Genomic DNA, 72,089 nt, shown 5'->3' with positions numbered 1-72,089 from the left:
ATGCATTTGTCTACTTAATTACAAATATGTTTTAGATGTGAGCTAGCCACAGGGGCGTAACACAGGCCCCCGCATTCCCCACGGTGCTGGGGGGCCCCCGAGCTGCAGGGCCCCCCCCAGCACAGTACTCAGGCCTGAGCGATCCAGATTAAATCCGGAGTGGGGGGCCCTCTATGTACATTGCAGGGAGGCCCCTTAAACTTTCGTTACACCACTGGCTAGCCAACGAAGGCTTGAGCCAGATGCCTTGCTGTGGCTCAGCTCAATATACTCTTGGAACCTCATGCTCAAAATGAGTCGAGCATTCCGCCTGCCACCCACACTCTAACGTAAGTGCCACTAGAGGGGGAAAGAGATACCCAGATAGTCACTGAAATGTACAATGTGAGACCAGAAAACATGGGATCAATCCTGGCTTTCAAACCAAACCAAATTGTGTAATCCTAGGCAATTGTTTTACTCTTTACATTATTTTTCTTCTTTAACGTAAATCATGAGAGCACCTTGAAATACATGAGTTCAGGATGTGCACTGTACAAAGCCTCTTGTGTTTGATTTAATAAACTATAATGTTGTTCAATTTATAATAATAACATAGGCCTTTGGGGAACTCCCTCCCCTAACCCCTGCACTTGCCTGCTGCTAACACCATGGATCCTTCGTTGCTGCTCCCAAAACCAGTCCGAGACTGGAAGGGAAACAAAAGAAGGACACCAGTTCAGCAAAGGGGCTGGATCAGGGCAAAGTGCCACAAACACAAAGGAAGGACTTTTCCTTTCAGGTGCCAATGGGCGGAGCGATCATGCTAAAAGGGACGACGGACCAGGAGATCAGCGTGGAACAGTATCCTGAGACGGACATCAGAAAGGAGCAGGACGTCAAAGGAAGCCGGCAGGAGGATGCCGAAGGAAGAGAGGACTGCCCTGCAGGAGTGCCGGAAGCCACCGAAGATCTCCCATAGACGTGGACGGAGGATTGGTGGATGCTGTCAGAGGATGTCTGCATGCCGGCCACAACTCAGGAGAGTTGTGGCAGCGCGTTGAGTCCCCTCTGTGGAGAGGGGAGGCCGTGACTGTTTAAGGGGTTTTGTATTCTGTATTTTGTAACATGGTTTAAACTAAGGGTGGGCGACAATTTCCGTTCCACTCGCGGAAAATGCGAAAATTCAACATTTTCGCGTGGAACGCAAAAATGTCGAAACTTCCGCGATCCGCCAGGGAACGGAAATTGTCGCCTAGGCAGGAGTGCTTTCTCCCCATATGCTGTCATCCTTGATGGAGCTCTCGGCATCCATGAGTTTCTCGAGCGCAATTCCCGTGTAGTTCCTGACACCAGGAGGTTCTGTCTCCTCATTTGCTGCTCTGATCCGTCTCTGGCCCTTTATAAACAAGGGGCATGTGAACTGCATGGAGGCCCCTTCCGTTTGGCCCCCCACCCCAGCGGTGTGCATCGTCTTCCCACTGTTCCCTCCCTTTCCCCCACTATGATGGACAGCTTACTCGAGGGATCCCGACGCCCGTCGGCGCAGTGGCAACGTTACAGACACACATGGTCGCTGTAGACAACTCTTCTGGCCCTTTACACTACACGGGGATTGCACTCGAGAAACTCATGGATGCAGAGCAGGCTGTAGTGTAGGAAAAGCACTATACATTTACCCAACGAGGTAGCACTTACTGATTAGCCAGTAAAATCCTTGATGGAGCTCTGTGCATCCATGAGTTTCTCGAGTGCAATCCCCGTGTAGTTCCTGACACCAGGAGGTTCTGTCTCCTCATCTGCTGCTCTGATCGGTCTCTGGCCCTTTGTAAACAAGAGGCATGTGAACTGCATGGAAGTCCCACCTGTTTGACCCCAGCCCACACACCAGCGGTGTGCGACGTCTTCCCGCCCTTTCCCCCACTATGATGGACAGCTCACTCGAGGGACCCCTGCGCCCGTCGGCACGGTGGCAACGTTACAGACACACATGGTCGTTGTAGACAACTCTTCTGGCCCTTTACGCAGCTGTAGTGTAGGAAAAGCACTATACATTTACCCAACGAGGTAGCTCTTACTGATTAGCCAGTAGAAAGTACTCCAGTTGAGTAGAGGTATTGCACAAAACGGTGGCATCTTCTTGGGTAAATATGCAGGGCAGGATTCATTCTGGCACGATGCTCCTGTCACAAAAATGAAACCCCAACAGGAAGCACTTGTATTTAACCTTCAACTCGGGCACTTGCTTTATTTATTTATATCTGTAAGTCTTACAGATATGAATAAAGCTGGTGCCCGAGTTGAAGGTCAAATTCAGTAACACATTAATTCAGCACACAAAAATCTCCGCGATCACGCGAAATTTCGCGTAATTGCTGAGATTTTTAGCCATTTCGCGATATTTTGCGAAAGGCACTTTCGCAAATTCCGCCCACCCTTAGTTTAAACGGGAAACCGCCTTTACAACAAGGTTTTTACCACGTTGTGTTTTTATCACGCATGTATTTACCACATATACCTCTCTACAATGCATGCCTTTACCACACATTTAAGGTAAGTTGTGGAGTCTCCCCCCACAAATACATTGTTTTTATATATATAAACAATATGTGGTAATGGCATATGTTGTAAAAGAATACGTGTTGTAAAACAATGCAGGGTAAACAATGCGTTGTAAAGACATGCAATGTATTTCCGTGTGTTCTTCCATCGTACAAACGTTTAAACACGGGTGTTGCACTTAGGAGGGCTGGCTTAGGATATGCACTATTCTTTAACAGTTCTACATAGCAACGTATTTTCCCGATTTTTGGAGGAGCCTCAACGTTACCTATAGGGTTTGAAGTGAGTGGTTGTTTCACCCTGGTGGCAGAAGTGTATTAACAGTTTAAAAACCCCGAAGGGGCCGACTATGCCCTAGTATTCACTGAAGCAAGTGGCATGTTTGTTGGTTACGAATGGTGATGGCTCACTACCTGCACCCCACAATGTGGGAATTATGAAAAGCTGGTGTAGGGGAGGTGTAATTCATAAAACTTGGAGGCCAGATCCTTTTCTCATCGGTGTGACGGGGAAGAGAATAGCCAACACTTATTTACTTACCGCATTCCTTTCAGATTTCCTTGACGGCGCTGGCGGCAGCCATTTTAGATGAAAGGCCTGCGAGGGAGAAAAAGAAGAGAAAGAAAACCTAGTTACCACATGCTACGAAGATACCAATAAAACGTCAAGATTAGTAAATCAAACCTGCCTCCTAAGCTATATATCTACCCATTTCTCCTACAAGGCCACATGGAGAATGACAAAGCGGGAAGCACTAAACCAGGAAAAAAACATTAAGTGGCGGCACCAACACGGACACATCACCAGTAGAACACTGTAAGTGTGTAGGTCTCCCAGGACTTACACCTGCCCTCTTAGGACACGAGGTAAGACGAAACGGACACAGGACTTAGCAGGTTGGGTGTTTATTGCAGTTATGGGCAATGTCTGGGTAGAGTTAACTTAGAAGCCCCTGTAAAGAGGGGGGGGGGGGGGGAAGGAAACAAATAGTCCAGGAAATTATAGAAGCAACATAACAGGTCCGGCAACCGCTTCCGTAGGTCTCTTGTGTATGAAGAGCTTCAAGGCAACTCCTGCAGAGGTTCTCAGGTTAGCTCGGCGTCCCCGGGAGGCAAAGGAAACAGAAAAGAATAACCGCCCGTCAGTAAATGACCTTTAGGCTCAATGAGTGTGTGATTAACCCTTCACCGATTCGTCACCCAGGGATGTGAGGACGGGGAACGTGAGGGACAGGATAGTTCTGACTAGTGCCCGGTTTTACTCGGTCTCCCTGCTTTCGCCCTCCCAGTCAAGCGTTGCAAATAATTCAAGAAAGACACTGACCTGGAGCTACAGTCCTCCAGGACCGTAGCGTCGGGTGTCTTGGCGTTCTGACTCTCCGAGGGACGACTGGACTCTGCCGTGGTATCGGTTGGGGCCTCCCCGCCCGTCGGGTCTTCTTCCTGGTTGCTCCCTTGGTGTTCTCCGGTGCACGGTCCTCTCCCCGCTCTCGATTCACTCTCCCTCGCTTCCTCGCTCTCCTCCGTATGCTGCCACTCCTCCTTGGCGTCCTCGCTCTCTCTCTCTCTCGCCTTCGCCGGCTTTCTTGTCCCATCGCGGGACGTAATATCCGCCCCCGTCTGGAGGACTAGACCGGCACAGTCCTTTACTTGGAATTCGGACGCCGCCATCTTTAAGGGCACGGAAGCGGTGTCTTCCGTACTGCCCATATTACACTGCCTTTCTCCTTGGGATGGCCGATCGGGCCATTCAGATACGGGAAATCGGGAGAGGTAGTCCGCATTGCCTTGTAAACGTCCTGGAATGTGTATAGTCTGAAACGAAAAAGGTTGGAGCGCTAAGAACCATCTCAATATTTTGGCGTTGGTGTCCTTATTCGTGGCTAACCAGGTTAAGGGGGCATGGTCTGTTAGCAGAAAGAAATGTCTCCCTGATAGGTAGTATTGCAGGGACTCTATGGCCCACTTAATGGCTAAACATTCTTTCTCCATGGTGGCATATCGTGTTTCCCTGGGGAACAGTTTCCGACTCAGGAATAACACAGGTTGTAGAAGTCCTTGGGGATTAGGTTGAGACAGTACAGCACCTACCCCTCTATCCGAGGCGTCTGTTTGTAACCCAAAGGGTTTATTGAAGTCTGGACAGGACAAAACAGGGGCGCTACATAGAGCGGATTTTAGGGCACTGAAACTGTCTTCCTGCCTCTTCCCCCATTCGATTTTGGCCTTTGGGGTTGTGTGTCTAAGTAGGTCTGTGAGGGGGCTCGCCAGTTCGGAGAACTGTGGAATAAATCTTCGATAGTAACCCACTAGCCCCAAAAAGGCTCGAACGTCTTTCTTGGTGTAAGGGCGGGGAATCTTCTGTATAGCCTCCAGTTTGTTGTGTTGTGGTAGGATTGTACCGTTCCTGACAGTGTAACCCAAATATTCTATTTGGTGTGTCCCAAGGGTGGTTTTCTTTGGATTTAAAGTAAGCCCAGCATGCCTCAGGGTTTTGAAGATGTTGTTGAGATGAGTTAAGTGTGTTTCCCAATCGGGACTATATACCACTATGTCGTCCAAGTAGGCGACAGCATAGTCCCGATGTGCCCTTAACAGAACGTCCATTAGTCTTTGAAAAGTTGCAGGTGCTCCGTGGAGACCAAACGGCATCACATTAAACTGGTAGAGCCCAGACGGGGTTGAAAACGCAGTTTTTTCTTTGGCTGACTTTGTCAAAGGGATCTGCCAATACCCTTTTGTCAAGTCGATGGTGGACATGACTCGTGCTTCGCCTAACCTTTCGACTAATTCGTCCACCCGGGGCATTGGGTAGTTGTCAAATTTGGAGTGTGCGTTCACCTGGCGAAAGTCTATGCAAAAGCGGAGACTTCCGTCAGGTTTAGGCACTAACACAATGGGTGAACGCCATGGGCTGTGAGATGGTTCAATTATGTCTGCTTTGAGCATGGACTCTACCTCTGCTTCTACAGCTCCTCTCCTAGCTTGTGGTATCCTATATGGTTTAAGGTTCACCACTATCCCTTCTTGGGTGATGATGTCATGTGCTACTATTGAGGTACGGCCCGGGTTCCCAGAACTTAACCCAGGATATTGATCCAACAGATCGTGTACTTGCACCCTCTGTTCGGGATTTAGCCTAGATCCCAACTGGGGTCTCTCTTCTTTGGACTTCCCCTCCATTTTCACGCATATATCCAAGGGTCTATTTAGGGTCACTTGGCATATCGACTGTATCCCCTTATCATCCCCGGTACCAGCCTCCGTCTCCTCCCACTTCTTTAAAAGATTTATGTGGTATGTCTGCCCTTGGCTATTGGTGTGGGGTACCGCTATTCGATAAGAGACCGGAGTGACCCTCTGGGTCACGGTAAACGGTCCTTGCCATGTTGCCAACAGTTTCTTTTCCGAAGAGGGCAACAGAATCAACACTTTCTCTCCCACTTTCAACTCCCTCATTCGGCTGGTACGGTCATACTGATCTTTTTGGTTAGCCTGTGCTTTCTCCATGTTTTGGTGAACCGTGTCCCACAACTTTGCTAGGGTGTCCTTCAGGGTGTGTATGTAACCTAAAAGAGGTTTCCCTTCATCTTCCTCTTCAGTCCACTGTTCTGCTGCCATTTCTAATAACGTGCGAGGGGTACGTCCAAACAGGAGTTCGAAAGGACTGAATCCCGTAGATTTTTGCGCGTGTGTTCGGATGGCAAAGAGTACCAGAGGTAATTTCCGATCCCAGTCTTTTCCTGTGTCCCCAATCAGCTTCTTCAGGATTGTCTTGACGGTTCGGTTATACCTTTCCACCAGACCATCCATCTGGGGGTGATACACTGAGGTTCGGATTTGGCGTACCCCTAGTAGTTTACAGATTTCTTTCATTAATTTGGCCATAAAAGGGGTTCCCTGGTCTGTTAAAAGTTCTAACGGGAAGCCTACTCGGGAAAAGAAAGAAATCATAGCCTGAGCTACGGCTATCGTGGTCATGCTGGTGAGGGGAATGGCCTCGGGATAACGAGTAGCATAGTCCACCAGGACCAAAATATACTGGTGTCCCCTTGCTGATTTTATGAGTGGCCCCACTAAATCCATACCAAACCTCTGGAAGGGAACGTCAATGATGGGTAAAGGACACAAAGGTACCTTTTGGTCTTTAGAAGGCTTGACCATTTGGCACTTGGGACAAGCAGCACAGAATCCAGCGGTCTCTCGATAGACTCCTGGCCAATAAAATCGTTCTAACAGGTATTTTAGTGTATGTTCTTGGCCATAGTGACCCCCTCCCGTGTGGCTATGAGCTAACTGCAGGGCCTGTTCTCTAAAAGCTATCGGTATAAGCAATTGTTCATACCTCCGACCGGGACCACTAACGGCCCTATACAGCAGACCTTTTTTTACAAAAAAATAAGGGCCTACCTTGTTGGGGTCGACTTCCTGAACATGCTTCCAGGCTTGTAACAAGGTGCTGTTGTCTTTTTGTGCTGTTCAAAAGCTGCGGGCGGGAGTAGTGCTGTCGTCTGGGAAAGAAAGCATACATGAAGACACACCAGGACAGACTTGCGTGTATTGTTCTCTATTCCTTCTTTTCTCACTACGGGATTTCTTTTCCCTGTCTTGGGGCTTAGTTATGGATTCAATACAGAACCGGGCCTCTTGTAGCCAGTTTATCTCATCCCCTGACTGCATGAGTCCAGTTAAATACTCATGTAAAAGGGGAAGGTCTGTGCCTAACAAAACTTGTTCTGGTAGTCCAGGTACAATCCCCACCTTTCTCACTTGGGGGTAACCATCTATCACCAACACTACTTCAGCTAAGGGATAGGGCCTAACATCGCCATGTACACAGGACACAAGCACTGTCTCCCCATCACACTCTTTTGCCCCCGGAAGCACTTCTTTGGCTATGACTGTGTGGTGACACCCTGTGTCCAGTAAAGCATCTATTGGTCTCCCATTGATCCTGACAGCTTTCTTATACCTTTGTCTATTGCCTCCTGTCAATAACACCCTTCCTCGGGACCACCCAACCTCCATGGGCTCTGTGGGATCGGTGTTCAAGGGGCAATTCCGTGCTATGTGTCCCCACTCGGCGCAACGAAAACACTGGGGTCCCAGATGTGCTGGAGTTGATCTCGGGGTTGGTTTGGGGACTGGTTTTGTAACGGACAATGGTCGTCTGTCTCCTTCGCTGGAGGGTTTGGGCAGGGTTTTTAGGGAGGGTAACGGGGCTCTGGTTGTTTGAGCTTTAAAGTCCAGAGACCGATGGTATGCACAAGCCAGTTCAATGGCTGTCTGTTGAGTTAGAGCTGGATGCTGTTTCACCCAGGCTCTAGTATTATATGGTAAGGCATCCAAGTATTGTTCTAAGAACACTTTCTCCACCACCTCCTCTACTGACGCAGTACTGGGTTGAAGCCAGCGTGTCCCTAAATCCTTGATGCGGTAGAACAAGGCTCTGGGATTGTCTCTGGTCGCCCATTTTTCCTTGCGAAATCGAGCTCTGTAGTATTCGTGGTCACATCCCAGTCGTTCCAAAATGGCCCTCTTAATGTCCTGGTAGGGTGTGACACCCGCGGGGTTGGGTGCTCGGTAGGCTGCTTGTAATTCGCCTGACAGTAGCAGGGCGATGTACTAACCCCACCTCTCCGGGGGCCAAGTAGCGGTGGTTGCTACTCTTTCAAAGTTCGTAAAGAAGTAATCAGGGTCCTCTCCCTCTTGGAATTTTTGTAAGACGCTCCCAGGGACGTGTGGATGTACCCTGGTGTTGGCTATCACATCCGTTAGTCTCAGTATGGCGGTGTCTTGCACCTGTTGGTTGTTAGTTAGGAGCGCTGCCTGTGCCGTCATGGCCGTCTGGAAAGACTCTCTTTCCTTCTGTGCGTTTTGGTTTTGTTGCTCCAGGACCAATTGCAAATGTCGCTGTCCCTCAGCTAACTGGGTTATGATGTCCTGGAGGGTTACGGGTTGTGTCATCTTCAAGCCTCAGATGACTATCCCACTTCTGACACCACTGTAAGTGTGTAGGTCTCCCAGGACTTACACCTGCCCTCTTAGGACACGAGGTAAGACGAAACGGACACAGGACTTAGCAGGTTGGGTGTTTATTGCAGTTATGGGCAATGTCTGGGTAGAGTTAACTTAGAAGCCCCTGTAAAGAGGGGGGGTGGGGGGGGAAGGAAACAAATAGTCCAGGAAATTATAGAAGCAACATAACAGGTCCGGCAACCGCTTCCGTAGGTCTCTTGTGTATGAAGAGCTTCAAGGCAGCTCCTGCAGAGGTTCTCGGATTAGCTCGGCGTCCCCGGGAGGCAAAGGAAACAGAAAAGTATAACCGCCCATCAGTAAATGACCTTTAGGCTCAATGAGTGTGTGATTAACCCTTCACCGATTCGTCACCCAGGGATGTGAGGACGGAGAACGTGAGGGACAGGATAGTTCTGACTAGTGCCCGGTTTTACTCGGTCTCCCTGCTTTCGCCCTCCCAGTCAAGCGTTGCAAATAATTCAAGAAAGACACTGACCTGGAGCTACAGTCCTCCAGGACCGTAGCGTCGGGTGTCTTGGCGTTCTGACTCTCCGAGGGACGACTGGACTCTGCCGTGGTGCCGGTTGGGGCCTCCCCGCCCGTCGGGTCTTCTTCCTGGTTGCTCCCTTGGTGTTCTCCGGTGCACGGTCCTCTCCCCGCTCTCGATTCGCTCTCCCTCGCTTCCTCGCTCTCCTCCGTATGCTGCCACTCCTCCTTGGCGTCCTCGCTCTCTCTCTCTCTCTCTCTCTCTCTCGCCTTCGCCGGCTTTCTTGTCCCATCGCGGGACGTCATATCCGCCCCCGTCTGGAGGACTAGACCGGCACAGTCCTTTACTTGGAATTCGGACGCCGCCATCTTTAAGGGCACGGAAGCGGTGTCTTCCGTACTGCCCATATTACAAACACCTAATTTCAACAGCTAATCCAAACTATCTAAAAAAGTTAAACATTCTATCAGCCACATCCAGCACTGGCATACCAGAGCAAGAGGAGCAATCTGCAGCAAGCAGCAATACAACATGACAACTAGCCGGAAGGAAAAGAATTGAGGATTGCCCGGCAGTACAAATGATTGACTATGAGAACACCACGCATTCCCACTCAAGGAAGCAGCAGGAGCTGATGGCCTCACTCACACTTAAAGAATGGAGCCACCTTACAGTACCTGCGAGTTCTACGTTGACAATCCATTGCACAGTCGACAATCCTGTTTCTTTGGCACACATATTTCTCACCAAAACATGCCGGCAAGACAGTGAAGTAACTGCACTTTGTACAATGACAGCCTGCAGCACTAACATCTTACTTAGAGGGATTCACACAGGTCCGGAACTTATGCTCCTAGATCAAACTTGACAAGCCTGATCCACACACTGGTAGTGCCAGTACCCGCAATGGCTCATAGAACAATCACTTGAAAACAATATTCACACAGGTTTTATTTCAAGAGGAAGGCAAGAAACATTAAACAGAGCTAATATATTGTGATATTTACAATATGTACCAACTTTAAAGCACATAAAATGAGAGGCCATAGCCAGAATACATTTTGTCACTAGCCAAAACATGCTTGGAACAGAATTCACAATAAAATCCTGGTCCGCAGGGGCAGCAACCACCTTGGTCCTAGTGGAAACACAAGCGTTCACACAATGGGGAACTGACATAAAGTCCATGGAACCAGAGAGAAACCCATTTGTATTGCTAAACCCATGTGAATCCATAGAGCAACACACAAAGAGGTATAAAACACCATACCACCAAAGTCTCCACTGGGGTGTCTGAATTGCGCATTCGCCTTAATGCAAACAACATTGTCATGTGTCATGACAAATTCACACAAAGAACGACCAGAGTCAAACTGGAGTTGGTTGGCACCCACACTATTAACAAAGAGGTGGCCACATATCTAATACGGACACCCATATCAACCATGATCAGAGCATGAAGACTAAGCAACTAACATTGATATCCCGAAACGTGGCAGGCCTAAATCAAATTAGTCAACAAAAAGACCCTTTATAAACTTCCTTGAGACTGGGAACGTCACCTGCGTCCAAGAAACCTGATGCCGGAGCTCACTGCCACTAGACTGATACCAGTAATTATTTTAACCAGCATATAAACACAACCTACACAGTAGGCCATCCAGTGGTCTAGCAATTTATGTTTCTACAGCCTTAAACTCCAAGATAGAGATTGGATTATATTTTTGCATTAACACTTCTTAGCATGCACTGCAGGCAATTGCCAATCCTACGGAGAAGGAAAGCAACCATTTTGTTCTAGTAGCTTAATTTGACATCTCACACAAACCTGGAACAAGCTTACTGACAGTTGGCACTTCAAACAGTGAAGAAATGTCTAAAGTGATGAAGAGAATAAATTGGTGTAAACTCACAGAAGAGCAGTTTAAACACTGGCAAACTTTAATCAACACAGATTTGAATCCAGCTACAGCCCAAAAAACGTCAAGGGATCTTACAACAAGATGGTCAGATATATTAGCTTCAATCCGCAGGTCGTTTGTGGGTAATGGATGTAACCTCAAGACCAAACACAACACCTCACCCAGTAGTATGGACAAAATACCCTGGCTCAATCAAGAGCTCAAAAGAGCCAAAGCAGACCTAAGGAAAGCTATTAAGACACATATGCAAGACATAACAAATGAAAACATGAAGTCCCTCCTAATCGAAAGAAGGAAGTTATACATGAAAAACCTTGAGAGGCAAAAAAAAGTTCCCACGAAGGATAATGGCTAAAACTGCACGCAAAAATGGGGAGTAGATATCATACAAAAATGTGGCACTACGTTATTAGCCTACAAGAAAAAGTATATAAAAAAGTAACTGTATACTACAGGAAACATGAGTGGAGAATATAAAAAATATATACAATGGCCTGTCAGGCTCTCTTTTCAAATCTGGCATCGACTTTTGGTCTAAGCATCTAACACCATTGTTCCGTGCAGCTTACATGCATGCTGATGTCCCCTACTCATGACACGGGTCAATACTACACCCCATACATAAAAAGGGGTACACAAAAGACCCGGCCAACTACCATCTGATAGCAATATTGGATATCAAGGTCAAAGCCTAAGCAAGTATCTGCTAAAAGAACTAGAAGACTAGGCAGAAAAAGTGAACTTAATATCCTATTAACAAACAGGGTTTAGGCAAAGTGCCTTGACTGTACATAACGCAGTTGCACTTGCATATCTCACCCACAGATCAAACAACTTCACCTAATCCCCAATACTTGCGTGCTTTGTAGACTATTTTTCAGTATTTGACGGAGTGAACTGACAAATACTATGGAAGAAGTTAGCCGAATAGGGCATCCCTCATCCCCTTCTTAAAGCAATATCCTCACTCTACTCAGAAATGTGAGTCTGAGTTAAACTTGGCCAAAGGAACAGGACATCACAAAACGTCTACACAACCAGAGGCATTAAACAAGGCTGTATATTGGCCCCACTATTGTTTAACCTGTATACCGCAGACCTGCGGATTGAAATTACAAAGGCTAAGTAATTTTCCCCTCAGATCAGTACACCAAATTCAATTACTACTATATGCAGACGACCTAGTCATTCTGGTGATCACTGGACCAACTGTACAAATACAACCAGAGCAACATGTAGGTGGCAAATGCAAAGAAAACAGAACTTATAGTCTCTGACTAGCTGGCTCTGGTAATGCGCACATACATTTAATATCAATGGAGAATGAAGCGCAAAGTTTAATATTTGCATCTGCAAACTAAACGCAAAACTGTGGAGCCCATTGGCAGAGGCCATCATAAGAGTAATCAAGGCAAATCCTAACAATTTTGTACATTCAACTAGGTTTTCCATAAAAATAGATTCTATTCTTGACGGACTACAAACAGTTATCTACAAAAGGATATTTTAGCTACCCTCTACATTAAACGAGCCCATATATGCCCAGAATTTGGACTAGTAAAATAAGACCTAGCATGTAAATTCCACCTCCTCAAGTACTACTACCAGATTTTCTATGGCAAAGCAGGGTCACTGAAGGCATCGCAGCAGGGTATTTTTGACGGACCAGTCAATAACTGGTGCAGATACTTAAACCTGGCATGTGCTGACCTAGCTCTTGACTTAGAGACATTAAAAGGCAGCAACTTGCCATAGTTTGCATTTAAGAAATGAATGAAAAAAAGAGGTCAATGTGAAATGATGGGAAGCTGACAAACAAACCCTACTGCAGCAGGAACAGTTGAAATGTATGCTCCCTTCCTATGCAACTGCACTTTTACAATATCATCTCAAATAATCACTAAGCAGTCAATGTAGGAGAAATATCTTGGTTGCAAGATTCCTGGCTCTCCCGATTAAATTTAATATGGATTTTATTGTACTGTTATGAAATATAGGCTGATTTTGTAATTGCACCCTATGGGCCTTTTAACCTTCGTGTGACAATTAGACTGTGTTGGGTTAGTCCTACATTCATAAAATGTTTTTTATGTATTTATTGTTTTTTTAAACTGTGGTGGAATACTATTATACACTATTTGTTAATAAATATACTATATTTTCTCTACCGTTTGATATTCGTGGCACTACAACTATTGTATAAGGGGTTTGAGGGTGTATACATGAAGTAAGAATGAATGTGGTATTGATTGAAGAAGGAGGCGTAAGTGAGCCAAATACCAAAGGGAATATTTATTTTACATTCCTATCTTCCAATTGAAGACCTTCAACCGCAGCGCCGGTATGGACAACTATAACCTTAAAGTGCAGATTTTGAGCTGCTAGAAAGAATACTTCACTCACGCACTCTGCTGCCTGAAATTTGGGAATGTTCAACACACCTTTTTAAGATCTCTGTTTTTAATATATGGAAGGCACACTAGTATGGAGGCTATATTACTTTGTCTTAATTTCCCAATATTACGTTCTTGGCCATCAATGGGAATTTTTTCTAAAAATAATTTTAAATTCACTTAAGTATGGGAGCCATTTCCCAGTCCCTAAGGTTATTTGTCATAAGATCTCAGGAGACATTTAAACTATTCCAGTCCCCATATAGGGGCAAGTAGGTCTGGTCAAACAGTTTAGTTTGTTTCCTCCTGCTGCCTATTAGACACCATGACTGGAACTACAAAAAACGCACCTTAACCACTACCCAGATGTATTCAGCAGTTTACCCCATGCCCAAGAGATCCCAGAAAAAATGAGAATATATCAGTTGAGATTGCAGCATGGGGTGGACGGTTCAACTGGCATTAAAAGTACAGTTTTAAATCATATTAAAACATATCTATTGACACAAAGCAGCTGGAACCTTAACATAAAAACTGCATTTTTTGCTTATGTCCTGGGGCTTGCACAGGTCTCCTCCATGAGCTTCTCTTAGCATATGATTTTGTATTGTATGTGGTTTTTAGACGATGGCCTGGATCTTTTAGTCAATCAATATAGTCAAGTAATTAAACTTGAACACAGTGTTCACTATAAACAATAGTATATTACAATCTCAAAAGTATCATTAAAATCGTTATAGTTAATCACATGATTTAATCTTTGTAATTTGTACTTGATACATCACAAATTTAATTAGCATTCATTAACATTCACAAAAACTGAGTTCAATGTTGCCTAAACAGGCTTCGATCTATTCACAAAATTCCCAAAAACAAAATGATAAAACAGTGTTAATCTTTATGCACAATGCAATTCGGGACTTAGTACCTTCTTCAGGGTCAAATTAATTTCAACGTTGGTTCACTGCTTCAATACAATGTGGTAACACAATGCAATGAATTTCGAAAAGCCTTTCATGCTACTCACTGTCTTTCTCGTCTATATTTTCCTGGACGTGTGATCTCGGAATCCGACTCGACCGCGACTCAAAACAGTCCCATCTGAAGACGCTCATCTCCATTTTTTCCATCTTAGTCCCTTCTTCAGGGGTGAATCTGTACAAGAAATTAATTGTGTTCTGTACAAGGGTTGATCTCTGACATTGTCACCATAAGAAAATTATGATGAGCATCTGGAAAATACAAGTTCTGTATATTCCAAGCTTTTTATAGTGTTGTTCTCCATGAATTTGTGTTGCTTTCACTCCTTTGATTTAGAATCATAAAGCAGGAGTGCACCATACAACTCACATATTCTGGATCTTTGAGTTGCATCATCTTATCTTTTTTCTCTACATTATTCTTGTTCTTTGTTTATTTGATGATTTTAATATACAAAACTATAAATAATTTGACTGACTGACTGTAATCTGTCCTGTATAAATTGTAATTTTGGTATGACTCTACACAAACAATGGCAAAGACAGAATACATTGAACTGAAGAATCATCAGGGGCATAGCTTAGTCAGTGAGATTCAAGGATGTGAATCTCAAATTTCCCAACTAAAAAAGCAGTGGCTGTAGGATGGAGGGGTGAGACGACAAGGTTTGGGATGGACTGTTCCAAGATGAACATGATCTATACAGCTTGGATTAGGCGGGCCTCTGTTGAGAGTGGCACAGTGGATGAAAAACCATAAGTTGAAATGCTACCCTGAGCGATTGCCAGTGATTACACTATTTGCAAGCGTTCCTCCCGTCTCCATTTAGGTGTGTGATTCCCAGTAAAATGCCTGGAATCTTGAGACTGGTGCAGCCTTCCAAGCCTACTACTGCCAGTGTTTGTGAATTCCTCAAAAATAGTAAATTCCCACCCATCAAGGATTACTTCAGTGGGCGCAGATTTACAACTTTTTTGGTAAACCAATCACTATATATACTTAAAATCCTGATCCGAAAAATTAACAAGTTGAAACCTCCTAGTGAAATGAGAACAGGAAAAACAGACATTAGACATAGCAGACCCGACTCAGGGCCCTTACACCCAACTACCAAACTAAGAATGCATTTGAGAGGTGTCACACCACAAACACCCCTGCTGAAGCTACGTCCCTGCCTGTCCCACCTGGGCCTGGTAGTTCTCCCTCTGCTATGAAAAGCCTTGATGGTAGAGTTGTCAAATTGTGCATTTGAGCAGGGCTCCATGCTTCTAGTCCTCGACTTTTACAAATCATTTTCTCAAGCAACTGTTGGCCCCATTTGCTGAGCCCAAGTCGCAAATAGAAGAGGGTATACTGGCAAATTAATAGGCCGGGCCGAGCCAGGGGTCTGGCTTGGCTCTGAGAGTTTTTCAAAGCCAACTATGAAAACGTTTGGCTTGTATATTGTGCAACAAACATAATGAAAAATATTATCCAAACATGCAAAAGTGTATATTAGATTATATCGCTGCTTAAACAGGCATTTGATAAGTCATAATTTTTAGAAACATTCATGCTCGTCCTCCAACGACAATGCCATTAGTGAACTAGGAAGCAAGTCAGTAGTCAGGCAAATCGTAAACGTGGCCTAGATTCTTATTATATGTGGAGCAACATTATAGTCTACTAAATCAAATCTAAGAGGTGCATGTTAAGCGCACATCCTGGACTTAAATATTTAAAAGTGTGCCTATATGTGATAGTAAGGATCAAAGGAGGCTCTGTGTGAAATAAAACATTTGCCTAGGATCACACAATTGGGAGAAGCAGGATAGATGACATTGAATTTAGATTATCTGGTTTTACATTTTGAAATTCAGCCAACAGATGGGAATCTGCCTCTCTCTGGTTTACATTAAAGGTCACTATTTTGTCTTTCATTCTTAGCTCAGGATGAGAAAAACTGACACAGAAATATCAGACCCCACTCAGGGCCCCCAGACCCAACTGTAGAGCCAAGAATGCATTTATTTGGTGTGGGGAGGGCCCATGCCCTAAACACTCCCCTGAAGCTAAGCCCCTGATAATCATTTTAGTTTGCGCTGAATAGGTATGTATTTATCAATGCTTTTCCATGTTCCATACTTTAACTGGAGAACAAGCTGCACCATATATTTGAAGAAGAAAGCAATTAATGCTTTTCTTGTATTATTAGTTCATTTAGAAGTTATTACTCTTTTTATAGGGCAATTTGTGGGCATGGTTTATCCTTATTTCACAGGATGGCCTGCTTAGTTTTGAAGAAGGGAGTGACAGCGTGTCCTGCTGTCTGGACACCCTCCCTGGAAAAATACAATTCCTGACAAAAGCCAATACGAAATACCCACTAACTAACTCAGCTAATACCAGTCTGTTCCCTCCTTTCTTTCAGGAATCCCTCCAGACGGAATATGTGTTACATTCCCAAGGAAAGAAAAAGGACAAAAGAGATGAATTCCTATAAAGGCAGAGGATCTGGGAAAGTTGTCCAATGCTGCAATCTAAACACATAATTATGGCCAAACATCAGACAAGTGCCAACTCTATGTCTTTACGAATAGCTATTCTTATTTCACTCTGCATGAAATGATACTCCAGCACTAATTTAACTTCCCTTCAGGACTCACAGTCCCACGACGTCTGAGGTAAAGAAAGAAAGGGCTGCTGCAGACTTCCCGTGCTGCACGCTCCGAAAGGCGCGTGTCATATCCTGCGGTGCGGGACACACCTGGACTCCCTTTGCTGCCCTTCTCCCACAGCACCTACGGCAAGGAGTGGAGGGGACCACTAAGGACTTTGCATGCTCTGTAGAGCTCCTGCCGCCTCAGGCGTCGTGGAACACACCAGGACTCACTTTGCTGCTCTTTGAAACTCAAAGTCCCACAACACCTGAGCTGAAGAAATGAAGATGCAGGAGAGTTGACGGTGACCTTGGTGCTGTAGCTGTGCAGACCAGGCGATGCTGTGGAAGACCAGGAGCCATTCACGAGCTATCCCATGTCAAATATCAAGAGCCAGAGAATCGGTGTCCGGCGGGAGCACCAACAAGCCTTGGCAGCGGTAACAAACATGGCAGATAAAAAAAGGTGCTGTGTCGGGACCAGCAAGGGACTCACCAAGTGCAGATAAGTCAGAGTAGCCCCTGAGCAAGCTGGAGAGCCCATGGAAGACAAAGAAGACCCTCAAGAGTACCCACAGGCACAAGGCACAAGAGTCACAAGAGGACCTTGAGGAGCTCACCAATGATGCAGGCTCACTGTGCAGAGGACGTGATGAGGACAAAAGTCTTGGTAGCAAGAGATGCTGGAGGCTGGAGATTCCTGGAGCCTGAAGATCTCTGGAGAAAAAAGTCAACAAGCCTTGGCAGCGGCAAGTTGATGTAGTGCACAGGGGTAATGCTCTAGCGGTTCCGACAAGGGATACTGACTTCAAACTTGCTGAGAAGACAGAGCTGGCCTCGTCAGAGTTGCAGAACTACCACCTGTGTTGCTGAGCCTTTTGGAGTCCGTGGGACATCAGGACAGCAGACTAGTCAGCTTAGTTGTGGTACCTGCAGATGGAGGGGAGTGACACCTTCACTCCAAGGGAGATTCTTTGGGTGTCTTGGATGCCCACAGGCCTGTAGAAGAACCTGTATTGAGCACAGGCACAGACAATGCAGAAGGCTGGCAGGACGACGAGACCAGGAGCAGCTGGAGTTTTCCTGATGCAGTCTCGGTTCCCAAAGTGAAGTCCAACGAAGTCCAAAGTGCCCAGATGGTTGAAGATGAAGTGGTTTCGGATCTGAATCTTGTGCCACAATGAATCTGAAGAGCCACCCACAGAGGAGGGGGTGGACAATGAGGAGGACAGTTTCACACCAGAGCGGGAGCCAACAGCTCCCTGAACTGGTTCCAACTGGAGTATGCAAGGAGGGCATCAAATGTGCCCTTCAAAGCAGTCTAGTGACGCTGGCAAGTGTCCCCACCCTGGACCAATACACTAAGTCCTGTCTGGGAGGTGGTCACATCTCCCTGTGAGAAGAAACCTATTGTTCTACCTTTCCCTGCTTAAGCTTGGCTCAGCAGCAGGAGGGCAGAATTGTGTCTGTGGTCGTCAGCAGGCACAGCTTGCTGTAAGACACTGGTAGACTAGTACCGGGTGCACTGAGGGCTTCCCGGAGTAGCTCCACAGTACATGGAATCATACCTTCAACACTATTTACGGAGTTAAGGTATGATTCCAACATTGCGTAATGATGCATGGCCACTCTATGTATCGTAATGGCTGACACACTTACAACGCCTGGAGAATGGACTCTGGGTTTGTAGGGGTGTCCTGCTCATGCAATGGCACCCTCACACTTCTAACCAAGCACCCTGCCTTCAGGATTGAAAGCCCTGCCTTAGAACTGACTTATAGATTTTAAGTGTAGTGACCTCAGATACAAGAAAACGTATATCTGTTGTAAGTGGCACTAGCATCAGTTTACACAAGCTGCAATGGCAGGCCTGTAGTTCCAATATGAGTGGTCTCCCATGGGTGGCTTAATACATGCTTCAGCCCTTGGGGGGATGTGAGAAAGTGGGTTTCTGTTGCAGTAGCCCCCCCTTTTTTTTGCCTAATAGCTGATGCACTTTTCCTTGTTGTGCCCTGGGCTCCTGCCAATCAGGTGCCCAGGGCCTATGTTCCTTCCTTAAAACACACAAACTCCCAATTGGCAAACCCTGGCCACATGTCAGCCCCTGGTAAATGGTACCCTAGGTACCCAGGGCCTTGTGACCAGGGAAGGCCTCTAAGGGCTGCAGCACTCATTGTGCCACCCTTAGAGGCCCTGTACCCTTACACACACACACTGCCTTTGCAGGCTGAGTGTCTGGGTGCAGGACAAAACAAAGAGTCGACATGGCACACATCTCTGTGTGCCATGCCCATCACCTACACTGCCAAGGCATATGTCAGCCACCCCTCTGGCTGGGTGCCTTATGCCTATGGTGTGGGCACAGGAGCAGGAGCCCTGTGCCCCTACAGTACCCAGGTCCATTCCTGGGCACTGTAAGTACAGTGCTGCCTTTTACAAGTACATGGTGCTGAGAGCTCGTCAAACACGAACTCCACAGCACCATAATGGCAACACTGAAGACTGGGAAGTTTGGTATCAAACTTCTCAGCACATTAAACCCACACTGATGCCAGTGTGGGATTTAATGTACTAAGCACCCCAGAGGGCATCTTAGAGATGCCCCCTTACAGCTAACCTACAATCCACGTCTGCTCTGAGGCTGCCCAGGCTGCCACACAGCAGACACGTTGCTGGACCCCTGGGTGGGAGAGCCCCTGCTCTCCCGGGCCTGCAACAATGCACATCCTGGGTGAGGTGAGAAATCTCCTCCCCCAGGATGAGCAAAGGGAAGCTTCAAAGGCATGCCGCCAGTTGGAGTTTCCCCAGGCCACTGCAACCCCCCACTCTGGCAGGAAGCTTGGCCGGAAACCCCATACAAGGACAGGGGATGTGCCAGCCTGCCCACCCCACCCCTCAGGTGGGGGAGGCGAGGTGAAGCACATCTCCGGGCTCTCGCCATCTTGAAGATGGGAGGCCCTACCCTATCAGGATTAGGCTACTGCCCCCCTCCCACAGGAGAGAGGCAGGATAGGGGGTGTACCCACCCCAGGACAAGGACCCATTGGTCCCTGGCCTTCACCTACCTGTAACGCCCCTAAATCTAGTATTTAGGGGCCCCCTGAACCTTCCTTCCCGAGATCCCAGATTCGAAACTACAAGAAGAGCAAGAAGAACAAAGACCTGCCCTGCAGCTGCTAAAAAGAGGAAGACACCAACTGCTTTGGCCCCAGCCCTACCGGCCTGTCGACCCTCGAACCTGCTCCTGCTCCAGCGCGGCATCTCTTGTGGCCAGCAACCTCAAAAACCCCGGAGGACCTGGCTACCTTTGAACTCTAAAGCCCCTGGGACTCCCATGAGTAGAGGCTCTACTCAGAAACCTATCTCTAACCCCTGGCAGCAGCCCGGAACCGCGAACCCAGCACACTCTGCACCAGCCAAGCCTGGCCAGTGCCGGAGTGAACAAAGACCCTGAGGACGACCCCACGGCGACTGTGACCCCGAGTCCGGCACCCAAGGACCCCCCTCGACATTCCGGAAGAAGTCTGCAGCCTCAGAACAGAGTGCCACCCCAACCGCGATCAACAAGAGGGTAAGATTCCCGACATCAAAAGGCACCCCTGCACCCGGCGCCCTGCGGCCCCCTGTGCCCAATCCCGGGGTACCCACCTAACCTACAACTACCCAACTTACCTCTCGAAGTGGTGGTGGCATCTGAAGCATCCTCGTCCCCGAGCTTGCAGCCTTTTTCCAAACCGGAACATTCCCATTGACTTCCATTGAGCGCCCGAAGGCTCAAAAGCACCCTGCACCCAGCCGCCCGAGTGGCCCTGGCAGTGCACTCTCTACACTAACCTACGTCCCCACTTGCCCTAAGTAAGTGACCAGGAGCCCAGCTCCCACAGCCGCGTGGCTTGCCAGACAGCAGCCACCAACCAAGGCCCCCCTATCCCTCATAGGATAACATTGGGCCTAACTCTCTCTGCACCCGGCCGTCCTGAAACCGCTGAGGGTGAACCAACTGTACCTACCTGACACTGGGGGACCCCTGAGTCTATGCCCGGAATTTCAACTCTGCCAGTCGGGTACTTACCCTTAAACCGCTAACTTCATTTTCCTCATAGGGTAACATTGACTGGCTTTTTCTTGAAAAATCTTCTAAGTGTGAACTTTTCAAAACTGCAAATATTCACTAAAAATCAGCCAAGTGACAAAAACGAATTTACTCACCTGCTCTTAGGTGAGCTCCCAGTGCTGGATCTTGGTGCCCAGCCCTGACTCTGAAAAGTGTCCACAACTGTACTTACCTCTAACTCATTTTTCTTCCATAGGAAACCATTGTCTGCTTTTCTGTGAAATTTCTTCTAAGTGTCTATTTTTGCAAAATTGAAATATTCTTTTAAAATCGTACCATTTCTGCAAACGAAATTACTTACCTGTTTCTGATAAGGACCCCAGTCCTGGGTCTAGGTACCCAGTCCTGGATTACTAAAGTAACGATAAAGTACTCTACCTGCAATTTGAATTTCTTGCCATAGAGATCCATTGAATGTTTTCCTTGAAATATTTTCTAAGTGCTAACTTTTGAAATAGCTAAATATTATTTAAAAATCATTACAGTTATTAAGTCGACTTTCATCACTTGATTCTGAGTACTGACCCAGAGCTGGATCTAGGAGCCAGACCTGGAATTTCAAAAGTAATCTGAAAAGTAATTTATTACAAGATAACCTGAATTTACCATTGAGCTCAATTATTATTATTATTATTATTATTATTTAAAATCTTATATAGCGCGCAGCTACCCTTGGGCATCCCGGCGCTTCAAGACAAACATCCAATGAAAGGTGAAGGACAGCGTTGACACATTATCCAGGAAACAAAAAGGTTTTAAGACCTTTGCGAAAGCGCAGTGTACAGGGCTCAGCGCGTAGTTTAAGCGGGAGCGAGTTCCAAAGCTTTGCCGTATTAAATGAAAATCTTCTTCCACCTGTTCGGGCCTTTTTTACTCTAGGAACCAGCAAGAGGTGTTGCCTCTCTGAACGCAGCGTTCTGCTTGCTTTGTATGCTGTAACTAGGTTTTTTAGGATGAGGGGGCCTTTCCCCAAGAGGATTTTATGAGCAGTACAAAGTGCCTTAAAAGTCACTCTTTCCCGCACAGGGAGCCAGTGCAATGCCTTTAGTGCCGGCTTCGCAGATTGCATCCTCGGGATGTCCATGAGCAGCCTTGCCGCCGCGTTTTGGACCTGTTGAAGGATCTTAAAAGTGGATTCAGGGGCGCCCAAGAAAATAGCATTGCTATAATCAAGTCTAGATGTTATCAGACCCTGAATCAACAGCTTCCTCGATGTTAACGGAAGAAGAGGAAAGATTTTCCGAGCCGACCTAAGTAAGGCATAACACACTCCTGCTGTTTTCTTGGCTTGAGTGCGAAGTGACAGGTCCGGTTCTAACCAGACTCCAAGGCTCTTAATTGCTTCCTTGGGGGCAGGAGGCTCACCCATACAACTAGGCCAGCTGAGTGGGGGAAGGAGGGTAGCTTTACTCCCCAGCAGCAGTAATTCCGTCTTTGAGCCGTTTAGCTTGAGGGAGGACTCTCCCATCCAAGTATGTACATCCACCAGACAGGACTTCAAGATGTCCGGGTTGTTATGTTTAGGAAATAGGATTGTTTATTGCAACCAACTGTGACTGTTTACAAAAATCCATTGCTTATTGCAAAAGTATTTATATTCAATCTCTCATTCTGAGAAAAGTATATTTTTATTCCCTTTGTGGTTCTAAAAATAAAACAAGCATATATTTTATATATATAAACCATTGGCCTAGAGTTCAGTTATTGAGTGTGTGAAACCATTTGCTGACTGAGTGTGTACAATAAATGCTTTACACTGTCCTCAGGTACTGCCTTACTGCTCGACCAAGCTACCACTTTTGAGAGTAAGGTCATACCTAACTTTGACCTCTATCAGCCTCTGGGGGACTGTGGACTCTGTACACCCTGTACCCATTAGGGAACAGTATATACAGAGCCACTTTCTCACATTGGTGGATCAGCGGTGGGATACAAACTTGCATTTGTTGGACTACTTGGTTACCATCTGATCACACGACAGAACTCTTAAAAATTGCCTTTAGAATTCTGATTGGTTTTTCCAAAATTACTAAAAGTCTTGCTAGGGCCTTGGTTAAGTCCCATTAGAATTTTAGAAAAAGAAAAGTCACTATAGTCAGGGTAGAGGGTTAGAACTGTCAGGTTAGAATGTCTCAAACAAACCTAGCTATTAGTGATAATAATAACATGGACCTGGTGGAGGAGCTCGACCTCACACCTTACTTACACTTGTCTTTCAAGGAATTGAGGTCCTTATGTAAACTCAAAAATTTACAAATGGGTCTGCATCCAACCAAACAAGGGCTCCAGGAGCTCCTGGCTGAGTATGCTAAAGACCACCCATCTGAACATGGTGATGGCCAGTCAGATGAGGAAAGGGAAACAGAGGAGGTGGACAACAACCTCCCCATACTATTCCCTAGGGAGGAGATGGCACCCATACCCTCCAACACAAGAATTAGCATCTGGGCACCTAGAGACCACACAGGTGGCTCTGGTCCCAGAGACAACACTGGGGGACCCCCCAGTGAAGGGGACAGCCTTGTGAGGCTGGCCAAAAGAATAGATCTAGAGTCCAGGCTCCTGGCTCTAGAAAAGGAAAGGAGAGAGATGGGTTTAGCACCCATCAATGGTGGCAGCAATAATAAAAACAAGGATAGGGAGGAAACTTCTGACCTTAAAATCCCCAAAGGGATTGTCCCTAAATTTGAGGAAGGTGATGATATCACCAAATGGTTCACAGCCTTTGAGAGGGCTTGTGATATCAGAAAAGTAAAGAAACCTCTCTGGGGGGCACTCCTATGGGAACTGTTCTCTGGTAACTGCAGAGACAGGCTTCTGACCCTCTCTGGGCCAGAAGCAGGATCCTATGACCTCATGAAGAAAGCTCTGATTGAGGGATTTGGATTCACCACTGAGGAGTATAGAATTAGATTCAGGGGGGCTCACAAAACCCAGACCCAGTCCTGGATTGATTTTGTAGATTTCTCAGTGAAGACACTGGATGGTTGGTTAGCTGGACATGGTGTGCAGGATTTTACTGGATTGTACAATTTATTCATGAAGGAACATATTTTGAGTAACTGCACAAATGAAAAGTTGCATCAGCATTTGGTAGACCTAGGTCTAAAATCCCCCCAAGAATTGGGAAAAAAGGCAGACCACTGGGTCAAGACTAGGGTGACTAGGACGTCCACTGGGAGGGACCAGAACCAAGGGGTCCCAAAGCCTCCCCAGAAGAAAGAGAGTGAACCCCTTGTGGATAAAAGAAAGGAGTCCCAGGTAGCCCCCCAAAAACCTGACCAGGAGGGTGGGCCCAAAGACACCTCACAAACTAAACCAGGGTACCAAGGTAAGAATTGGGATCCCAACAGAATATGGTGTTTCAACTGTCAGAAGGCTGGACACCACACCCAGGACTCTAGCTGTCCTAAAAATAAGGTTCCTAGTACAGCTCCAGGGGTGACTAGTGTAGCCCCAGGGGTTGCCAGTGTAGCTTGGGAGGGAGGGTCCTCAGATGAGGAAGTCCTCCTAGCTTTCAACTGGGGAATGGGCCCAAGAAGCAAGCTGGAGATCCCAGAAGGAAGTAGACACTTCCACCACCTACTGGTGAATGGAATCCCAGCCACTGCCCTGAGAGATACCTGTGCCAGTCACACTGTGGTACATGACAGGTTGGTATTCCCACACCAATATGTCCCAGGGGAAACAAGAAGGGTAAGAACTGTCCCAGGGGGAGTCACTGTTAGGCCTGTGGCTATAGTGCCCCTAGCCACAGCTGGGTCCCTTAGATGGAGAAAAGTGATAGTCAGTAAAAACCTCCCCCTTGATTGTCTCTTGGGGAATGATCACTTAGATGTGGAACTGAGCCAAAGAGAGGTGCTGGCCCAATGCCAGGCCTCGCCCAAAGAACCTGTGGGGGCTCAACCTGCAGTCAGTGCAGCTGAGTCCCAAAAGAGTGAGAAGAAACAGGGTAGGAAAGGTGGGCAACTGTTAGCCACAGTTCCAGAGAGCCAGGGAGATTCTATCCCAGTAAGGGAAAACTCCCAAAATGGCACTGGTAAAGCCCCCCCTAGCCAACAGCAAGACCTGACTAGTCAGGCAACTGTCCAGCCTGAATTAGTGGCTCCTCAGGTGGCAGAACAAGGGGTAGAGGAGGGGTGTTCCCTACCAAGAGTAGGGACCCCCTATCCTCAAACAGACCAACAGCCAGGACCCAAAGAGAACTATAAAATAGCCCCCTCACTTGCCAGTCAGGAGCTAAAGGTGTGGTTCTGGGCACTGACAGCTGTCAGCAGCCTCTGCTGGGTGTTAGCCTTCATGGCAGCCCTATCCTTGGCATGGTGGCCTAACCCCCTGCCAAATAGCAAGTCAGGCCCCCTGACCTTATTGGTCATGGTGGGGTTGCTCAAGCTGTGGGTAGCCTCTGTGGGTAAGCTGGGCCTAGCCCTGGCTAAGTTAGAAACTACCGAGGTATACACCTCTAAACCCAAAATAGAAAGATGGGACCAGGACAGTAAAAGACAAGGAGAGAAGCCTTGGGAGTTAGGTCCTGAAACTAATAAGACAGGCCAGCTCCCCAAAGGGACTGACCTAGGCAGAAGGATGAAAGGCAGAGTAGGCCCTGCAACTTTCAAACCACTTCTCCAACTCTTCCTCGCCTGAAAGACTAGGTAGACTCTCCCAGCTTTGGCAGAAGTCTCCTGGCCTTTGGGCTGGGGGGGGCTTGTGTGAGAAAGTGGGTTTCTGTTGCAGTAACCCCCCCTTTTTTTTGCCTAATAGCTGATGCACTTTTCCTTGTTGTGCCCTGGGCTCCTGCCAATCAGGTGCCCAGGGCCTATGTTCCTTCCTTAAAACACACAAACTCCCAATTGGCAAACCCTGGCCACATGTCAGCCCCTGGTAAATGGTACCCTAGGTACCCAGGGCCTTGTGACCAGGGAAGGCCTCTAAGGGCTGCAGCACTCATTGTGCCACCCTTAGAGGCCCTGTACCCTTACACACACACACTGCCTTTGCAGGCTGAGTGTCTGGGTGCAGGACAAAACAAAGAGTCGACATGGCACACATCTCTGTGTGCCATGCCCATCACCTACACTGCCAAGGCATATGTCAGCCACCCCTCTGGCTGGGTGCCTTATGCCTATGGTGTGGGCACAGGAGCAGGAGCCCTGTGCCCCTACAGTACCCAGGTCCATTCCTGGGCACTGTAAGTACAGTGCTGCCTTTTACAAGTACATGGTGCTGAGAGCTCGTCAAACACGAACTCCACAGCACCATAATGGCAACACTGAAGACTGGGAAGTTTGGTATCAAACTTCTCAGCACATTAAACCCACACTGATGCCAGTGTGGGATTTAATGTACTAAGCACCCCAGAGGGCATCTTAGAGATGCCCCCTTACAGCTAACCTACAATCCACGTCTGCTCTGAGGCTGCCCAGGCTGCCACACAGCAGACACGTTGCTGGACCCCTGGGTGGGAGAGCCCCTGCTCTCCCGGGCCTGCAACAATGCACATCCTGGGTGAGGTGAGAAATCTCCTCCCCCAGGATGAGCAAAGGGAAGCTTCAAAGGCATGCCGCCAGTTGGAGTTTCCCCAGGCCACTGCAACCCCCCACTCTGGCAGGAAGCTTGGCCGGAAACCCCATACAAGGACAGGGGATGTGCCAGCCTGCCCACCCCACCCCTCAGGTGGGGGAGGCGAGGTGAAGCACATCTCCGGGCTCTCGCCATCTTGAAGATGGGAGGCCCTACCCTATCAGGATTAGGCTACTGCCCCCCTCCCACAGGAGAGAGGCAGGATAGGGGGTGTACCCACCCCAGGACAAGGACCCATTGGTCCCTGGCCTTCACCTACCTGTAACGCCCCTAAATCTAGTATTTAGGGGCCCCCTGAACCTTCCTTCCCGAGATCCCAGATTCGAAACTACAAGAAGAGCAAGAAGAACAAAGACCTGCCCTGCAGCTGCTAAAAAGAGGAAGACACCAACTGCTTTGGCCCCAGCCCTACCGGCCTGTCGACCCTCGAACCTGCTCCTGCTCCAGCGCGGCATCTCTTGTGGCCAGCAACCTCAAAAACCCCGGAGGACCTGGCTACCTTTGAACTCTAAAGCCCCTGGGACTCCCATGAGTAGAGGCTCTACTCAGAAACCTATCTCTAACCCCTGGCAGCAGCCCGGAACCGCGAACCCAGCACACTCTGCACCAGCCAAGCCTGGCCAGTGCCGGAGTGAACAAAGACCCTGAGGACGACCCCACGGCGACTGTGACCCCGAGTCCGGCACCCAAGGACCCCCCTCGACATTCCGGAAGAAGTCTGCAGCCTCAGAACAGAGTGCCACCCCAACCGCGATCAACAAGAGGGTAAGATTCCCGACATCAAAAGGCACCCCTGCACCCGGCGCCCTGCGGCCCCCTGTGCCCAATCCCGGGGTACCCACCTAACCTACAACTACCCAACTTACCTCTCGAAGTGGTGGTGGCATCTGAAGCATCCTCGTCCCCGAGCTTGCAGCCTTTTTCCAAACCGGAACATTCCCATTGACTTCCATTGAGCGCCCGAAGGCTCAAAAGCACCCTGCACCCAGCCGCCCGAGTGGCCCTGGCAGTGCACTCTCTACACTAACCTACGTCCCCACTTGCCCTAAGTAAGTGACCAGGAGCCCAGCTCCCACAGCCGCGTGGCTTGCCAGACAGCAGCCACCAACCAAGGCCCCCCTATCCCTCATAGGATAACATTGGGCCTAACTCTCTCTGCACCCGGCCGTCCTGAAACCGCTGAGGGTGAACCAACTGTACCTACCTGACACTGGGGGACCCCTGAGTCTATGCCCGGAATTTCAACTCTGCCAGTCGGGTACTTACCCTTAAACCGCTAACTTCATTTTCCTCATAGGGTAACATTGACTGGCTTTTTCTTGAAAAATCTTCTAAGTGTGAACTTTTCAAAACTGCAAATATTCACTAAAAATCAGCCAAGTGACAAAAACGAATTTACTCACCTGCTCTTAGGTGAGCTCCCAGTGCTGGATCTTGGTGCCCAGCCCTGACTCTGAAAAGTGTCCACAACTGTACTTACCTCTAACTCATTTTTCTTCCATAGGAAACCATTGTCTGCTTTTCTGTGAAATTTCTTCTGTCTATTTTTGCAAAATTGAAATATTCTTTTAAAATCGTACCATTTCTGCAAACGAAATTACTTACCTGTTTCTGATAAGGACCCCAGTCCTGGGTCTAGGTACCCAGTCCTGGATTACTAAAGTAACGATAAAGTACTCTACCTGCAATTTGAATTTCTTGCCATAGAGATCCATTGAATGTTTTCCTTGAAATATTTTCTAAGTGCTAACTTTTGAAATAGCTAAATATTATTTAAAAATCATTACAGTTATTAAGTCGACTTTCATCACTTGATTCTGAGTACTGACCCAGAGCTGGATCTAGGAGCCAGACCTGGAATTTCAAAAGTAATCTGAAAAGTAATTTATTACAAGATAACCTGAATTTACCATTGAGCTCAATGCATTGTTATGTTTAGGAAATAGGATTGTTTATTGCAACCAACTGTGACTGTTTACAAAAATCCATTGCTTATTGCAAAAGTATTTATATTCAATCTCTCATTCTGAGAAAAGTATATTTTTATTCCCTTTGTGGTTCTAAAAATAAAACAAGCATATATTTTATATATATAAACCATTGGCCTAGAGTTCAGTTATTGAGTGTGTGAAACCATTTGCTGACTGAGTGTGTACAATAAATGCTTTACACTGTCCTCAGGTACTGCCTTACTGCTCGACCAAGCTACCACTTTTGAGAGTAAGGTCATACCTAACTTTGACCTCTATCAGCCTCTGGGGGACTGTGGACTCTGTACACCCTGTACCCATTAGGGAACAGTATATACAGAGCCACTTTCTCACAGGGGACCACGGGTGTACCTATGCCCTGGGTGCCTTAGTTCAATATACTAGGGACTTTCAAGGGTACACCAGTAGCCAATCTGGGGGGTACCTAAGAACTCACCATGGTCCAATTTAGGGAGGAAGCACAGAGACTGGGATCCTGATTAGCAGGTCCCAGTCAGACTAGTCAGAAAACAGAATGACACCAGCAAAAAGTGGGTGTAACCGTGAAAGCAGATCCTACTTTCCTACACCTTGTATATTACGTTGTTACTGACACTGTATCAATAACTAGTAATATTTCATCAGGCTTTATTTCTATAAACTATATTATTAGTTTAAGGCCTTCATAACTGTTGTTCTTTTGTGCGCGAGCCCTTCTGTAATTAAAGTTTGCCAAGCTAAAGCCAAATATTCATATCTCTTGATATTACATTGACATATTGTGTCCAAAACGTCTAGAGAGAGGTTTAATTGAAAAATGTAAAGGTTCAGAATCCATTCAGCAAATGTCCAGACACAGCAAAGTAATGAAGTAATCAAACAATTGTACTGTAAATGAAAGCATTTGATTGATTGAGGAGGTTGAATTGATCATTGAAAACAAAAGCCCACAAAATAAGAACGTAAAAGGCTTAGCTAAGAAACCGAAGCAGACTGTGCGAATATTACCCAGTATGTTAAAAAATTCAAGGACCTAACTTCTGGTGAAGCTGGTTGTTAAACTTAGCATCTTTTGGTGTGTTTCCCCTGAGTTTTTGCTTTCTGCCCTCCCGGTTTTGACTCTGTTTTTGCTGGCGTAGTGTTTCTGCGCACTTTTCTCACTTCTGATCAGTGGTAAAGTGCAAGTGCTCCTGTGGTCAATGGTGTTATGGATTGGTGTTTCCAGGATTGGGTATTTGATTTACTTGTTAGTCCCTAGTAAGTGTGTCAGGGCCTGTAAATCAAATGCTACTAGTAGGCCTACAGCACTGATTGTGCCACTCACGTGAGTAGCCCTAAAAAGGTAACTCAGACCTGCCATTGCAGAGTCTGTGCACAGTTTGTAAATGCCATGTCGACTTGGCGAGTGTACCCACTTGCCAGGCCCTAAACCTTCCCTTTTCTACATGTCAGTCACCCCTAAGGTAGGCCCAAAGTAACTATGTGTGCAGGGTGTAGTGTATGTGAAAGGTAGGACATGCGCTGGTGAGTGGGTCATGTCCTGATAGTGAATTACTGCCCATTTCGTTTTTCACTATTGCAAGGCCACCTGTTCCCCATAGGACAGAATGGGAAGTTTGTTTATAACATCTTATAAACATAACTGGCCCTGGGAACTAGGTGGGACAATAAAGTTTAGTATGTCTGTACTCAGAATCTAAAGATGCATCTTTTAGTAAAGGTGATTTTTACATTCTGTGTTTGAAAATACCACTTTTAGAAAGTAGGTATTTTCTTGCTCAGTCATTCCGTGTGCCTCTGCTGGAATGTGGATTGCCTGTCTGGGTTTTGGATGACAGAAGGCTGGGGAGCAGGAGTGGCTCCAGATAGTCTAGGTAGGGTCAGGAAAGGGCTGAATAGACCTAGGCTGCAATGGGGGAAGGGGGAGGAGATTTCCTTGCACCTCAAAGGGCCTGATCTGCCTCTGACAATGCCGTCTCCACCTCCTGCCAGGAAAACATACCAGAGAAGGCAGAACTGGTTCTGGCTGGGCACAGACACTCTCTGCCTAAGAGATCAAAGGATTTTGGGATATAAATATTGGGGCCCAGACCCCTGAACTTTAGAACTCTTTTGGATCAAGAAGACTGCCAAGTATAAGAGCCGCAGAAGCTGTGAGGAGGACCTACCACTTTGCTGTGTGCTTTGCTGTGTTGGCCTGCAGTGACTGCTTCTGTCCTGGGCAGTGAAAGGACTGGACTAAAGTTTCTGCAATCTGCTTTGTGAGTTTTTCCAAGGGCTTGAGGTAAAGCTTGCAACTGTTCAAGAAGTCTCTGGAACAGCAAAGACTTCAAGCTCTCCTGCTCATAGCACTGGGGACTGTGTGTTTTGTGCTGCAACAGAGGACAAGCAACTCCACAACGTTGCTGCCGACTCCGTGCCCTGACGGTACCACAGAGGGTACCGCCTCAATGCCGCACTGCCACCACCGAGCTGCTCCTCGCACTGCGACCTGTGGGCAATGCACTCCGCACTGCCTCGCTTCACGACGATGCCTTGGCACTGCAGAGGGCACTGCCGCAACGCGGTTCTGGTCTCACCGACGACACCACCGAGTCGTTGCTCGCACCACGACCTGTGGGCACCGCACTGCGCACTGCCTCGCTTCATGACAACACCTTGGTATCCCCGACGACGACGCTCCAAGCCGAAATCGACCCTGGTGTTTGTACCATGGTTCGAGGGCACCGCTCATAAAGTTACACGACATACCGCCCTCATCCCACACCACAGCCTTGGCCTACCGACGCCAGCACCATTGACTCCAGTTTGTTAACCGATGACAGCGCTTCAGCAACGACGATGCCGTTGCTGCATCGGGACCTGCCAGCACCGTGACAAGCACCGCCTTGATCTCGCACCGCGACCCTGGTCTCACCGACTATGCCATCTGACGCCATCACCGAGCCTCTGCTCGCACCGCACGCCGCACCGCTGCACTTCGCCCCGCAGCACACAATGCCTGCTGACGCCAGCGCTCCTAACTCCAACAGAGAGGAGATCGACCGGCAACGTGGGTGACTTCGAGGACCCCAACGACTCCTGCACCGGCCTCCGGAACCGACGCCTGCGGACGCCGTGTTTTCGGAAACTCAACGAGAGGTCGCCAGCGCCCTGCATTTCTAAAAGGTACTGTTTGCGGTTCTTCCAGACACCGTAGCTGGCCCGCATCGCCGCGGTCAGTCAGAAATGTTTGGATATGCATGCTCATAACGCTGTGATAGCTCCGGACGGAGCTATCGACATCAAGTAACTGTTTGTAAAGCATATTTTGATAACTGTAGATTTTTAAGTACTGTATTGTGGATTTTTATTGTTTTTGGTCTTGTATATAAAATATTGGATATTTTTCTAAACTGGTGTGGTGTCCTTTTGTAGTGCTTACACTGTATTACTGTTGGTTATGTGCAAATGCTTTACACGCTGCCTCTAAGATAAGCCTGACTGCTCATGCCAAGCTACCAAGGGGGTGAGCAGGTGTTATTTTAGGAGTGTAACTCAATTCAATTCTTTATTTCGGTTTTGATTCAAACCATAAAAGATACACGATAATTATTCACATTCTACATCAATAAAATACATGTTGATGCATTTGAACCAAGGTTCCACTTTAGACCATTTTCAACAAAGAGAAAAAGTTCATTATAAAGAAAACCGATCATCTGTATACCAATTTAAAATGTATAAATATAATAAATACTTAAAAAAGCTAGGCGTAATTAAATTTATAAAATCATTTGAGGAGTACATAAATCTATTAACCTTGTAGTAGCTAAGCACTATGGGTGGCTATCTATACATCCTGTAAATGCAACTTCCCGGAGAGGATCTGTTCTAAAAAAAGTGCAAGTGCTTTTAAAGTGCCATAGGCTGTAAGTTACTGTGTATGCATTCCTTAAGTACAACTTCCAGGTTGATGTATGATCTAGAAAAGTTCGAATGCTTAAAGTGCAGTAAAATGACTAACAGGATATTCCTTGTAGTCTATCTTTTTTATTTTTTATTTTGAGCTTTATTCGATTTTGAGCATTAAAATCATAAAAGCAGACATATAAAAAGAGAATACATCGTCGTCTATTACATTTTAAAATTCATCAATACGCAACTTTCATGGGTAAAATCCTATAAATTGATAATATACATGTAAACATTCTGTAATTCCCTAAGTAGTCTATCTCATACTAATTTATTACTGCCAAACATATTTCTCACAATTCAGTTGCTGAGACCTTTCCTGGTCCTCAATACACTCTTTAGGAAGCCCACCATAGAACCGATACCATACCAATTATCCAACATCTGTAAGTACATGAAGGCAGGACGACATTGCCTCCATCCTCCCTGTTTTAATATTGGTATTATCCATCTATGCCTTTCGCTAGTGTAGAACTTACAGAATAGAACCACGTGCATCGTACTTTGTGATGAAACATTGTCACAGGGGCATAGACAGAGTTCCCTTGACCAGTCATTAATGGGCGGGTAAGTAGTGAAATGGTGGAAGGTCCCAAACCTAAATCTTGTCAAAAGGTATCTGTCATATCCGCCCAAAACGTATAACAGATATGGTTGAATGTTGCACGTAGTGTTAATTAGTTGATATTTGACCACCATAGGTTTATTCATCTCAACAGTTAACCTATTTCCTTCTAAGTGGGTCATGCAAACTTTTTAAAACTCCTTCCGATTGATGATGTTCATACTGTCGGGCAAGGTAAAATATTCTGGGTGACCAATGTCCTGCCTAAAATTTTCAACGTATATCAACTATAAAATTTTACGGACATTGTCTAATCTCATTGCGTCCTTTATTATTTCCCTGTTAAGGCCCGTGCTATCTGTGGATCAAATTCTGTGCCATAGCAATACCGGCTGGGCTTTAATTAGATCGGAAATGTATACAACTCCTAAGTCAAGTGACAATTAAAAACCGGTGTACTAGTTGGGACGGCTAGGATGAACCTCAAAAAGGCATTTTCCATACATTGAATTGATGTACAGTCTTGAAATCCCCAGATACCTGCCCCATAAACTGCTATGCTCACACACTTTGCCTGGTAAATCTTTAATAACATTTCTGGTGGTCTTTTCCCTAGCTTTTTAGAAAAATTTAAAAGAGCTGCAAAGGACTTCATAAAAAGTAAGGACCTAGCCTTAACTGCTGGAGCCCAAGAGCCAGTTCTATCAAAAAGGACGCCCAGATAGCTAAAAGAAGTAATAGATTCCACCTTACCCCCCCCCCCGCCTGAAAACTTCTATTCTTGTTTTTTGCTCTCCCACATGACATCACAAAACTTTTCTTGGCGTTCAATTTTAAACCAAGCCTATTCATGAATGTGGTGAAGAAAAAGAGAGCCCTTTGTAACCCAACCTGGGTGCGGGCCATGAGCACCGCATCATCGGCATAGAGGAGAGATGCTATTGGGCGGGTATTAACAAGTGGCGGATCCCTGGTGTGTAGCACCAACTCCTGTTCCAAGGCGTTAGTATATAGAGAAAACAGGAGCGGTGCCAGAACGCAGCACTGCCTTACGCCTCGTTCTATTTTAAATGGGGCGGTACACTCACCCTCTATACCATAACGGACCTTTGCAGTAGCTCCAGAGTATAACTGTCTTAAAAACTGAATTAAAACAGGGTCAACTTTCAATTCATTTAGGACACCCCACAGCTTATCGTGAGCTATGCAGTCGAAAGCAGCTGTGCGGTCTACGAAGGCCAGATAAAATTTCCCTGCTTTGGCGTGGGTGTATTTACCAATTAAAATATTTAAGTTCAAAATCTGCTCATTGGTTCCTAAACAAGCTCTAAAACCATATTGAATGTCGCTTAAAATACCATTTTCTTCAGTCCATCCCTGTAATCGATCTAGAACAATCCTGCCCGCTATCTTCATCAAAGAATCCAACAAGGATATTGGACGGTAGCAGGCAGGGTTCTCCCGCTCACCCTTTTTAAAAATGGGGACTATGATTGATTCGGACCATGTGCTAATAAATCCTTTTTCACAGCATGCTTGTAAAACCCTAGTTAAAATGGGGCCCCAAATCTCCAGATTTAACTTGTAGAGATCAATTGGTACCCCATCAGGGCCGGCGGCCTTGCCACTCTTGCTTGCCTTGAGTGCAACATTTACATCATGGAGCGAGATATGAAATTTGATAGGTGTAAAGGACTGGTCTGCACTCCCTGTTTCTAGCCTCTGGGCTGCTTCCTCGATAGTCTTCTGTTTTGAATAAACTTTAGAAAAGAAGTCTATCCAGGTCTGTTCCGCTATGACCGTCTCAATTGATGGAACGTCTGTTTTATTAATGAGGAATGGGGCGTTAACTGCCGACCAGAACTCCGAGCTAACTTTGCTTTCGGCTGCATCGCTGAGGTCCTTCCAGGCCTTATCTTTCAGCTAGATTATCCTATTTTTCCTTGCCTCATTATACAGCTTTCTACAGGCCCTGATCTCATTCTTATCTCTCGCCTCTCTATGTAAGGCGTTCTTTAAGTTAGTAGCTTTTAGTGCAATTTTTATCAAACCAGCCCTTCCCAGTATTGCGCGTGCCTTTACATTCCGTTATCAGTATGTCATGATCGCTCCGGTGGGCAGGGCAGAACGGAGCTCATTCCAATGGAGAATCACGCACCGGGACTACATCGCCCAAGAGGCGTAGCGACCACGCTCCCCCACGTGACCTGGAGTGCGGCCAAACAAAAGACGGAGCAACGCAGGGGAGGCGGTGCCAATGATTTAGTTTCAACCTGTATCCGGTCAACGGCCCGCGACCCTGCGTCGTCAACCCCAGCCGAGTTCTCCGAGACTCGGACAGCCTGTGTTTCCCGCCCGAAGCTCCCCGCCTCCAGTAGCGTCGGACGGCCCGTGTTTGCAGCCCGGAGCTCCCCGCCTCCAGAAGCGTCAGACAGCCTGTGTTCCCCGCCCGAAGCTCCCCGCCACCAGAAGTGTTCCGATCCCAGCCACATCAAACAACAGCGATAGGTGAGTGATTTCACCACTACAACGCCCGAAGAGACCTCGGCGGTTCCGGGCTATCCTCAGCACCTACTTGGCTCATCCCGCTCCTCTGCTCCATCCTGATGAGCGCGGAGGGGTAACGAGTGCCCTCCGTTCTTCCGCGCAGGAGCCTCTCCTGCTGTTTAGTCCTTGTTTTAGCACTCCTCGCAGCACCCTCTCAGAACCCGCTATCTCGGCGCTCCTCGGCCCCAAGGATTCCTGGGCTTAGAGTGGAAGCGCCACCAGCGGTTACCGGGTGCTCCGGGTCTCCCTTCCTCATTTTCCTGAGCCTATATTCCCGGCGCTCCTCGGTCCCACGGATTCCTGGGCTTGGAGTAGAAGCGCCATCGTCGGCTCCTGTGAAGCGCAAGAAACGCATTTGGGTTATTCACGCCCCGAGCCTAGAACGAAAGCGGAATTAGAGGTGGGCTTGGACCTCACCTGCGAGCTTGTGGCCTCGCCCCAGTGCATTCAACTGGATTGAGACCTTGACTTGGGCACTGATTCCAGCTCCCCCCGCCAAGGGAAGAGAGGAAGATGTAGGTAACACTGGGAACTCGTTGGGGAAAACTCTAGCCGCATGGAGGGAAAGAATAGCATCTAAATCCCCTCTCTTTGTCTCGTTGCAGGTATCTCTCCCAGCTGACTCCTCCCTTCCTTCCCTCGCCCACCTGTCTCCCGAACCCGAGGGTCTTTCATATGAATCCGGGTTGGGGACGGATGGGAGGGGGAACCCTCTATAGCATCAGCGTCATCCCGAGGAGAAAACCCAGGGTGCGCCACGACACAGTATGTTTCTAACAATCTCAGTAATACTATTAAAAGCAATTAAAACATCTTCGTATGTTGAGCTATCGCTTAGACATTTTAAAATTGGATCTATTGCCTTTACTACTATCTCGTTACTTAACTCCATTGGGTCCCTGCTTCCCCAGCTGATGGCATAACCATTTTTTCTACCCAGTTCAATATTCTGAACCCATGCTATTTTGTTACAGATTCTCCTTGATGCACTACTTGGGACCGCTATATTCACACTGATAGCCAAGTGATCGCTCATGACATTTTGGTGGATATCATAGGCTTTCACGTGACTAGCATAACGGTTTGGGATAGTGATGATGTCAATGGTTGATTTGGCACCTCTACCTATAAATGGATGCCCAAACTCCACGGTGGCCGTACACAAGCAGTTCGAGAATCCCAGGTCATGTTTAAACATGATTTCGTTAGGCAGCTCGCCTTTTATGGTATGTTGGAAGTGGATCGGCGGATCATCCTTATCTAAGGTTAAACCACACTTCCCTGATTCCGCCACCGGGCACAAACTGGTATTAAAATCCCCACCCCAAATGGGGATGATCTTGAGGTCGCTCTTTAATTCTAAGGTGCTAATGTTTCCACTGAGCTTCTCTAATATAGCTCCCAACTGGCCTATTTCTGTGTTATTGTAGAAGTTGACCAGAAGCAATACAGTGCTGCAGTCAGTATTTATTAAGACCGTTTGGTAATAGATTTCTGAACTAACCATCTCGCTCTTATATACACCCAGCAAATTCGAAATGTAAACACATAGCCCTCCTTTTGGCCTACCGCTAGGTGATTGAATTGCAGGTGTATGATATGTCTTGTACCCATTAATATGTATGTTGTCGATAGTCCAGGTCTCTTGCAGACACAAAACGTCGAAGTTATTAATAAAAGTCAACCAGGCTGGGTCGTTCACCTTATTCCTTAAACCGGCCACATTCCAAAAGAGGATTCTACATGGCCCTAACTCGTGGTCGGTTAGGTTCATATGGCCACCCCCTGGGACATAGACACTACTTGGGATACTATCCCCTTCTTCCTCTCGTACTTCCAAAACCGGGTTCTGCGGGATTAATACAACCTGATTTTCAGCAGTGGGAATATGCTTGTGTACAAGCTGGCCCCTGTCCATCGAATGTCAATTGTTTTCATCTAAAGTAGTTAGGGGTCCAAATCTATTTGAGATGGCTAGTTTATGGCATGAGCCCTCTCGTGTCCAACCTTGCGCACGATGGTATTCTGGGGTGTTTATAGTTTGTGGTCGATAAAAGAACCCCAGGGGGCAGACTTGGATGCTGGTATTAGGTGTATTTAATTTATACGTTCTTGATAGGTTTTCCCTGACTAAGGCCGGTGATCCTAGCGAGAGAACTATGCAGTCTCCTTCATAAAGTTTACTGCTGTGACCTACCCAGTCAACCCTCCTCACCATCCTAAATTCCCTGAAAAGACCATTTGTTAAGCCTGTCCTATGACCCAACCAATTTATTGTCTTATTTCTTAACACCGGCCATGTTTCCATTGGTACTGATGGGAGCTGGGAAACATTAGCTAAAATTATAGTATATGGTATTGCTGCTGGGGGGAGGTTAAGTATTTGTGCTGTATGCCGCTCCCCAGAAGCGTTATTGGCCATTTTACAAGTACTTTCCCCACCCTTCTGTTCAGTTCCTATTTTACTATCTTACCCACCCGAGACTTTAGATCTATTTACCTTTGCGTCTTGTGTAAGACGTTTACCTAGAGATGTAGATGCATTTTGACGAGGGTCCTTACACTCACCCCGCTTACTTATTTCTATGGTTTTCCTGTCTATCGGAGTTGTCATTTTTAAGACAGACCTGTCTGGTTGCACATCTCTACTCAAAGATTTCTGGTTTACTACTCCATTATTTTGTGTGGTATTTTGATGAAACCCTAAATAAATTTCTAGGCCAATTTCAATTTTTTCCAATCTTGTCGCAAGAGTGTTAATAGATAGCGACACAAACTCCTTTAGATCTTTTATAGCTATACACAAATCCATCACTTCGCTTGAGGATTCAGTACCGTTTTTTCTACCCCTCAAAGCGCTCGTGGTGGCCATATCCTTTTGTGTTTTGTTCCTAACACCCTGCGTTTTCCCATGTGTCTTTTTTAATTGGATCTTTAGTGGTCTGGATGTATGGGCAGGAATCGGATGGATTGTGACTACGTCTCCAACAGTGTTGTTAACTGCCGTTGTTTTGGGCAAGTTACAGGGTTTTTTCTGTTAAATAGTTCAGCAGCGTCATATTATTCTTCCTAAGTTTACTTGGTGCTTTTGATGTGGCTCGCGGCCTGCTTTCTTTTCTCCATTTTGGTTCGCCACTAATAGACCTTCAATGCTTATAGGGCCTATACAGTTATGTCTCAAAAAACCTTAAAAATAGGCATAACACGTGAACTATACACTTGCTAAGTCGCTATACACCCGTGCGTGAAAGATGCTTAAATATGCAGGACCCGTTAATGGAATATTAAGAACCATAATTAAAACTGTTAAGAGCATTTAAAAATTTAAAAACAAAACAAAATAACAAAAAAAGCAATGGAACTGTAAAAGGAATCAAGCATGCACATACAGGAAAGGGCAAAGTCCAAATTTGTCAGCAGCATAGAGTCATTTGGAGTGTAAACTGGAGTTAAATTACTTGCTTCAATGTGTTTCAAAATTTAAGGAATTCGGATGCCTACAGATTAGCAGCGCTCAGAGAGCATGGTCACAGTACCTTACTCGTTAATCTCAGATTGATACAGGTACTTGGAAGTTAGAGGGGTGGCCCAGCCCAGCCTCCTCCAGCCTCTGACGGGCGCGGACGGGCCCACCCTTTGCCCGGGCAGCGCCCGGGCAGCGCCCGGTATCGCCCACGCGCGTCCCGCGATACGGGAGGGACGCGCGGACTAAGAGGGTCTCTGGCGCCCTCTGGTGACGTCCTCGCCCTGCGCCATGCGAGGCCCTCTGGGTCCCGAGGTCCACTGCCTGGCCGTTCCCCTCACGGCGGTGCTGTGCGGCGCGGCAACACAGCTGACCCCAGTGAGAGCAGGTAGGTGCTGTGCAATGGGCTAGAGATGGCCGTTCCCCTCACGGCAGGCGATGCAAGATTCAGCGCGTCTATCATTAATTTATAAAATGCAAGTGCGTAACTATTTCAAAGGTAAATCCAAATACACATGTACATGAATCATTTAAAACTTCAAGCCTACTTTTGCTCTTATTATACCAACATTTAACAGATACCTACTAACACTAAAAACGATTTTTTGAGAAGTGTCGGTTTTCAATATTCATTCAGCCTCCATGCAGGACCTAATACCCATATTTCGGCAAATGGGTTTGATCCATTTCTTCCTAGGGTTAGCATAAGTAGGGCAAAAGAATAGGGTGTGCCGTCCACAGCATTGTTCCTGGCTGTCCCTGGCTGTCCCTGGCTGTCCCTGCTGAGCTTTACCTTGTGCCTCCCAGAGAGGCGAGGAGACTACTGCGCCTGGCGCCCCCTCGCTCCCGCCGCCGCGCTCCTTCCTGTGTGGCCGCTGTGTGGAGTAACGGGGGAAGAACTACATTACCCAGACTCCCCGGACCCAAACATCCCGGAAGCTGCGCCAGGAGGGGCTTTAAAATCTGAACCATTCTCGGTGGAGCGGGTGTGCCGTCCACAGCATTGTTCCTGGCTGTCCCTGGCTGTCCCTGCTGAGCTTTACCTTGTGCCTCCCAGAGAGGCGAGGAGACTACTGCGCCTGGCGCCCCCTCGCTCCCGCCGCCGCGCTCCTTCCTGTGTGGCCGCTGTGTGGAGTAACGGGGGAAGAACTACATTACCCAAACTCCCCGGACCCAAACATCCCGGAAGCTGCGCCAGGAGGGGCTTTAAAATCTGAACCATTCCCCGCGTCGCGGGCTCGCGCGCGGGCTAAGCCCGGGCAAAGGGCGGGCCGTCTACGGCCGTCCAAGGCCGAACAAGGCTGGGCTGGGCCTTCCCTCTTTCGTTGGCTACTCAATCTGTACAACTCGTTTAAGAACCAGGTGACTGTCTTTTGTTCAATTCCATGTATGGGCACAAGATGCCTGCTCTTAGTAGCCGTTGACTGTTTTCCATTTCTTGTGTTTTACCATTCCATTTGCAAGCTAACCCTGGGTTTAATTGTTCATTAGTGTTTTTACATCTGTGATATAGAACATATAGTAACTCACTATGGCTACACAATCCACAAAAACAAGGTCTTCCCTGTTAGGTGGCTCAGTGAGGGGGACTCTGGATAATTTTATTACTAGGGCGGCATCCGTGTTAGAAAAAGAGATTGCCATCACGGAACGCCGTCTCTCTTTAGACCCAGTGTTCCAGAAGCGTTCCTCCTTGGGTCAAATTCAGCAGGTTTCTTCTCCGCCAAACAGGATTTTGAATCCTGAACGACCTGCCGACTGTGGTCTTCCCGCGCAATTGTGTGATACACTGAATGTAATATCTATTTCGAATGAAACTGGGTTATTCTCTTCTAATTTGCGACCCTTAACGGGTACTTCTCCTGTGGACTCTTCCCCTACTCATATCGCCTCGACTTCTAAAGGGAACCCTGGTAAAAGAAGGTCCTCTACTTCAAAGCCTGTGGCAAAAAAACATATACCGCACCATCAAAAAAAAGGAGAAAAGTACGCCACTTGGATGCGCCTAAAGCAGTGGTTCCCAAACCTTTTCGACCCACGGCTCCCTTGACCCATTGGCCATTGTCCATGGCTCCCCACTGTTAGTTTTTTTGGAGGGTGGGGTGGATGCAAGTCCGGCCTCCGGAATACTTGTATTTTTCTCCCTGAAAATAATTGGGATGAAGCTGATGGAAGGTATTATAATCACATACGTAGGGTGTTTTGAATTAATTCCTAAGGTGATGCCTCTAATAAAATATTACTAGTTATACTTCTTTGCCCATGTCTTTTTTAGAGTGCCCTCTCCAGCTTTTTTATCCTACTTACAGTGCTAGATAACACCCCTATGAATGTAGGCCCCATTGCCAAAGTGTTTCTGTGCTTGAAGAATATTTACATACACGTCCATTTCTACCCATGTCATACGTGCCAACACACCTGTCTCAGCAGGGCGACTCACGATTTTTTTCAACCACATACAGCTTCATTTTTTGATGTCTCCGCCCTAAAATTGCCTCCAAATCAATGCAAGTGAAATAAATTCCTCGATTTTTTTTGTATTTTTATTTATTGATTTTTTTTTAAACCTCCCTCTTTCTTGCTTCCAAATGTTGGCATTATGCCATGGTGTTTTACTTCCTTGTGCGCAAGGAGAGAGCAGGCCTGTCTGGAAATGTGTGTGTACTTAAAGGAATGTGTACTGGAAGTACCTATGATTCAAGTACAAATGTCAATACTTAATAATATTTAGTGTGTTTAATAAACAGGACAACTGTACTTCCCTGATAACTTGCATTGGGGTAAAATGCATTTTGAAAAAAACAAAAATATTAACGATTCTAACAAAATAAATCAGGCATCTTCCGCTTACTTTGAGAATGTTGGAACATGGGGATCCAGTGAAATATGGCAGTCATCTCCCTCGACATGCCATCAATTAAGCACTACATTTACAGCTTTAGGCATGTCACTTACAAATCATCGACATCATACGATTGTCTAATTAGTTTAACTGAAGCCAACAGACCCTCCAACATTAAATGCATTAAAGTGCTTGGTGTGCGGCTCCCCAGACTAGGTTTGATGGCTCCCCAGGGATCAACGGTGCACAGTTTGGGAACCACGGGCCTAAAGCCATGCCCCAACCTATATTATCTCCCCTACGAACTAAGCAAGCAACTCCACCGCCACAGCTTCCCATGTTTCCTTTCTCTAATTCAATGTCAGATGTCGAGCGCATGGTGAGAGCTCTACTTTTACCTCTAGTAGAGAGAGTTAAGAACATTGAGACACAATTAACATCTTTAGAAGCATCTCATGCCTCCCTTATCTCACTAAATACTGATTTGAACTCTTACCTGCGTAAAAAACCTACTGAGGTTATTACACATTCTCCCCTAACTCAAATAACTACTCAATCTAACACATTGAATCATGAACAGAACACACAAGCCCCCCAACCAATACGAGAGAATCAACCCACCGCCAAGAGGGACCTGAGAGAAGACCAAATTATTAACTCCGCAGCTCCCCCGGGTAACAATAGAAACAGGCAGCCCCCCCCAGAGTATAAACTGGATAAAAGTTCCCATATTGACCTGCCCCCTGAAGCGGCTCCATATGTAGTGACCATAATGGGGGTTCCTGTCCTCGCCCAGGGTAAAACTGAGAGCCACCAACAACTTAAAAACAAAGTAGTGTACTGGTTGACCCAAAATAGACCACTCCCTCCTGAAAGTAACGGTGAAATATTACATGTTAGGAGACTGAACTGGTTGGGTCCTAGACCTAAGGACAAACAGGGCGATGTCATCATAGTCAATTTTCGAGACCGTAGGGTGTCACCTTACATAGCGGACTGGTATACCCCGGGTAGGAGTCTGGGAATTACAACGGCTGATCTCAGCTACTTCTACCCTCGCTCCCTCTTGTCAAACCTTCCACTCTCATATCCACCACCGAGGGTTATCACTGAGACATCTTATTCCACCATTCCAAAATCAAATAGATATGCTATCTTATCAGGACTGGACGAACAGGATTGACTCCCCAACCATGAAATTATGACTGATAATTCCCCTATCATGACTGATACTTCTAATTTACTTCCTGTAGAATTAAATTCTTTCGATATAGAAAACACAGGAGGTATACATATTGATCGACCAGAATACTCACCTGAATTTTCCTCTACTGATGTTTACCCTGGCCACGAGTCATACGATGCTTATAATGTGTCTTTAGTTTCCTGGAACGTAGCAGGATTGGCCGATAAAATAAGTGATCCTGCCTGGTTGGCATATGCTAAAAAATACACCATCATTTGCCTTCAAGAGACATGGATGGAAGACAACAGCGCATGTATTGAAGGATATCAAAGCTTTATCAGCCCAGCAGTTCCCTCAGTTAGAGGCAGGGCAAAGGGGGGGCTGGCCATTTTTGTAAATTTGGCTCTTTCCTGTGTTATACGTAACCTATATCACGCAAACAGAAATGTCCAAATACTTGACTTTAAGAGAGGCAAACGTGATTTGACCTTGATCAACTTTTATAATGCTACATCCAGTGAAGGGGATTGTAATATAATGTCTTTGAAAGATACGTTGGCAGAAGGCGCAGGTGTGATGTCACGCAATTTATTAATAGTTGGAGATTTTAATGTGCACCCCTGCGGTAACCCTCGAGATACCCCTATGGGGTCTCTAGGTTGTAACAACGCGAACGGCTTTCATTTTAACCACACTAGATGTGGAACCCTCTTAAATGATTTGTTAAATGAAAATAATTTGTATGTAGCTATGTCTTTGGTACCGGAGGACAAGGTATATGACGTGCCAACTTTTAAAGGCTGTGCTCACGGGTCTTTTATAGACCATATGATATTGTCCGCTGACCTTACCACCCAGGCCTTTAGTTTCACTATTCAATCAAATATTTTTAGTGATCATAATCCCATAACTATCATATTGGGTGGTGGAATTTTTGAATTGCGTGGGCTCCGTGAAGACCGGGGAACCTTAAAATGTATTAATGGAAAACGTCGATTGAAGTGGAATTTAGTTAACCATGATAACTTTTATAATGAAATTAATAAGTTATGTGGCCAGGAACTTGCGGCTTGTGTATCAACATCTATTTCCCATGAACAAACCTTAGCCTCATTTGAGGTCGTGGTGTCTATTGTAGGTTCCATGCTGCTAGTTCCTGTGAAGGGACAAACTAGAAATTACCCTAAATGGTTTGACCACACCTGCTCCAAGGCAAGCAAAGACCTAAGAAAAGCATTGAAAATCATACCTAGGGACCCAGGCCTAATTAAAAATCTACGTGCGACTTACAAGAAAGCACTTGCTGGTCGTAAAAAGGAAATCAAGGCCATTACCTGGGATTCTTTGCTTGACCCCTCAACTCTGGGCAACAGCAGTAAATTCTGGGAAATTATTAATAAACCCCTATTCGACAACCCCAGTGATTCAGATCTAGGAACTAATATTCCAGAGGAGGACTGGGTTAATCATTTTAGTGTAATCTTTAAGAGTAATAAGCAACAAGCAGAATATGATTTTTTAACTATAAGGGCGAATTCTCTGTGTTTTCTGGATAACGAGGTAGAAAAGGCCATTCAAGGGCTAACTGGAAATAAGGCACCTGGACCGGATGGCTTACCTCCGGATCTTTTTAAATCTTGTACATCACTTTGGGCCCCCGTACTAACTAAAGTAATAAATGCTGCAACGGTTTTGGGTTGCCCGAAGTCATGGGGGCACTCGACAATTGCCCCCGTGTTTAAAAAGGGTGATCGCAGCAACCCATCATGTTACAGACCAATTTCATTGATAAACTCAGTAGCAAAGGTAGTGGGGGGTGTAATCCTGACCAGATTAACAACATGGGCCCAAGAGAATAAAATTCTGTCTCCAATACAATATGGATTCAGACCTCGACACTCAACTGTGACCCAATGCCTGAATCTATACTTGATTACAGGTAAATATACTTTGGCCCGGAAGGGAACTATTCATCTGGCTTTTATGGACCTATCGTCCGCTTTTGATTGTGTGGATAGGGGTAAACTATGGGATATCATGTTAAAGATGGGTGTCGAGCAAAACCTAATCCATCTATTGGCTGATTTGCATTCTGACACAAGAGCGAACGTTCGCTACACCCAACATTTGAAAGTGACCGGGGACATAAGAATTAATCGGGGTGTTAGACAAGGGTGTATCTTGGCCCCATTCCTCTTTAACCTGTACATTAACGAGTTAGAGGACTATTTGCTGAGATCAGGTACGGATTATCCTCATGTAGGTTCAAGAGGAGTTCCGGTTCTGCTTTATGCAGATGACGCCGTCCTGATTTCAAGGACAGCGAACGGTCTCCAGACACTTTTAAATTCATTTTATCTTTTTATGGAGTCTCGAGGCCTCAGTATCAATAACTCCAAGTCGTTTGTCATGAAAATTGGCCATGGTTCGCGAAAACCAAATTCCTTTACTATAAATGGGGAAAAAATTCCAACATCTAAAACTTTCTCATATCTTGGAATTCTTCTCGATGACCAATTATCCTGGGGCCCAGCAGTCCATAAAAAAAAGGGCGAAATGATTCGGGCCAACGCAGCCATATTAGGATTTGCGAGAAAAATGGGCAACAGCCCGGTGGCGGCCTTGCTTAAATTATACCAAGCAAAGAGCATTGCAGTTGCCTGTTATGGTAGTGAACTCTGGGGCTATAGCCAGACGCGAGACCTAGAGGTCACAGAAAATAATTTCTTAAAGAAGATCCTAAGGCTGCCTAGGGGCACTGGTAACTTCTCGGTTCACGAGGAGTTAGGTTTGCCCTTCCTAAGCGATAGACTAGCCGCAAATCCCATACTTTGTTGGATGAATTCTTGGTTGAACAATGATATACCCCTTACCAACGATATATTAAGAGAAGCCTTAACCTGGGATGGTAGATTCAAGGTCCCATGGCTGAAATATATAAAAGATTGTCTTACCGAACTTGGACGGCCAGCCCTGTTTTTAACCCCATCCACTATAACAAAAGCTGATGTCATATTTGTAAAAAAAGCATTTCTTACAACCAGGTACCTTGCCCGGGAGGAGGTCGAGTTTATGAAATGTAGTGTCAGGAAACACGCTCTACTTAAAACATGCTTACATTTGGAACCATATCTCTCGTGGCCTATATCTGGCTACGAACGATTTTTGTTGACCAGGTTCCGATTTGACCTGTTCCACCTCCTACTGGCTGTACCAAGAGGGTCCCATCGTGGACAAGTGCTACCTGCTTGCGGCTGCGACGGAAAGTCTCCGCAAGATCTGGAGCACTTTTTCTTCTTTTGTCCGTATTATTCAGTACCTCGAAGGCTATATCTAAAGCCTTGTTTAAAGAAACTAAATTTTACACAGATTAAACCAGCACTTTATTTCCTTCAACTTTTGAACTGCGATTGTACTTTATATGTAAGCAGCTTTTTAAAACTAGCTATTACTTTCAGGAAAAGTATGGAGGGATAATTATGCTGTTTTTATTGTCCTATTCCCTAATGATTTTTAACTTTGAACAAATTATTTATATTCTTAAACCTGATTATTCTGCTCGATGCCTTTACTCATTCTGTTTACATAGTCCGCCTATCATACATAAGTATTGGACAGCTTTTTTAAACAATTTATCTGTGAAATGTTTATCCATGTATTGTGCTTTTATGATTGTTAAATCTTACAATCAAATAAAGTTATTTGGACTTTGAATAGTATATGTAGGTCATTTTCTAGAGTATCAGGTTGGCATAACACACAGCACTCACTATTGTTCTCGCCTTGTTTACCGACCCATTTTGATGTGTTCGAGTTGTTTTGTAGAACACCATATCGAAATTTCATGTATAGTGATTTTGCTAACTGTGGCTGCACTTCGTCCAAAAATGGCTCAAAGCTCGCTATTGGCTTCATTAGAAGAAACTGAGTTGTTAGTGTGCCAATGGCAGAGTTGTGGGACACACTGTTTCGGATGTACGTCCAAAAGGTAGATTTTAATATTTTCTTAGAAGCCAATGTCAATTGTGTTGGTTCTTCCCAAAAGTGCTTCAGCCCTAATTTACCAAACCAATAAAAAAAATGCTTGATCCACTGAAGACTCATACTATGATCGAACCTTAGAATTTCTTCTAGGCCATCCTTGTAGTGGGCAAGTTCTATTGTGGACCACAGTCGAACCCAAAATAGTAATGGTCTCAGTGTGGCTTGATGATCTATACGTTTAATATTTAGGTCCATAGCAATAGGGATTAGGGGTGTACGCACTGGAAGGCATAATAACTTCCTGAAAAACGTATTATCTCCTACCGCAAAGGTGTTCTTACTTGAGGGCCCCCATAATTCTGCCCCATAAAGGGATGGAGATTGTGCCCTTTACTTGTAAACCTCAAGGGCAGGGAACACAGCCCTAGAAGTACTACTGTTAAACACAAATGGGGCCGCTCCTATTGGAATGACCTAAAAAATGCTGAGTAGTGTTATGTGAATGTGAGTGTGGACATCTCACAAAAGGTTACGGACTGGCCTCACACACCACCTGGTGTCATGCTTCATCATTGGCCAGTCCTCGCCCTCTAAAAACTCGATTTGATAGAGGGCGGGCATACACCTGACGACAGGGATGCACTTCTAACTAAGTGGGGCCCAAAGTGAGTGAGTGAAGTTAAAAACCATTATAGTAACCTCATTTACTTTTTAATGATCTAGGAGACTATATGGTATATAAAAACAGGTGAACGGCGAAATTGGGAGAGTTATTATCCCCTCGCCATATGAAATTGGGTCTGAAATTGGGTCGACATGTTTCTGCCTTATGTCAACAGAGGTACTCGGCATTCATCAGAACCTTAGCACTTAAACAAATACAGGGCTCCACTCTTACCAACAATATGGTTAGAGGAAATCTGCGGTGGGGTGACCTTAGTCCCTCTCTGTTGTTTTATGGGTCATAAGTACCCTGCAAAAAAGAGACAAAATAAACAAAAAACACATACTCAGCAACCGTTAGGTATGGGGGTCATTCGTGAAAAGACAAAAGCCACTACTCACATTTTTAAGTGCGCGTGGTGCAAGTGTATAACACGTGACTGACAAACGTGAATACACAGGTGAATAAAACATAGGGGACAATTACTTCCCACTTCTTACCTACAGCCTTAACCCTATGCACTTCATGGGAGGGGAAGTAAAGGAGAACCCCTGTAGTCAAACTCTGAAGAGGTAAGCATATAAAGAACAGTTTTAGGCAGCATGGTTTGTCCGAAACAAACAAAGAAAGACAGACTAACGTTAAAGACATCCTAGAAGTACTACTCCCATGTTTCTTTACTATCGGTAGGGAGTTCTGGAGCAAGACGGTCTTACTTTTTTCCAACGCGATTTCCAAGTCGTTTTAGTATCTAGGGTTATACCTAAATAATTAAAATTATGCACATATTCTAACTTTTGTTTTTTGATCATTAAATTATTTTTAAAAGATCTATGTGGGTTAATTGCCATTTATTTGGTTTTGTTGGAGTTTATTTTTAGGCCCTTAATATCGCAGTATGCACAAAAGGAATCTAATAAACACTGCAGACTTATTGGAGTTTGAGATATTAGAATGGTATCGTCTGCGAATAAGAGTGCTGGTACTGGCCCACCCCCCCTAACTTGGGCGAATCATGTGCACAACCCATTAAATACTCTGGAATATCATTAACATACAATGAAAACAGGGTGGGAGCCAATACACATCCTTGCCTTACACCTCTTTTTACTGGAATTGCCTCGGTGAGTTCGCCCCTCGGATCTAACTTTTGCATAGTTGTTCCTGTGCAACCTTATTATTTGCACGAGGAGTTTATCTGGCACCCCTTGATCTTTTAATGATTTCCATAGTAGGTTTCGGGGGATAGGATCAAATGCGGCCTTCAGGTCGAACAAAGGCGATATACAGATGGCCTTTTTTTAAGATTGTATATTTCCAGCTCATGCAAAGGAATCTAAAAACCTGGTCGTTTGTGCTGGTTCTAGCTCTTAATCCAGCCTGAAATTTTGAGAGAATGCAGTTACCCTCAATCCAGTCATTTAGTTTTGCTAAAATTTGCCTAGCAAAAATGTTTTGTAAAATGTTGATTAAACTGATTGCTCGATAGTTTGAGGGGTCTTAGCGGTTACCTTTTTTAAAAATAGTAGTGATTTCTGCCCCTTGATTGGAGCTCCTTAGTAGGCCTGGGCGAAGCACTACGCTACGCTCGCGTAGTTTGCGAAGTTCGCGCTACTTCGCACTACGCGAACTGCACGTAGCACAGTGCGAACACGCGTAGCGTAGTGTTGCGTAGTGCTGCGGTCATTTTTTGCTTGCTCGCGGTCCTCAACGTCAAGTTGGCGACCGCGAGCAAGCAAAATGACATCCTGGCGAGACTTTTTCCTTGTTCGCGATCGCGAGCATGGAAAATAAACCTCCCGGCGAGATTCCCAACGCGAGGAGGTCAGGTTTCTCATTGCGAGGGGTCGCGTATGCTCGCGACCGCTCGCGATGAGAAACTACCAGTTCGCGTTGAGAAAGCTGCCGCTCGAGTAAAATTCTACTCGAGCAGCAGAAAACTACAGCTCGCACTGTGCAAGATGCCATTTTCAATGATTGCACAGTGCCGGTTGCTTGTCCGCACTGTGCAATCATTGAAAACAACATCTTGCACAGTGCGAACATGTTACTACGCAGTTCGCGAAGTGCTACGCGTAGCTCGCGTAGTGCGAACTTCACTTTGCGTAGCTTCGCGAAGTGCTACTTCGCGAACTACGCCCACCCTTACTCCTTAGTTTATAGGTTTGATATCTGCATATTCCAGGAGATGTGGTGCACATTACCAGTATTTACGGTGGTTATTTAAACTTCTTTATCCCAGCCATAACAAATTTCCAAGGGCAGCCGTATGGTGGAGTAACAGTTTGGGTGAGGCTCACACTAAACTGCAAACTTGAAAGACTTTAGTTAGACTCCCCTGACATTTTGGGGCTACGTCTAAACACTGCTAAGAATCCTAAGGTTGAAATTAACAATATATATTCATTCTTGGCTACAATAAGGAAGTTAGAAAAGTTCTGGGAAACTAGGAATTACCCAGCACACATCATTGTAGCAAGCGATTTTAATACTACATTTGAACCCCTGGACAGGGAGGGTGTGAAGCTGGCCGATGAGGACGATGAAAGATGGGCTATTCCCCAGCTTGATCTTCCCCCAGTTAAAAAGTGGACATAAGGCCCTGCAGCTGAAAGCTCTCACCTTAGAATACGATTTGAGGGCAGCAAATGGTAGAACTCGCTCAGACATTAGTGGGGCAGCCGCCTATATTAAACTCCACTATGAGAGCCATATTGATTATATAATGATTGATCTAAGATTATGGCAATGTATTGATGACATGGTCTTGAAAAGTAGAATAGAAAGCGGCCATAATCCCCAATGTCTTTCTATGAGCTCATACTGGGGGAAACTCTCCTGACCCCCAATCCCAATGTTACCAATGAAGCCCAACTAGCCAACAACTGACGCCACCTTAAATAGAGTCTGTTAGTTGCACGAGAGAATGTCTTATCCTCTATTGAGATTGATTTAACAAGTGCACTAGTGAATCTGGAAGTTGCAATGGTTTCCAGGGAGAACCCACTGGAAGTCACAAATATCCATTTAAGTTTTTTCAACCAGCTTATTACTTACTTCCTCGCGCCCAACCCCAATAGCATGAAAATCCATAAAATTACCTCTTGTTTTAATGACAAAGGTAGGAAACTAAAATCTAAGGTAATATTAGCAATTAAAAATAAAAATGTTATCCAAACTCACATTCTGCGTAACGGTTATAAACACACACAATCCAAAATCAAAAGGGATTAGGATGAGCAAAGGTGGTGTGATCTTTGTGATATATGACCAAATTCTGGTCACTCGTTACGTGGGGGAGAACCGGGGTAGCAGCACAAGCAGCAGACCTTAGTTTGGGCTAACTACTTTCAAGCCTTGCAAGATGATGACGTGCCCACCAGAAGCACAGAGGATCAGAATTTTATAATCATAGATCAGATGAATCCTGTGGAATCTTTCGATCTCCAGGATGTAGAATCCACCATAGGTGCCGTTGTACATTGGAAAGCCCCCCTGGCCACTTACATCTTATCTTTGAGTAATGCCATAGACAAGGGAGCGCCAATCCCTAACTCACGTAAAGGCGCAGAGGTGATACCCATCTACAAGAAAAGGGCTCATATCCTTCCATCAAACTACAGAGTGATAAGTCTGATCAACTCTATCCAGATGGTCTTTTGTCAGTCGGCCCTGAGAAAATTCACATATTGAAGAAGGGCAAATACTATCTCCCTTTCAAGCAGGCTTCAGGTATAAAATGTGCACTGTTGACCAGATTTTTCATTTCCTACTACTAGATTGGAAAACATATGTGGCCTTTGTCAACCTGAAATCTGCTTTTGACTTGGTTCCCCCTGCATAATCTTTGGCAAGTGCACCGACAGATGGGTATGCCCCCTTATTTACTCTCAATTATTTTTTGACTCCATGAGGGCAATTATGCCAGAGTAGGATGGGGGAACAGGATCAGCTCACAAACCCAATCCCAGTCAGGAAGGGAGTATGCCAGGCATGCCTTCTTGCCCACACCCTGTTCTCCCTTTATTTGAAGGAGGTAGGGCACTTTCTTTCTACTGTACCCACTGATGTCCTGTCCCTGGCCAAACAAAGGTAGCTACATTACTATTCGCTGATGGCACCTTGCTTGTGTTCCAAACACTTAAAGGGCTTCAAACACTGCTATCTTACTTCAAGGAGTTTTGTTCGGCACGAGGCTTGAGGTCAATGCATTAAAGACAACATTTTTGTCAATAAACAAGTATAGATCATTCAGAGGTAAAACGTTCAGGGGTGGAGAGGAGCTTGAAAGGATGGGCTCATTTGAGTATCAAACTTTCAACTAGAATGTCATGGAAGTACCCTATAGTTAAAGCAAAACTTAAACACAAACAAATAACAAGTGCCATGCTGAAGGAGCTCCTTGCCTCATATAGTAAACCCATAGTGCCTCCACTGCAGATTTATGATTCTAAAGCTGTGGCTGCAATGTTGTATGGGGCATAACTATGGGGGTCCTGTAACCTCTCTGATATGACTAAATCTGAACATTAATTAATCAGAACTCTGGTCTCTCTTCCTCCTAGCCCTTCCTACTATTCTCTTGATCTAGACACGGGGAGAAAAATAATCGCCGACAAAGCAAGGCTTAGACCAATCTAATTTTGGTAGAGACTTAGAAGCACTCCCTAACTAGCTAATTATGCAGAGACCTTTCAAGATGTTATCAGGGGATCACTGACATAATATTGACATACCAAAATATCGGCACCAAAATATCGATAACACTATTTTCAACGAGCAATACTTATTTTAAAAAATACACAAATATCTAAACCATATTATCGTCAATAACAAATATCGTTTCAAACATTATCAAACACACAAATATCGTAAAAGAAAATATCGACATTTCTTTAAAAATATACAAAATGTACTAAATATCGAAAGTAAAAATATAGACAGCAAAATTATCATTTTAATACAAATATTGACTATTTAAAAATAGCTAAAATAAATCTATTGTTACACCAAAATCTATTTTTCAACTATAAACAGTCTCTGCATACATTATAAATATAATACAATCTTATTAAAAAATATAAACATATAAAACCATAGAATAATAACAAAACACACTAATGCATAAAATATTATTAAATATAACACATACAGCATTGAACATTAAAAGGAATGTTAAACATAATTAACTAACTAAAAAAAAAAAAAAATTAGGACTAACAACTTCTTAATTAGCGTTTCACATATAGGGAAACCAACTACCAAAACCCCCCAAAAAATTCACAACAATGAATGAAAACCTCACACTAATAAAATACACCAATAAAAAAAACCTATCAATTAAATCAACACTATATAAAAAACAAACATTTATATTTAATTTTCACTTCAACCCTACAAGAAAAAAGAAGAGGAAACTCTGCCGGATTACTTCCAGAACGCAGATGTACATGACAGAAAAAAGCTTTGGAACTGCACTAAGCAAGTAAAACTGAATTTAGAATATAACACTACTTTTACTCTTCACCAAAAAATATATATAAAAGATAATTCACTAATATGTCTCATTTAAACTTATATCTCCTCTACAGATACCTTTTAAAGAAGCCTAAAAATACTACAGCAGCGTCAACAATAAAGTTACTAAGAAAGTAAGTATATTAATTTTTTATATTAAACAACTCCCTAAAAACCCATCCAAAGACCCATTTACTCACAATGTCCCCACCACCTACAACACAATACAACAAAATATTACAATTATATGTTTTCTTCCCAACAGAAACATCTTCACCAAAACTAAAATGCAGCAAATACTATTCGAACAAATGTTATGGGAGTGCTATAACACAAGAAACCACTGTTGTATCTGTAAAAGAACATAACCATCCCCCAAATGTAACTGAGATTGAAGTAAGAGAGGCTCTTGACTCAATAAAAGAGGCTAGCACTAATACAGATAGACCTACCACAGAAATACTAAAACAACAGTTAATAACAGTACCCCAACATGCATCTAGCCAATTACCCTCTATTGATTCATTAAAGAGAACAATAGCTAGACAACAGAAAGCCACTACAACTACAACACGTGCCCCTAAAACCTTTCAAGAGGTAGAGATTCCCCCTTAACTAAGAATAACACACAATAATGAACCATTTGTACTATTTGATAATAAATGCAAAGATAAAAGAGTCATTATGTTTGCTACTGCAAACAATTTACTTAAATTACAACAATGTGACTCCTGGATGATAGATGCGACTTTCAAAATTTGACCCAAACCATTTTATCAGTTGTACACAGTCCATGGTCTATTTTAAAATACTAATATTCCATTTATCTATGCCCTACTCCCCAATAAACAACAATCTACCTACCTTGAAATTGTAAACCAAATAAAACAAGAAGCTAATAATTATTTTCCTCAGAAAATAATTATAGATTTTGAAAATGCCATGATTAATTCTATACTTAAATCCTACCAACATACAGCAATCCAGGGTTGCTATTACCATTTTAACCAATGTCTATGGATACACCCGCAAAAGTCAATGCATAGGGCCTCATTAGGATGGCAGGCAGACTTCAGTGCGCCTGCCACCCTAGTGGTGGTGGGACCGGCCGCTAGCGGTGCGGCGGTCCCGCACCACCAATTAGGGTGGCGGTCACATTCGGTATTGTTAACATTGCGGCAGGTGCTGCTGTGAACAGCACCCGCCGCAATGCCAAAAATACATGTTGTGCATTGCCATGCACAACATGACAGGCACCACGCAGTGCCTGTCACCTTGTGCATGGCAATGAGGGGGGTACCTATACCCCCAAGTGAAGCCTCCCCCCACCCCGGGGCCCGCAACGGTCCCCCACAGCAATTCCCACCAGCCTTTCGCCGCCATGGAAATGCCTTCACATCACACCATCCTAAAGGCACCGCCACCATATTAGGTGCCAATTCGTAATGATTGCCGAGCGGCGGACGGACTTTTGCATGATAATATTGCGGGGGGGTAAATGTGGTTGTGATGGCGGGCTGATCCGCCCGCCATCATAATCACCCCCTAAGTGTTGAATATGCAACTGACAGTACTTTTGCCTACCAAGTAAAAAAACTGATGGCACTGGCCTATGTCTTAGTAACTGAGGTCGCAGGACACTATAACATCCTAATAGAAAGCCCCTAATACAAAAGAAATGAAGAAAAACTAAGCCCACTTCTAAATTACTTCAAAGATACCTGGGTGGGTAGACTACACAGATCAGGACACAGAAGACTACCCAAATTCCATATTCCATGGTGGAATGTGTACCTGAGCACATTAAACAAACAAGCCGAAACCAACTATGCTGTTGAAGGATGGCATAATGCCTTCCAATCAACAACAGGCAGAAGGACACCTACCCTACACAAACTACTCCAAGCTCTACAAAAAGAACAAAGCTATCAGGAATGGAACAATCTGTGACCCAAATACGCCCAAAACTCACCAAACAAACTAAAAAAATGTTCGAGTTACTACAAAGTCAGGTAAAACTATACCCAAGCACAATAAGCCTAGAATACCTATCACTAATAGATAAAACCATACTTAAAAAATTAATCTACAGTAATTAAAAATAGTTTCCTTACAAAACACAAACTGTATCTATACATATAATTTTTTATAATTTTGTAAAATATAAATAATTTGTCATATATATTCAATTTTATACTATAAATATATATTGACATCTTAATAAAATTTTACAAAATAGAACACATATGTAAAATAATATTGTCAACATTGCCCTCCCATATTTATTAATTAAATTACTTACGGTTCATGTAGCTGTAGAAAAGATATTCCAAACATCATTATTCCATCCAGGTATCTCTCAATCCGAACGAATGTAAAAATGAACCCAAAAAAAAATGCAAAAATCCAACTGTAGCAAAAATAATCCAGGGTCGATAAATCCATCTAGTTAAAACCATAAAAAACCCGAAAATATATATATTTTTTTAAAAAACGCTCCAGGAAAAGCCGAAAAATTAAGAAAGTGTTAAATAAATATTAGTATAAAATAGTAATACACACTTCTAAATTTAAAAAACGCTATCTTCTTAAAGACCCACCGGCAGTGGCGATCCGCCCGCCAAAACACCCCGCCGGACGGCCATTTACACCCCACCACATTAGCATGACGGGGGTATTGTGGCAGACGGAAGGACCGTCCGGCGCTTTTCCGCTGGCAGGCAGTCGTCACGATTGCCTGCCGGGTGGAAAAGGTCCTTGCAGGCACCGCCATCCATATTATGATGTGTGCGGTGTGCATGCATTTCCATGGTGGAGCCTCCACAATGGAAAGGAATGCAGAGTTTACTGTGGGAGTCTGTTGCGGGCCCCCGGGGGGTGGGGGGCTGCACTTGGCGGGTACCCAGGGTACCCCCTACATTGGCATTCACAAAGTGGCAGGCACCGCGCGGTGCCTGCCACCTTGTGCATGCCAATGCACACCATGCATCTTTTACATTGTGGCGGGTGCTGCTTACAGCACCGCCTGCCACAATGTAAAACATGCGGGATGCGACCGCCAGGGTGGCGGTCGCATCCTAATGGGCCTGGCAGAACCGCCGCACCTCTGGCGGTCGTCCCATTTACCGTTACGGTGGCGGCCGGACAACAGTAAGCGGTTACAAAATAGTACCTGTAAAACAAAAATGGCTGGTTAAATAATAAAACACATAGAAATTATTTTCAAAACATGTAATACAGTAATTAATAAATTACTTGTATGTTTTCTAAAAATATTATTAGATTATTGTACTTATATGTTAAAACTAATGTAAAAAATGTCAACATTGTAAAACTATAATAATAATTAATATAAAATATATTAATGATTATTATAATTACCTATTTACTTCTATCATTTACAATGCTTTTCAAAAAAATTGTAATTTTTTCCCAAATGTTAAATAAAAACTTATCTTGTCAAAATGTTTATATAAAATGTAACAATGTAATAATTATTATTAATATTTCATACATTAATAATATTAATTAAAAATATATATTACATGTACAAAAATTGATAACCATTTAAAAATGTGAATATTTGCTTACTAAATCTGTATAATATTATATGTTTTAATTTAAACAAAACGTATATATAATTGCTAACTGTAAAACATGCAAAAATGAACAGTAAAATTATATTACAAAATGAATCTATGTTACAAAAATGTTGTAAAGTAAAATAACAAAAATATGTTTTCTGCAGCAAAAGATAAATACCTGTATCCTAAAATATAACAATGTTAAAAACATGTATGTTCAAAAATATATTATATGTGAATAAACATATATCCAAATTGCTTTATGTTACAAAAATAAAAATGTGTATTTATTTTGTATGTTTCCTCATGTGTATAATATTGCCTTAATAAAATATGTTTTTTTACTTTAAGGGACCAATTATGATGGCGGGCGGACCGCCACCGCCCGGCCGGCGGTGACGATCCGCCCGCCATCACAACTACATTTACCTCCGCCACCGCGGCGGATGGAAAATCCGTCCATCACTTTTCCGCCAGTCGGTAATCGTCATGATTGCCGGCCAGGCGGAAAAGGCCCACAATATGGTGGTGGTGCCTTGCAGGCACAGCCATACATATTATGATGCTTGCGGTAGGTATGCCTTTCCACGGCGGAGAATCTGCCATGGAAAGGCATACGGTAAATCACTTTAGGGGTCCGTTGCGGGCCCCCTGGGGGTTGGGGGGGTGGGTGGCTGCACATTGGGGATACCAATGGTACCCCCTTCATTGCCACGCACAAGGTGGTAGGCACCGTGCAGTGCCTGTCACGTTGTGCATGGCAATGCACAACATGCCACTTTAACATTGTGGCGGGTGCTGCTTACAGCACCACCCACCGCAATGTTAACGATGCGGGATGTGACTGCTAGGGTGGCGGTCACATCCTCATTGGCCTCGTTGACCGCCGCACCTCTGGTGGTCGGTCCCATTTTCCGTTATGGTGGCGGGCGGACTTAATGTGGCCCTATGTATCTTATTATTAAAAAATAAAGATCATTAAAAAATGTACAAGTCTAATTAGTTTTCTATGAATTTATTGTTATTAAATATTTTCCTAAAATGTATATTTTAATGCAATGTACATATTTGTAACTAATATGTATTATCAAAATATATTGTTATACTTATTGTAATTATAAATATAAAATAAAATATTAAATACACATTACTACTACAGATTGTAAAAATATTTTATAATCACACACCTATAAACATATATAATATAATATTTCTACACCAATTACTATAAAGTAAATTAATGTGCTCTACACTACACATATATAATTCACTATTCCCACTCCAGTTGATATATACTCAGAGAAGGTGCTGGACATTAAAGATATATAATTTACTATTCCCACTCCAGTTAGTATTAAGTCAGGGAAGGTGCTGGACACTAAACATATATAATTTACTATTTCCACTCCAGTTGGTATATACTCAGCGAAGATGCTGGACATTAAAGATATATAATTTACTATTCCCACTCCAGTTAGTATTAAGTCAGGGAAGGTGCTGGACACTAAATCTATATAATTTACTACTCCCACTCCAGTTAGTATCAAATCAAGGAAGGTGCTGGACACTAAACCCATATTATTTACTATCCCCACTCCAGTTAATATTAGGTCAGGGAAGGTGCTGGACACTACACATATATAATTTACTATTCCCACTGCAGTTACTATTAAATCATGGAAGGTGCTGGGCACTAAACCTATATAATTTACTATTCCCACTCCAGTTAGTGTTAAGTCAGGGAAGGTGCTGGACACTACGCATATATAATTTACTATTCCCACTCCAGTTAGTATTAAGTCAAGGAAGGTGCTGGACACTAAACCTATATAATAAACTATTCTTACTCCAGTTAGTATTAAGTCAGAGAATGTGTTGGACCCGAAACCTATATAATATACTATTCCCACTCCAGTTAGTATCAAATCAAGGAAGGTGCTGGACACTAAACCCATATAATTTACTATTCCCACTCCAGTTAATATTAGGTCAGGGAAGGTGCTGGACACTACACATATATAATTTACTATTCCCACTCCAGTTACTATTAAATCATGGAAGGTGCTGGGCACTAAACCTATATAATTCACTATTCCCACTCCAGTTGGTATTAAGTCGGGGTAAGGTGCTGAACACCAAACCCCACTCCAGTTAGTATTAAGTCAGGGAAGGTGCTGGACACTAAGGAGTCTATTATAATGGCGGGCGGATTGCCACCGACCCTATGGTGGTGGCGATCCGCCCGCCATTATTCTCCGCCCGCCTCCCATTTCCTCCGCCATATTAGGATGGCGGGGGGGACCCCGGCGGACGGAAAGACCGTCTGCCGGTTTTCTGCCGGTCTCACAGGAGACCGGGCGGAAAAGGGGTCACCATGCAGACACCGCCATCCATATTAGCTTGCAGGCAGAGATGTGCCTTTCCATGGCGGCGTTGCCGCCATGGAAAGGCATGCGGTCTTTGCCTATGGGGGCCCGTAGCGGGCCCCCAGGTAGTTGGTGGGTGAAACATTCTATAATTTTTTACAACACTAAAAAACGAGAATTTTTTATTGGGATATTTTTGATTCGATATTTGTATTTTGATATTTAAAAAAACCCAATATTTTTAACTTCGATATATATAACATCGATATTTTAGTACTGTCGTTATACTAAACTCGATATTATTGTATATCGATATAAAGAAATCGATATTATGACTAGTTACCGTTATCAGGCAAGATAGGTTCCATAAAATCGAGTGGTGTTAGAACATTAGAAAGGTGCTGTCTTCTTTAGGTCTGTTGAGGCTCTGGGAGTCCATGGACTCTCAGCCGTTTCCTCTGAAGAACAAATAAAGAAATTATATTGGCATTGGGTGCACAAAAGATGATAAAAAAGTAATACAGGGACACTTTCTATGGATTTTGTAGGGTTCAACCCAAGTCTTCTATATGAACAATATCTGCAATATATCATTAATCCTGTTGACAGGAAATTGTATATACAGTTCATGTTAGGCTCTTTACCACTCAACACGTTCAATGCCAAATTAGCAACTCAACTAGGGTTCTCATTGAGTTGCTCGAGTTGCAAAAATCAAAGAAAATATAGCTTATATTTTTTTTTTGCACAGCATACTCATGACTGAGACAGACTTGGATCAGGCCAGTCTGTCTACTATTAGGTGCAAGGAATTACACAACAGTATTAAAAATTTTAAAATCCGATCCTAGACCCATATATGCATGTGCTGTTTCAAGGTTTTGAAGTTGGATGTGGACCATTCGACGTAAAGCCTTGACAATGTAAGTAGCAGTTTCCTAGGTGTCTCGTTTTCCGCCTTATATTCTGCATCTGCTTAGCCATACAGTCTTCTTTTTACCTAGCACTTTTTTCAATGGTGAGAGCAACTCATGCACTTTGCACTTTATTCGATATATGTTAAGCTATGTTGTTTATCCAAGCTTATGTCATCTCTTAATATGTGGTGCCAATAACGAATCCCCATGTCTGGTTCTTAACTTGAGAATGTTTAGAATTCTGAATCTGCTCTTCTGTATTTTAATAACAATAATTTGACTTACCCTCGCTGGGTGAGTCCCTAAGACTTTGCTGGTCTGCGCCGCAGTCCTTTCTCTAAATTCCAGTGACTTGCCGTGCCAAGGCTTGTTGGGTCCATTCTGGTCGCCGACACCGCAGCACTCGACAGACTTTGTGGGACAGCTCAAATCCGGCTCGTGGACTTCGTCGACGCCTCCTGGACCTCGTGGCTGAAGAGTCAAGACACCCATCAACTCACCTGAAGCACCCGACATCTGTGGGCATTGGTCCATCCTGCCCTAGGTCACTGGCAAGTGACTCAGACTCTGTCCCCTCTGCTTTCAAGTTCCTTCCATCCTAGATCCGGCCTTGGATCTCTCCGGACACTTCTCCTCTTCACGGCAGCAGCAGTTCTTTGCAGGCTCCCATTGAAATCGACGACGCAATCCGACACCAAAAGACACCTATGCACCCGGCTTCCCTGGGTGAGGTAATTCGAGTACTCCGGTGCTCTCGTGGGTGCTAGCCCTAGAACTTCTTAAGTCCAAAAGGGTTTGGTCCTGACTCGATTAGAAGTGTCCCTAATCTATACATTTCCAACCGCGACATTGCCCCTAGAAGATAACGGGAACCCGCAGTTGTGTTTACACACTGCATACAGTCCCCGTGGGTCCCCTGTGCCACTACCTTGGGTGGTTCCTTGGGGTCCCAGCGATTCTAGAGGCTATAGGCCTAGTGTCTATTCCAGTTGTGGTTCTTATACCACTTTTTTGGTATATGGTCTGGTACGCCCCTAGGGCCCAAACGTGTATTTGTGCTATTACTGATAATTGCTGACTTGTAAACTAAGTACTTCGAACTCCAGTCTCATAAAGAGACTAGAGGGGTGTGTTTTATACTAAATACATATATTTTAAATATATACCTGGTGTGGTTGTCTTTTCATTTGATCATTCAAGAGATTATAGACTGGTAAAACAAGCTGCTTTACATTCCTACAAGACTTAGCCTGAAGGCTGCTCTCCATAGCTACTACTTGGATAGCTTTCAATAAAGGTTGTCTTTAACCTATCACTATAAGGGGTTGTTTGGACTGATACAGGGTGCCCACTAGAACTAGTGGACAGCATATATCAGGCCACCTTCTCACACCCGTGAGTCCTTGAAGCGCTCTAGAGCGTTGTCTGCTTTGTTGCCAAAATGGCGACAGCCATCAAAGGACATGTCCATCAAAGTGTTCTAGACATCTCCAGAAAAGCCAGTGGACCTCATCCAGGCATAGCGATGAAACGCTACTGATGTTGAAATGGTCCTGCCCAGAGAGTTGGTGGTATCCAGCCCACATCGTGAAGTACTCTGATTTTTGAGACCCCAGAGGTGCCAGGGGTAGCACCCTATGACTTCGAGTACTTCCTGTTGTGGTATTTGAAAATTCCACTCTCATGGTAATATAACAAGGAACTTGGCAAAGAAGCTGAAATATGAAAAGACATCTTTATTAAACTCAAATGAGTGAGACTACGTCGCACAGAAGCCTTAGCAACTGAATGAGGCAGTCTGCAGAACAAAAACCAGTCTTCTCTTTTATACAGAATATTACGCTCTGGGCAACACCGCCATTCTCTTGCAGTTGGTCATTCACATATTTTACTTCAAAGAACAAGCAGAGTCATGATTACAATCCCACATTTCAGTTCAGCCAGCCCGCAATTATTTACCCAGCGAGGCTCAGATCCCTCATCAGATATCAGCAATCAGATATCAGCAGACCCCAATAAACACGGGCAGCTCCTGTTTGCAAAGGCTTTATGGTGTGTCAAACCCTGATGCTAATCACAGGTGGCCAGAGGACGGGCAGCTCGTGGGACCAGACTGACCTGGGGCGGTGGAGCCAATTCGCACAGGTCACAGAGAAGTCAAAGGAAGGCGCATGTGTTCTAGAGGCCTGTATTTGTTCTTAAAGTGTAGCCTATGTGAGGGCAACTATAAGATGGCCACCGCTCCAAGATGGAACCCACGGAGCCAATGCATAACATCGTATACATAGTATATTCATCAATGAAATGTTATGCAAAGTACTTGTACATACCGTATTGGCCATTTGCGGTTCGCTAAGACCGGAATAGACAGGGGTAGGGCCCTGCCTCCTACGCGGTCCCAAATTTCAAAGTACCACAATCGGATTGTAAACTTGGCTGCATTCCTCCCTTTGTCAACAGCCTGGGAGAGCACTGCCCAGGCCTCCTCCAGACACTGAGGCAGCACCTGCGCCACCATATCCCACACCGAGTGGGTATAACGGCCCAAGAGACATGCGGTGTTTACGGGCCGCAGTCCTAAGCTGGCGGAAGAGAAAATTTTCTTGCCAAGGGGGTCCAGCTTCTTGGATTCCCTTTCCAGTGGAGCGGTAGGAGAGGCACTTTTGGAAGTGGAGGCTTGAATTACCAAGCTCTCTGGGGTGGGGTGTTGGGAGAGGAAAGTTGGGTCGCCAGGAGCCGGGCAGTGGCGTTGGGCAATCATCCTGTCCACGGGAGCCCCCGTGTTGGGCCTGGACCACGTGACAAAAGGACATCGGTGAGGGCCTCATTGAACGGCAGCAGGGGCTCTGAAGAGCTCGCAGCCGGTTGAAGCACCTCTGTCAGGAGGTTAGTCTTGACCGCCACCATAGGAAGCTGGAGGTTGAGATCCTCGGCCACCCTACGCAACACCACTGCATATGACACTCCTTCCTCTGTAGCCACGGTAGGAGGAGACAGCATGTCATGGTCAGGGGAGGTGTCTAAACCACTGGCATCCCCAAGATCCTCTCTCCAGTCCTGTTCACTGCCTAACTGGTCAGCTAAGGGGTCACTTGACCCATCCTCGTCCTTCTCCTCGTCATCTGGGTGCCAATCAGGTTGAAAAGGGACCCCAGGAGTGAACAGGGGCACGAAAACCCCTCTCGGCGCCGGATCCACCGTCGGGCGACGTCGGTCCGGGTCGACATCGGGATGGAGGCCGGGGTCGACGCCAGCCGGGGGGCCGACCGGCTGCGAATGCGGAAGTGGTGACGGTGGAAGCAGCGCCGGTGGAGGTGTTACGAGGTCAACAGGGGCCGATCCAGATCCATGCCTGGATCCTAGGTGGGCCTGCGGCACCAAAGCCACCTGCAGCAAAGACCCAGGCCCATCAACCGAGTTGGCGGGGCCCAAAGGTGTGCCGGCGGGGTTGGTCTGCCCAAAGATGGCATGCATCACCTCATAGAACGTGCGAAGCTGGGTGAGGGTCGCACCGGGTCCCAGAAAAGGAAAGAACCCTGGAGTCGACCCTTCGAGCTCCCCGAGCAGAGCCACGGGAGGGTCACCACCCGCCTCCCCCATCGGATTGGCCGACCGATGAAGAGAAGTCGAAGAGCAACGATGCTTCTTCGACTTCTTCTTATGCTTCGACTTGCCCGACCTCGAGTGCAAAGACATCGACGAATTCGAACCGGACTGGTGCTGGCTCCACAACCGGTCCCTCGACCTCCCTCTGGACCGGGACCTCAAACAGCGCGGACGACTGCCGGCGTTCAAGCAGCTTTCGGGACCGCTCCCGCAAAGCCTTTGGTGCCATCGACTGGCAGTCGGAGCACGACTTGGGGACGTGGTCGCCCTCCAGTCAAAAGAGGCACACGTGGTGCGGATCCATCACCGACATCAGTCGGTTACAGGAACCGCAAGCCTTGAAACCGAGCACTCCTTGTGCACCTATTCAGAGTCGGAGACCCGAAACAAGAAGTCGACAAAAGTTGAGAAAGAAGTTATTCAAAAATTGACTGAGGTACCGCTCTTCTCGGATCTGCGCTGGCTGGCGCGGAAAAAGAAAGAACTGACATCAGCGCGCGAGGGTGGCGTCTAAGTAACTGCCACGACGTCATTCTGGCGACCACGACGCCGACAAAGGACGTGGAGCCGACCGACGCCACCTTCTGACGCGCAGAGGTACTGCTGACGAAAAAGGTTTCTGGATCCAGTCTGACACCTGGGGGTAATTCTAAGGTAAGGATTCTATAACTAACATGTTTCTTTCAGATTTTTTATTCTTGAGGTTGTTTTTATGGATGTGTACAATCCCAAGTAAACCTAACTTGACAGCCTGACTGATATGATATGTGCCCCAAGCCTGCAGCATGGTATATTTGAATAGGTTCTCCATGAAACAAAGGAGGTATTTGCACAGCATCTCTTTTGGTCTTGCCTACAATGTTACATGTGAAATGTCTCATTGCTGACTGCTCGTGGTTGGTCACCCATCACCTTTCCGTACTGAACGTTATATTATATACACTTTTTAAATTATATTGCCCTGGCAAGGGCATGGCAGCTGCGCACATCTGTCAAGCTGATTGCTTCTTTTTGCAGCACAGCATTGCGCAAATACTCATTTTTTAACTCGCTATTCTAATATAGTCATTTGTCATCCTTAAATGCTAAATTAAAATGTAAACAACATAAAAGGACTGTGGGTGCTTCACGGCATATGCTTACACATCGCCAGCCATCTTAGAAAGCTTTTTTATTTGAAAAATCATTTGCCATCTCAGAATGATTTTTCTCCAAAGGAAAAAGCAAAAACATTCCAAGTTGGACGCCTATGTATGCGTATGCATGAGCAAGTTTCGATTTTATTTTCTCTTTTTTTGGCAATGCCAATGTGAACAGTCCTTGGTAGGGGCCAAAAGCTCGGCAATCACTTTTTAAAGATTACACTTATTGGGGTCTTCAGTGCTTGTTTTAGGCAAGCAGCCATTGTAGTATTGTGTATGCAACAATAGATCATGGGCACTAGCAAAAACGTAGACTGCGTGCTTGTAACCTATAGAAAATATAGCACCTATTATTAGTGAAGTGTAAATGGCGAAATGTTCCAAATGTTTTATTTCAGAAAACAACTGGAAACTTGCTTATGGCTTCACTCTTGAGTAATTTTCTTTCCCACTGCCTTAAGTCATCTTAACTGCACCTTGAGGTTTAGACGATATGTTGTTTGAAAATTCCCATTAGAAACACATCCATAGCTATATTTTGTGTTTGCAACACACATGGGTAAACTAAAACTCTAGTTGGTTTGAATTATAAACACCTGAATGCTGTTCAAGATTGCTAGTCCATACAATGGTGTTGCTTTGAAATGGCACTGGCAAAAAATGGTATTCAACATTCTACATCCAGACATAAACACCATTTCTGCTACACATATTTATGAATCGTTTTTAGCAGCTCAAACAAAGAATGACAAGCCTATAGAAAAATAGTACAGTGTCCCTAGCGGTGGTGGCATAAATTAACTGGTAGACCTAGGGAAACAAAAAAGAATGGATCACTTGTACCTGTTTTCCAGGGTTATATGGTTTTTCATCTTCAAACAGGAAGACAGCGTCAGCACAAGTCGTGCAACCTGCGAAAATCTGCAGCAAACCACGTCCGTACCTATATTTTTTGAAGCCTCGAATAGAAGCTCCAGAAGGCAAATAACCTCCCTTAGGAGTTCTACAGATTGACATTGGAACGCCCTCCGTTTTTGATTCTGGGTATTATCCCCTTTATCCCAGCACCCTTTCAACACCTTCAAGGTCCTGACGAAAGCCCCCCGACCCTTCGGGGCGAATAAAGGGCTGAAACATGTCGACCAACTATTCGGACTGATTGTGCAGTGGACTCACTAAACGCCCGTTCTGCACAACCTTTCCCTTTTTTATTCTTTCCCCATGCACCAGACAATAATAAAAACATAGTCCAGGTAGCATGAGGGACTAAACCCTTTTTAAACATATTTTTTCACTCAACACGAGCACTTTGTCACAATTTTTATTTCTGATCACTACTGTTAAAATCCAGTGGTTCCCTCCGGGTGGAGGAAGCATAAACAAAACCCAATGATGATGCTGTCACGTTTTTTAGGCGGAGAATCAAGATATACCGCCCTACGAACCACCTAAACGTGAATGAGGGTTTTTTAAGGAATAGATGAAAAACCATATAACCCTGGAAAACAGGTACAAGTGATCCATTCTTTTTTGATTATAAACTACTTGCCGGAAGGTGAATGGATCACATCTCCTTCTATCTCCCCTACCTTTATTTAAATAGACCTAGGGAAACCTCACTCATCTGTCTAGCGAGCTTACCGTGTAACTGATAATGTCCAGGCACTGCTGTGCACTCCTTTTATATATATCATCCAGTTAAAAAAAGAATCCTGAGGTTCCTTTCATGCTTGTCAACCAATGTGAAAAGAGTCCATCTTTAGCTGCCTAGGAGTACAGAGAGTCTACCACTCCCAAGAGGCAATATTTGTCTCTGTCTGTTTGCTTTAGGCATTTAACTAGGTGACTCCTCTTCCATCTATATTAAATTGAAAGAATATAAAATGGTAGTCCTCTAATTCTTGACATCTATGCGCAAAAAAGGTCATTTTTTCCACCTCTCTGTTATTCTTCATCTTGGATGTGTTTGTGTCAGCAAAACAAATAAAAAGTGGAATTGGAAAAAGTGGTAGTGTTCTCTGTGTGTTATTGATTGGTAAAGCTGTATAAACTTTGATCTGTTTCATCTGCATTACAAACCCATTTTCTGGGAACTCTCACCAAAAGAAAGAAAAAAGTGGGTGGTGCATCTTTTAATCCAGTAATCTAAGGAAGATTTACAGAAATGTAAATTTTGTGTTGTCATGAAATGTGGACTGGACATACCTTTTCATGCTCTGCAGAGGCATGAGTGTAATCAGAGGAAGGAAGGGCTGGCAGTCCATGAGGAGCATTGCTACTGCTTAGAGCAAGCCATTATGTGTTCGAAGAATGCACTACGTTGGAATCCCATGAAGCCGCAGCACTCTCCACAATGGTTGCAAATGACGGAGTCAATTATAAAGCTATTGATTAAAAGTTCTCCATACTCTAGAGTGTCCTTGCTAGGCAATCAAGATACACTGTTGCTGCAGTCAGGACCTTATTCTCAGAACTTGGGCAAAATCTTGGAGATTAAAGTCTGCACTGAATACAAAGAAGAATTTATAGTAAATCTAATCATTGTGTGGAATCAAGCTCTATTTCTTAGAGGACTATTTCGGAGATATCTTTAAACATGTTCTTTTGCACACCTTTGGGTAATCCCTACGAGAAATATCCTCTTCTCTTTAAAATACTTTAATAATTCTGTCAGGAAGCATAATATTAAGGTAAGGAAATGAGATTAGGAAGTGACCATTCATTATCAATATGATCTTTATAATTCTGATATATGCTTGTTTTATGACAGGGTTAGAAAACAACCTTCAATATATATGTGTAACTGAAACTGTGTTGACACAAAACACAGGAGAATTCATTAGCTCATCAGTGTAAAGAGTAAGATAATTTCAAAACTTTCTGACCCCAGTTTCATTGCTATTATTCACGTTTCACTTTTCAAAAATTTTACAAACATATTCCGAAGGTATTTAATTTAAAATAGAAAGTGATGGATCCTGCAGTATATTAATACAAAATACTAAACATTTTAGTCTTGTCTTTCGATATCACCCATGCCCCAGAAGAAGTCAGTGCCCAGAAAAGTGAATAGTCAGATGATGATATTCAGTATCTCTGTTTTCACTCTTATCCTATTCCCTTTTCCTCAGTTGTCTGTGGAAAGGTGGGGAAATATTAGCTGTTCCGTTAGATCTGAACTAGAAGATTAGAGCTTTCTGACATATCTGGAGATGAAACACAGCAACATTAATTTTGGGCGAGGTTTTGAAAGCATGGGTTATCATTTGAGGAAGAAAAGGTTAATTCATTCATTTTTAGATACTGTGAGAAGTTGGCCTGGTGTATGATGTCCACTAATTAAAGTGGGAACTTTGCACCAGTCCAAACAACCCTTATGGTGATTTAAGAGGTCAAAGATGACCTTAGAAAGCTATCCAAGTGGTAGCTGTGGAGAGCAGCCTTCAGGCTTAGTCTTGAAGCAACGTTAAGCAGCTTGTTTTACCAGAATGCAACCTTATTTTATTGGTTAAATGAAAGGGGAACCACACAGTAGTTATAGAACAAGTTACTTACCTTTGGTAACGATATATATGTAAGAAACATTAGTTAGTTATAGATTCCTTACCTTAGAATTACCTCCAGGCGTCAGACTGGATTCGGAAAGTTTTTTTCATCAGCAGTACCTCTAAGCGTCGGAAGGTGGCGTCGGTCGGCTCCGCGTCTGTCGCTGGTCTCGTGGTCGCCAGGATGACGTCGCGGTAGCTACTCAGACGCTGCCCTCGCGCGCTGACGTCAGTTCTGTACACGACTTTTCACGCCCGAAACACAGAGCCATGCAAGACACTGACCACTGGTGTACAAAACTAGGTCCCTGAAAGGATGTCCTTAACCCTAGAAATCAGTTTGCAGAATGGGGAGGATGGGTGGGGCAGTAAGGAATCTATAACTAACTAATGTTTCTTACAGATATATCGTTACCGAAGGTAAGTAACTTGTTCATCTGAAAGAAACACATTAGTTATAGATTTCTTACCTTAGAATAGATACCCCAGCAATACCAGCCCCGGTGGTGGGTCTGCAAACCAAGATCACACCAGAAAGTCCTGGAGAACAGAACAGCCGAAAAAGCGGTCTCTCCGGACTTGGCTGTCCACACAGTAGTGTTTCATAAACGTGTGCAGTGATGCCCACGTAGCTGCCTGACAGATGTCATGTAGAGGAACTCCTCTCCCCAAGGCCGTAGTGGCTGCTGTCGCCCTGGTGGAATCGGCACATAGCCCCACTGGAGGCTCCTTCTTTGCTAAGGAGTAGCAGACTTTGATACACAAGCCGACCCATCGAGAAATGGTTCGCTTGTGTATGGCCCGACCTTTCTTGGCGCCCACGTAGCCAACAAAGAGTTAGTCATCCACCCGGAACTGTTTGGTGCAATCCAGACAGAAAGAAAGCGCGCGTTTTGGGTCCAGACGGTGGAGCCTCTCTTTCTCTTTTGAGGGATGCGGAGGTGGAAAGAAGGTGGGCAAAGTGATGGTCTGTCCGATGTGAAAGGCAGTGACAACCTTGGGCAGGAAATATGGACGAGTACCGAGAACCACTTTGTCCGGATGGACAGACAGAAAAGGAGGCTTGGATGAAAGCCAGGAGCTCACTCACTCTTCTGGCAGATGTGATGGCTACCAGGAATGCAGTGTTAAGAGTTAAAAATCTTACAGGACAGTTGTGAAGTGGCTCAAAGGGAGCGCACATCAAGTAGGTCAATACCAGATTCAAGTCTCACAGGGGCATAATGAAGGGAATAGGAGGAAAGAGATGAGTTATGACCTTCAAGAAACGATTAACCACCAGGGACTTGAAAAGAGAAGGCTAATCTGGAAGCCGAAGGAAAGCAGAGATGGCCGAAAGATAGCCCTTGACAGTGCCCAGAGCAGAGCCCTGCTGGGCCAAAGAAACAAGAAACAAGAGAACCTCAGAAAGAGGGGCAGAAAAGGAATCCACAGCCTTTGCTGTGCACCATTCCACAAACTTGTTCCACCGGCAGGCGTATACAGTCTTAGTGGAGGGATGCCTGGCTGCCAAGATTACATCGGAAACTTTGGGGGGCAGGTCAAAAGACGTCAAATGCCACAGTTCAATCTCCACGCAAGGAGGTGGAGGCTGGACAGGTTCGCGTGAAGGACCGTCCCCTGCTGCTGCGACAGAAGATCCTCCTGAAGAGGCAGACGGGTCGGAGGATCGATGGCCATGTTGAGCAGCTCAGGATACCAGACTCTTCGTGCCCAATTCGGTGCCACAAGGATGACTTGGGCCCGGTCGCGGTTGATCTTCTTCAGCATTCTGGGCAGAAGTGGTATAGGCGGAAAGGCGTGCAACAGACCGCAACTCCACTCGTGACGAAAAGTGGCGCCTAGCGAGTGCTGCCTTGGAAATTCCAACGGTCAGAATTGCTGACATTGCGTGTTTTCTTCAGTGGCGAATAGACCTAACCAAGGCTCTCCCCACTGTCGAAAGAGACCTTTCACCACCTCCGAGTGAAGACGCCATTCGTGATCCATCAGGCACGTGCGGCTGAGCTCGTCCGCCCTGGAGTTCAGGGAACCTGCCAGGTGTTGAACCACCAGGGATATGCCCTGATGTTCCAGCCATGTCCAGAGGCAGAGGGCCTCCTGACATAGGGTCCACGACCCCACCCCGCTCTGTTTGTTGCAGTACCACATGGCGGTGGTGTTGTCCATGAACACCTGCACTACTCTTCCCTGGACAGAGGGAAGGAATGCTTTTAGTGCAAGACTAATTGCCCAAAGCTCCAGAAGGTTGATATGGGGCTTGGACTCTGCCAGAGACCAGAGGCCTCTGATATCCGCCTCTCCCATGTGACTTCCCCATCCCAGAAGGGATGCATCTGTCACCACTGTGTGTTCTGGTTGGGGAAGGGAGAGGGATCTGCCGTTGACCCAATCCTGGTTCGTTAGCCACCACGGCAATTGTCGTGCAGTGCCCTCCGAGATCTGGACGCAATCGGACAGATTCCCCTGATGCTGTGCCCACAGGAACTTCAGGTCCCACTGGAGATACCGCATGTGCCACCTGGCATGATCGATCAGCAGGATGCAGGAGGCCATGAGACCCAGCAGCCTCAGGGTCATCCTGACCCAAACCCAGGGTTAGAGGCTAAAAGATCGGAATCATAGCCCGAATCAGGTGCGACTTCGGCACATTGATGGAGAGCCCCAGCAAATGCAGGAGGTCAGCCATAGTCTGGAGGTGGGTGACGACAGCCTGGGGCGAGCCCGCCTTCAACAGCCAGTCGTCGAGATAGGGGAAGACTGAAACCACTGATCTACGCAGATAAGCTACGACCACCGCCATCACTTTCGTGAACACCCAAGGGGCGCTGGTAAGGCCAAGGGGAAGCATGGTAAACTGAAAATGCTCGTGGCCTACAGTGAACCGTAGGTAATGCCAGTGGGCAGGCAGGACGGGGATGTGGAAATAAGCATCCTGCAAGTCCAACGCTACCATCCAGTCTCCAGGGTCGAGGGCAGACAAGACCTGAGCGAGCGTCAACATCTTGAACTTCTCCTTCCGGAGGAAGCGGTTGACGTTCCTGAGATCCAAGATAGGACGCAGGCCCTTGTCCTTCTTGGGTACCAGAAAGTAGTGGGAGTAACAACCACGACCTACATTTGGGACAGGAACTCACTCGATGGCTCCCTTGGCCAAGAGAGCCGTAACTTCCTGTTGGAGAAGGTCCAGGTGATCCTCCGACAAGTGGTGGTATTGAGGTGGCATGGCTGGAGGAGTAGACTTGAAAGGGAGGGAGTAGCCCCTTTGAACTATTTGCAAAGCCTACCTGTCCGACGTGATGGTGCGTCAGTGGGGGAGGTGATGGCGAATCCTGTGCCCACTGGCGTTTGATGGGCCTTAAAGGTCGGACTAGGAGGGTTTGGAGACTGCTGCAGAGGGGAAGTTAGTGGACTGGCCCGCCCGCTGGCCCCCTGAACCACGGCGTTGGTTCCCATGTCCCCAGACGCACAAAGGTTGGGCAACTTGCTGCGGCCTGTGGCTCTAGGCGGGACGTAGTGTGGCGTCCCTTCCGTAGCCAAGAAAGGGGCGAAAAACAGACTGCG

The sequence above is a fragment of the Triturus cristatus genome, chromosome 12 (genome assembly GCF_964204655.1).
Source record: "Triturus cristatus chromosome 12, aTriCri1.1, whole genome shotgun sequence".
Lineage (NCBI taxonomy): Eukaryota > Metazoa > Chordata > Amphibia > Caudata > Salamandridae > Triturus > Triturus cristatus.
The sequence above is the reverse complement of the archived record's forward strand: the minus strand, read 5'-3'. Positions refer to the sequence as shown.